Raw genomic sequence first — 72,089 nt, 5'->3', positions numbered from 1 at the left:
AAAATGGAAGCACATGCTAAATTAATTAATTCAATCAATTAATTAATTAAATCGTTTATCTCTCCAGTCTCTATTTTCATCTTCTAGTTCTCTTGGTCATCTTCTTTATTTCTTCCCATCATTCTTTTTCTTCTTTCAGTTAGCTTTTTCTCAATCAGTTGACTCATGTAATCTATTCAATCTATTTTGTTTCACCTCCAAGTTAGCAGTTCAACTATTAATCAGCATGTGAGCTCACCTAAGTTCCACCTCTTGATCATTATGTTCCACCTTTCAATCAATCTTCTCCAAAAATCTATAAATTGAGCATTCAATCCTCACAATTCCTCTAGATCACGAACTTCGAATCTTTGTGTCAATTGTAGGTTGCTAGTGCAATATCTGAGAGCCATCATACCACAAAGAGAAGAAGGACAATGGAAGCCATGATGCATAATAGGGAGTTTCATATTTCTTAGTTTAATTCCATTTTACATTTATTCCATTGGTTTTATGTTTGAATTGATGAGATAGTTAAGGATTTGTGATCGTCCTTATTCCTATTTAGCAATGGTGTATTTGAGCATGCTACATTTTGGTGAACCCGATGTGAACAACAACTAATTTATCTTCTCCATTTTTTGTGTAATTTTTGCAGGTCATATGGATTTATTTATTTTTACAGAATTTACATGGATTTTGAGAATAGATTTATCATCACGCAATCGCATAGACAATGCTATGCATTCGACCCTTTGGGGTCACGCATTCGACCCTTCGAGGTCACGCATTCAACCAGACAAGGTCGCACAATCACCCTTTACAGATCACACATTCGCAAGGAAAATTGATGTTTGATTGTTTCTATTCTCATATCCTTTATGTTCTCTAATATGTTTAATTCTATCTAAAATTGAGTAAATATGGAAATAGGTTATTTTGCATGATTTTATTATAACATTTTATGGCACGAAAGGTACAATTCAGGATCTCATGTCCTAGAAGGATGAAGGAACAAAGAAGACAGGCCAAACGCTATCAAAGGGTTCTCCAAGCAGAAAAGTAGATACAAGATTGGGAAGATCAACCAGCCTTTGATAGATATAATAGCTTAGTTCTCTCATATCAAGTTAAATATGATCTAATTAATATTGAATTGATGATGAGAGACTTAGCTAGGGCCTCAAAATTAGTTTTGCAAGTTTCTGATCGGGTTTAGATTAATTTTTTATTTTTTTGTGTTATCTCCTGTCTATCACGCAATCATCATGTTTAGATTATGCAATTGATCTGTTATTGTCATGCATTTGAGTTGTCATAATTACACATTTTCTATGTTATGTTCACGCATTGGATCTGTCAGTGTCACGCAATCGCGCAGGTATTGTCATGCATTTTTTTCTGTCATTTTTTTATTCTTTGTCTTCTGTTGATTTGATTTTATTGCTAATCATTTGTTTGCAGCCTGTGGCGAATTTATAGAAAGGATCACATTAGTATTAGATCAATTGCACTTGTAATCTCACACTTCATCTTTTGGTGCTTAAAATCAACAATGATTAAAATGGACATGCATGCAAAATCTCACACTTCATCTGTTGGTGCTTAAAATTAACATTGGTTAAAATTGACATGCATGTATAACACTTATATTTGGGCTTAAAATCAGCAATGGTTAAAATTGACATGCATGCCTTCATATTTCAATTTGGTGTTTAAAATGGACATGCACATGCGTATTCAACACCTCAATTTGGGCTATAAAATGAACGTGAATCAGGCTACATTAGATTAAATCATATTTGGTTTTCTTAAGGTAAATAATTTTTATCGTGTTTGGGGTGGACCTACTGTTGCATTAACTAACTTTCCACCCACCTTTGGGGTCTTGGAAGAAAGGAAGGAGGTGACAATGACATCCTTTTTTTTTTTATTCCACCTAGTGAGGGGTATCTTTGACTGGGGATTTCATCACCCCACAGAGGTACTTTGAATTGGGATGCATTGGGGATATCATCTCTCCCAGCGTACTCTCGAGCAGGTTTTTTGAGCCACTATATAAATATACTAGTCAAGAGGCTAGAGTGTTGAGTGAGTTCGACATATGTGGGGGCCTTCCCTGCACCGATAAGCTCAACCAAAGTCTTAAGTGGCTTGCTCTGAGAATCTGTTGTTGGATCAGGATCCCTCGAAATCCTACAATAAGAACCAACTTAGTAGCCCAAAATCCTACATTCAGTGATTCTGGGAGCAGATCGTACCCCATAGATACCCCTCATGTACCTCATTGAATGGTGTCCACTTTCCAGCCTAAGATTGTATTCTATGCTTTTTTATGTATCGTTGTGTCAAACCAGTATTGAGTCAGTCCTTTGGGATATTTTAGGCCCTATCCTACGTATCTCTAAATTTTCTAAGATTGTTTGAAAAAATAGTTTAGTTAGCTATATTTACCTCCAAACAAGTGTTCTCAGACTTGAAGAAACCACGAAACTAGTCCTATACATAGAATTATTGAAAAAAAAGTCCATTTTTGAAACATCAAAGCTCAAATGTTTATACACTTGTGACCCTAGGAATTCCTTGCATAGTCCTCATTTACGTTCTTACTATCATCACTAGTCCTTGCATAATCCTCATTTACATCCCCATTATCATCCTAATATACGTCTTCATCTATATTTCATATACATATGTCTTAGTTTGTCATCATTGACATAATCATCCTACAAAGTCATAGCATGTGTCTTAATGGGTCTCCCAGGTGATGGTTTTCTCCCCTTCGAGAAACCTAATCTAGTGCCAAATGATGGTTAGTGAGAAATCATTGAAGTTATAGCTAGCTTAGCCTGGGAATCAAGGAGAAACGTACCTCAATATATAGGAGTCGAGTACGAGATAAATATCAAGTACAAAATTTCCTGTAGGATTGATATAGAAATTCTTGCAGAACGTCTAAGAGAAGACATGGAAAAACTTGCATTACAAAAATCCAGAAATACTCAACAAGTCTCGCGTCAAAATCCTCAATAGAGAGTCTAGTCTAGTTTTACATACCTCATACCTATGTCTATAGTCTAGCATTAGTCGTCGTCTTCCATAAAACCACCCTCATATAGTAGTCTTAAATGCCCGTCACAAGGTAACAAAAGGCAAAAGGTATAATGGACCCAAACAACGACCAATCTGTAAACCCAACTTGGAATATGGACATATCAACTAGTCAACAATCAAGTTTTTAGGGAATGTCTACCCTAAATGAATTACAACAACATTAAACAAAAGAAGAAATTGAGTCAACTCAACAAGATCCACATGTCCTTATGATCTTAGATGCACTTATACATAGTGATAGAGACAAATTTCTCTCATTGTTATTACAAAATGGGGCAAAACTACCTGAAGATTTTGATGTCACACAGATCTTACAACTAGGAAAAACTTTAGGTCAAGATAACAGTTAAACACCGCCCATAACACAAATGCAAGAAATGACCTCAAGTTTTCCTCAAAATGTACCTATCCAAACAAATGTCAATACAAATACAAACTTTCAAACAAGTGCATCATCTTCGGTGATAAATGTTAGTATACCAACATGGAGCATACTAATAATATCAAGTGCCTCAACACCTATTCAAACACAAGCAACAAGTACAATCCAACCTTCGGTTTCCTATTCTATAGGATTGACATATAGTCACCAAAATTCAAATCTAGGTCTTACCAATACAACAAGTACAACTCAACCAAACATGGGTTCACATATCACTTATTTCACACTACCTAGTGGAACGCACAACACACAAAATTATAATCATGGTACCTTCCAACAACCTCCTAGTTATGCAACCATAAATCCTTTTGTGGGACATACACAAACATAAGGTGTACCTTTGACCCAAATAGATATTCTGACACAACTATTACAAAAATTGCAACAACAAATGATGACCATGCAGACCGATAATGATAAAAAGAGCTACACAATGCAGGAATTATGGCCTTATCCATTTGATTTTCCCACCACATTTTGAAACACCTAAATTTGATAGATATCGAGGGAAGGGTGATCCTAGAGACCATATCAGAGAGTTTTTTACATGTATAGAGGTTGCAATAGAAGATACTTACTTAATGAGACTATTTCCTAAAAGTCTGGGGGGTCCGGCTTTAGAGTGGTTTTCACATTTACCACCAACCATCACATCATGGGGAGAATTAGCTAAATAGTTTATTGCAAACTTCTCACATAACATTGAAACCCCGATTACTTTGATGAACTTGTGTGCCGCTAAACAATATGAGAATGAAACATTTGAATCCTTCATACAACAATGGAGGGTTCTTTATAGGAGGTGCAAGATAGTTCTCCCAGAAACAGAGCAAGTGGATATGTTTATAGAAAACTTGATTCCCAAGATTAAATATCCGATACAAATGCAATATTTAACCACATTCAAACAAATCTTGGAAAAATCTCTAAAATGTGAGAAGGGACTAGTGGAACAAGGTCTTATTAAGTATGGAAACACCAACAATAATAACAAATCCAAATTTTGGTCAAAAAACAAAAATGTGACCAATGATGGTATTGTAGACGCCAGAATAGTAAACAGAACTCAACTGGTTTTATCTTTGGGAACGAGTCAATCATCAAATCCACGTACAAAGAATAACCTTACTTCAAAAAATGTAAACTCTACACAAAACATGAACAGAAGGTACCCCAGAGTAAATGCTCCAAGAAGGAATTACACACCTCTAGGAGAACATATTGAATCAGCACTCAAAAAGTTAATACAGACAAACATGATCACTTTACTAGAAATAAGAGTATATGAACCAGGTCCTTTCAAACCCACATGGTGGAACGATAATGATTTTTGTGATTATCATCAGACAAAAGGTCACAAAACAACAAGTTGCTACAAGTTGAAAAACTTGGTCCAAGATATGATAGACCAAGGTGACATCACAATTGATACCGATAAAACCTCAGCAAACACGAATCATACAATCTTTAAGGATCCATTTGTTAAGCATGACAAAGGGAAAGCTACCACATTAGGTACTCAAGATAATACAACTAACTACACAAAGGTCTCATACGACTACACTATTCATGCCATTAGCTCAAGAGATATAGTAAACAATGATTCTTAAGAAACACTTGATCAAGATGAGAAATATCAAGACACTCACACAGATGATAACCAAATTTGCATGATATCAAAGGCACCAAAATATGATGATGATATAAATATTTGTCTCAGAGACTAGGGGCATGATCAACCATCTCATTCAGGTTGGTTTGAAGATGAACTCATAGAACACATCATGGATGTCAAACATACACATAAAGACTGTGAAGAGGATTTAACATAAATCTTGATAACACAACATATGATACTGACAATACCTATAAGTCATATTATATAGTGGCCACGATCACCATAACTCCTAGAGACAAAGATTGTGCAATAGTTACTCACAGATCAAAGGCAACTTTACAAGGAATACCACAAAATCAACCACCAGCAGTAGGGACCTATAATGTTGTTGAGAAACTTAAGAAAACTCCAACACAGATATCATTATTCAAACTTTTGTGTATTTCACCCACTCATAGAGCTATACTGGACAAAGCACTTCAAGATTCGATAGTGGACATAGATATAAATGAAAATGCCTTCCAATCTATGGTAGGAGATTTGACACAAGGCACACGTATTGCATTCATAGAACAAGATATTCCTAGTGATAGACTGCTACATAATGACCTACTACATCTAGAATCTTACATACATGAGAGAAGAATCAGAAGAGTACTCATAGATGGAGGAGTTGGTCTCAACATTTGTACTTAAAAACTAGTAAAGGCACTAGGATATTCTAAAATTCACATTGATTCATCCAAGAGGATAAATATCAAGGCATACAATGATGAAGAACGTCCATCAAAAGGCATTGTAATATTACCCGTAGAAGTGGGACCTATAATAATAGAGGTCACTTTTCAAGTCTTGGACAGAGAACTGGGATATAACATGCTATTGGGTTGCCCATGGATCCACACCATGCAAGCAGTACCATCCACATTTCATCAGTGTGTCAAATTCCCATATAATGGTATTGAAATCACCATAAAGGGTGATCCAAATCCCTTCCAACATTGCAATTACTTGAAAGAAAGTGTGGATAATCAGGTACCTATTAATCAAGCATCACCTCTCACTACACAACTGGAGGCATTAACAATCATAGAAACAAAAAAGGATATGCCTACAACATCCTCCTTACAAATACAAGATATGGGTTGTGGAGAGTATTCTATTGCAAATACTTTAAGTGGAAAATATTTCTCTCTTTCTCCTAAGTCTTTTGGGAAACCTCACAATATAGTACAAAAACAAGACAAAGGAAAATAAATTTTCATATATACAGACTCATGCTCTTTCATTAGATGGGGTGACTTACAAGAAGAATCTCTGAATGAAGATGGTAACCATTGGATGTATAGAGAAGAGGATCATATGACAATACCCAGAATACCCACAGATTAGTATGGCAATGGATTCAAAATGCTCCAGAGACATGGATATGATGGTACCACAGGTCTTGGTTTACAAAAAAAAGGAATACTAGAGCCTATTGTTCCTAATGCTAATCCAGGGAATCAAGGATTGGGATATAAGCATGTACCACATATCACAGAAGCAAGACAACGTACCCTTGATATACTAAATCAACCAATGAAACTGTTAGACTATATACTAGAAAGGGATTTGTCCATGCAGGTGCTTCCATCTTCATCTCAAACAAGTAATCAAGTACCCACATCTCCTAGTGTGGAATCAAATGGAGAAGACATGAGACAACTCCTGCAAGAACCTAACACTGAGTCACAAAATGATACAGTTGTCAACACAATAGAACGAGCTAATGTTGCAATAGATGCAGGCTTAATACTAGCAGATGAATCTAATCCATGGTTATTATCAATACTTCTACCATGGGAAACAACTCAGGCTCAACTTGACGAATCAAATGAAGAAAGATTGTGCATGCTTATAGCAGGCTTAAGAAGGGTAACTAGTGTCCAAAGAAGACTGGTCAATCTACAACAGAATCAATGACATAAATAAGAAGAAATAAGTGATGATAGCTCAAATGATGAAAAATACATTGAAAGTGAGATAGACTCTCATGACTATGAGTTCTTATCACTCCATGATTCTAGCCCACCAGCAAGTGTCATACTTAGGTATCAAATAAATCCTATACAAGATGAAAATACACAAAGTCATTCAAACAATCAAGTCTTCATGTTATCAGAGTCTTCTATGGAAGGGAGTAATGATTTACCCCTTGTACATTCACACTTTATTGATTGGGGGAAAGAAGGAAAACCAATGCTAGATAGGTTTGAAAACGATGAAGCAATTGCAAAATTTCTCGAAGTCAGAGAGGGATTTCCACAAGGTGATCACAAAGCATGGTTTGTTGTAGACCTGGATAGAACAACATACTTTGGAGAAGAAAGTGCCTCTACAACAAAAGATAAAGATCAAACCACCCATAATGGCAAGAGCGAGTTGGGTAACCTTCCTATTGAAAGAGAAAGTTCAGCATTGCTTATAGAAGAAACAAAAGAAGTAAACATAGCAGAAGGAGAGATTGTACATAACACCCACCTAGCAAAATCACTAAGCAAATAAGAAAAAGATAGATTTATTCATTTTTTTCAAGAAAAAAACTATAAATTTTGCTTGGTCCTACACAAATATGCTAGGCTTAGACCCTGAATTAGTGTTGCATCATTTACCTTTGATACCAGGAGTTAAACCTTACAAGCAAAAATTGAGAAAAATGCATCCAAGTATTGCATTACTAGTTAAAATAGAACTACAAAAGTTGTTGGCCATAGGTTTCATTCAACCTATTGACTATGCGAAATGGATATCCAACCTGGTACCTGTGACTAAGACCACATGAGGCATAAGAATTTGCACGAATTTCCAGGATCTAAATAAAGCTTGTCCTAAGGATGAATTCCCGCTTCCCAATATCAATATGATAATTGACCTAACAACTAGAAATGAAATGCTATCCTTAATGGATGGTTTCCAGGATACAATCAGATTAAAATTGTGCCAGAAGATCAACATAAAATGGCCTTTACATGCCCATGGGGAGCATACTATTGGAATGTGATTCCATTTGGTCTCAAAAATGTTGGAGCAACATGCTAACAAGCCATGACAACTTTGTTTCGTGACATGATCCACAACATAACATAAGATTATGTGGATGACTTATTGGCTAAATCATAGACAAGAGAAGATCACCTTACAGTCCTTGCACAAATATTTGATTGGTTGGAGCAATATAATGTCAGACTAAATCTGAAGAAGTGTGTGTTCGGTGTAATAGCAGGTAAATTGTTAGGGTTTATTGTGTCCAATAGAGGAATTGAAGTAGACCCTGCCAAGGTCAAGGCAATCATTGATATGAAACCTCCATCAACACTTAAAAAAATAAGAGGGTTACAAGGAAGATTGCAATCCATAAGGATATTCATAGCTTAGTTGGGAGATAAGTGTCATCCCTTCTAGCATTTACTTAGGAAAGGAGTTACTTTTAAATGGACAAAACAATGCCAAGAAGCTTTCCAAGCTCTGAAAGATTATCTTTCAAACACACTAGTGTTAGTATCACCTACTCCAGGAAAACCTCTATTGTTATACATATCAACAACAAAATCATCTCTAAGAGCTCTATTGGCACAACATGATGAAAAAGGAAAAGAAAGAGCCATTTATTATATAAGTAGGACTCTGATCGGCTATGAGTTTAATTATACCCCTATAGAGCAAGCATGCTTAGCAGTAATCTTTGCATCCCAAAAGCTTAGACATTACATGCTAAGTCATAAGGTACAACTCATTGCATGCTTTGACCCACTCAAGTACTTATTGAGCAGAGCAACATTGAGCGGGTGATTGTCTAAGTGGGTTATGATCCTGAGTGAGTTTGATATAGAATACATAGACAGAAAATCCATCAAAGAACAAATTATAGCAGATCAATGAGCAGAGGCTCCTTTACAAGACAATCACCCGTTGCTTATAGAATTTCTAGATGAATCTGTGTTTACATTAACTGCATCTGTAATGTGGAAATTATATTTTGATGGGTCATATACAAGTCATGGATCTGGAGCAGGGATTCTTTTTGTCACCCCTCAAGGGGATGCTATACCTAAGTTAGTTAGGATCAATTTCCAATGCACAAACAATATAGTTGAATATGAATCTCTCTTCATAGGGCTTCATACAACTATATAATGGAGAATACAAGAATTACAGGTCTATGGTGATTCACAATTGATTGAAAACCAGGTCAATGATGATTATAACACAAAGGATGACAAACTCACTTCTTATAAAAAGATGGTAGAAGATTACAAGGATCACTTTAGCAAAATTACCTTCGAATAGATCCCAAGGATACAAAACAAGGCAGCAGATGCCATGGCTACCATAGGATCTCTTCTGAATGTGCCTGCTAATGAAACTCAATTTGAGTTCATCATAGAATAGTTGATGCTATCGGCATATGAGACTCCCCCAATAGATATTTATGTGAAATTGTGGGTCCAGAATCACCTTGGTACAATGAAATATATACATATTTACATACTCAGTATATGTCACCGGATCTGTCTAGAAATCAAAAGAAGACCCTTATTTGTCAGGCATCTAGATACACCATTATACCTGATACTTTGTACAAAAAGGGATTCAATGGAACTCTTCTCCGATGTCTTGAAGAAAATGAAGTGCAGCTTGCTTTAAAGGAAGTCCATGATGGAATTTGTGGGGCTCACCAAAGTGGTCCACCATTGTCAAAGAAGTTATTGAGAATAGGTTATTACTGGCCAACTATAGAAAAGGACGCTTATAATCATGTACAGAAATGTAAGCAATGCCAAATGCATGGAAACCTCATTCATGCACCAGCACAAGATCTTCAACCCATTACGTCACCATGGCCATTTTCACAATGGGGTTAGATCTAGTGGGTAAAATCAACCCTAATTCTTCCAATGGGCACAACATCATCTTGATGGCCACTGAGTACTTTACCAAATGGGTTGCGGCAATTCCTCTTACATACACTACTAGAAAATAGATAGCAAAATTCATGCTCAACTACATTATATGTAGATACATGATTCCATTGTACTTTGTGATAGATAATGAACGTCCATTTAAAAAATAGGAAGTGAAAGAGTTATGTGATAAATTTCACATACAATAGATATTTGCCACACCATATTATCTGCAAAGCAATGGACAAGCAAAGGCAACAAATAAAACAATTTTGAAAATTCTTAAGAAAATTGTCATTGACACAGGACGAGACTGGCAACTCCAATTAATCCCACTCTTTGGGCTTACAGAATAGGAGTACGCACACCTATAGGAGCAACACCATATTCCTTGGTCTATGGTACAGAAGAAATACTCCCCATTGAAATAGAAATAACGTCTCTAAGAGTCTCCTTATAGAACATCATATCAGAGGAAGACTACTAGGTAGCAAGGTTACAAGAACTAGAAATGCTTGATGAAAAAAGACAAACAACGTTCAATCATCTACAAGGGTATCAAAACAAACTGAGATAGAGTTATAATGAGCCTACCCATTAACTTTTGAAGTGGGAGATCTAGTTCTTAAAGAGAATCAAAGAAACCTAGCGGAACGAAAAAAGCCAGGGAAATTTGAACCTAACTGGCTAGGTCCTTTCATCATAACAAGTGTTATAGGCAATGGAGAATATAATTTGCCTACCGTGGAGGGAGATCCACTCTCTGACCCTATGAACAACATGCACCTTAAATGATATTATACCTAAGGGCTGGGTTAGTTTAGGTTTTACTTTCCACATTGCATATCATATTATTCAAAGTATTGCATTACATATAGTTTCTTTTTTAAATGCATCGCATTCCCAAATTTTTTGCATTTTCATATAGCAGCACCAATAAAACAAGACAATTGTTCAAGTTTATCATTCATTTGCATTCAAGAGAAGCAAGGGTCATCTCCCTTCTTAGATATTCAGACATGAATTTTTTGGTGTTCTAAGGTCATTCATTTTCAACATTACCCTGTGACGACGCTTTATTTATGGTTGGGTATTGATTTTACTATTTGAGACTTGTTAACCCAAAATCTATCAATTGCTATATCTCAAGCATATTAAGAAGATCTCTAATTCATTCTAGACACCTAGTTGATCATATGACTAGTGAAAAATCTAAAATTCTACTTCAGCGCTGCTGTAATTGTCACACCCAGGTAGGTTTCATTACTTACAAGTCAAGGCAAGAAAATAAAAAGAAAAAGAGCTATGCCAAATATTCATCTCAAGGCAAAAGAGCAATGATATATAACTGAAATATCACACATGCAAGTGCAACAAAAATATCAACTATGGGAACATGCAAGTAACTCCATCACGGCTATGGACGCCTACTAGAAATGGAGCAATATTTGACAAATTATAGTCTATAACCTCGTCGGAGATCTCAAGGCTTGCTAGCAGCGAGGCTCTATTCAGGATGCTTTTAAAGTTAGGATAATCTAGGTAGCTAGTCATATAGGATGCTAAGGATATTTAGTGAACACAAGAGTAGGAATTAACTCATCTACACACACATGGGAAAAAGAAGATCAAAGTTTCAAGAACCAATGGACAAGTTTTCTGCGTCTCCATTTGTGAATACTAGTCACTAAGTGTGTTGAGTTGAATCTTCCAAAGGGCCTTAGGGATCGATTGACCACTTATCTATGAAATATTTTGCACCTCCATTTCAATTGGTGTATTACAAATGATATAATAAACACAGTTAACCTTGTTCGAATAGGAAATGTATCTTCATCATGCATATTTCATTAACATAGGTCAAGTCAAAAATTCATTGTCTCCACATGCATTCTATAGATCATCATATCATACAGGTCTGCACACTAGGGGCATAACTAAAAAAATCCAAAAAAAAAACATATAAAGTCTTGAAAAATCCAAAAAATCATATAAAGTCCTGAAAAAATCCAAAAATTTATATAATGTCCTTCAAAAACATCCTTAAAAAAAATGATCCTGAAAAAATACAAAAACATTGAAAATATTAAAATCCAAAAACATTGGAAAACTTAAAATCCAAAAACATTGAAAACCTTAAAATCCAAAACATTGGAAAACTTAAAATCCAAAAACAGTGAAAACCATAAAATCCAAAAACATCCATATACGATCTTGAAAAAATCAATCAAAAACATTCAAATATCGATCCACATAATCCAAAAACATCGAAAAAGCTCTTGGAAAAGAACTAAAAATCGAAAATCAATCAATCAGAAAAACTTGCAATAAAATGTCTCGCAAGAAACAAATACCCTAGCAGATATCCAACAATTGCTTCACACGAGGTCAACAAAGGATACAACTATCCAGTCAAATATCTACAATCAACTGATCAACACGTCTTATCAATCGTATCATATCCATATCAAAGTGATCACTATCTTGTCTTAAACAGAAGAGGATACACTTGAAATCAGACAGGTCAGTCTTAAATGGGGTCCACAACTTTTTGAGATCATACATTATCAACCATCACATCAAGCAACTGAGAACAAAGGCACAAGGTCAGTATAGCTACTTAATTTTGTCTGAGTCAGTCTTTATCTTTTATCATTTGGCGACAGATTATGTTCCTATGCTACTCAGGGATGTCCACAAGTGAATAGATGAGCTATGATGGGCATTATTTTTTTTCTTTGTTTGCTGTTTGTGGTGTGAATTGATAAAATTCTAGGGAAATTTCTCTAGTGGGTGTCTGTGATAGGATCATTCAGCTATTGGATGCCACATATACCTCAATGTTACTATTTACTAAGTTGTCATTAGATTTATGTCCAAAGTCATTCTATATACTCTAGTCAGTTATTACTACCAAAATATTCAGTTGGTAAGCACAGAGCAGTCAGTTACAAAAGTTACAAGTCACAAAGTTTAGTATACACCGAGTTGTCTACCGAGTAATGTTCTATGACTACCGAGCAACAAATATGGTATACCGAGTTAATACACACCGAGTGAAATGTGTTACCAGATTCATTGAACCTAGACACATAACGGAAACGTGTTACAAAGATCGACGAACAAGAAACCATTAACACATTGGAAATTGCACTTATAGATTTTATATAATTTTGAGGACATCTATCCAATGAAATAATTTTGTATGGTTATTTATTTAATGAATCATGTTTGTAAGATTGAAGCATGAACAAGATCACCATTACAAGAGATCTATTTATACAGCATGAATTGAGGATCAAATATATGTGTGTGAAGCAAGACATATGTGAAAAAGAAAAATCATGGGAAAGCACTGAGTGTTATGACTGTTACGATTGACAGAGATACACAGAGGTCACCGAGAAGGATTTCAAAGAACAGTCAAGGAATAGAGTAAACAGAAAGGTTGATCGAGTTAATTTATGATTTATCGAGGTATGCTATAAGCAAGGTAATTTCATTTTAAGCACATAGAATCTGCTATAACATTTCAGATGTGAAGTTGCAGATATTTTGTAAGATTTTGATTGTAATATTTTGAGTTGTAAGAGAAACCTTTAACAGGGTAAAAGACTCTAACAAAGTCTATAAATTGTAAAGCCTTTAACTAGGTGCAACATTTAGAATAAGTGTTGTAAAATCCTTTAGCAAGGTAGATCTAAAGATCTTGATACTCCTAACAAGGTAAGCTATCATAAATAGCTAAACATGTAGCTCTAACTGAGCAACCTTTATTATTGTAGTAGTGAAGTTGTGGGTACCATCCCCACCACAATTTTTCTCTCTAACAAGGAGTTTTTGTGTAACCAAAATATATGTGTTATGGAGTGAATCATGTATGATTGTTATTTATTTGTTTTAGTATTATATTATGTTACAACAGTTTTTTGTTTATGCTTAACAGCAAAGTTATTGTTGAAGAAAAGATTTGAAGTATTGATTCACCCCTCCCCTTTAAGTACATTAGCTTTCCATATTGGGCCTAACAATTTGTATTAGAGCTTAAATCTTGGAAAAAGGTTTAACTGCCTAAAGAGAAAGATCTTATCAATGGAAGGATACAAACAATCTCAGAGAATTGTGAATCTTCAAGATGAATTGGATCATGCTAATCAAGTGATTGTTGACATGCAGAAACAAATGCAAAAATCTCTAAAAGTTAGAAGAAGATTGTCTGATGATTTGCAGGACTCTCAAGAGCTGGTGGAAAAAATTGAGACATCATCTGAGAACAGTATATCTGAAGAGACTAAAGAAATGATTGGAGCATTAAAAGAAAAGAACAAAGCACTGGCTAATCAGCTAAAAGTAATGAAAAGAGAACATGAACATTTCAGCACATAGATGACTGAAAATATTGATGCATTGAGGACAACCGAGGATGAATTAAGAGATCTAGAAAGAGAAAACAATAGCTTGAAGCATTAGTATCTAAAAAGAATGTTGAAATCACAAGGTTGACTGGAATTCAACAAAATCTATCAGACCAATTGGTTTATGCACATCATGAAGAAAATCTGAAAGATGATGAGAATCAAGCATTGAAACTTGAAGTATCAAGCTTGACCGATGAACTTGAAACAGAGAAGAAATCCAAAGAAACACTGAAGAAGAGTTATGAAGCATCAAAGATGTTGGATGAGCAACTGAATACAAAAAGACCCAACAAAGTTGCAGGATTCGGTTACAAAGGAAAAGACTCTACCGAGAAGGGAATCCACACTACCGAGTGTTGGCAATATTACATTATAAGGATATTGAGAAGGTTGTTGATGATTATGGACATAACTAATTAAAGATGTTTTACTATCTTGATATTATTATTTTGTCATTGATGTCAAGAAATTGATTTTCTAATTCAGTATGATGTTGCCATATCTTGAGAAGTATGATATGAAGATTACAAAGAAGTCAGTAAAGACACAAGAAAGAATATGATGAATAAGGGGATAATATATTCAATGGGCAACTACTACCGAGTTAGACAATGATGAGATCTTGATGTTTTAAATTGTTTTAACATCATACATATGTTGTAAAATGTAAAGGTTAATACTATACTATGTTATCAAGCAAAGAACCTAGTTGGTAAACCCTAAGGTTATCGCAGTCGATTAATGAAGACAGAATGTCTACCGAGTAAAGTTTAGTATTCACCGAGTTGTAACCAAGCTATAACAGAATGCATTAAATGTTTACATGTGATATTTAATGAAAGAAGCTGATGAGCTAGAGCAGATCAATGATCGACAAGTCGTGGAAGAAGTTTGTTAAGCGAATCTAAGGCAATGGAAAGTTGGCAAGAAGATCTATAGCTCACATTGAACCGCATTACCCTAACACAAGTTCCAAGGTGAATGTGCAAGTTCCAAGGCGGGGTAAAACATTTTCAGATCAAAAGATACAATGAACTTGGACAAGATTAGAAGATCTAATGGCTATGATTGATCATGGGAAATGTGATCAATGAGTTAAGCGGTTAGAAGATTGTTTATAAATTGGAAACTATTGATAAACAATGTATGCGGGCAAGTGTATGCATAGGGATGCTACATAGTGATAACCAAGCATAGAAGCTTGAAGACCTATTAGAATAATAGAGTATTGATGCCCAACAGATAGACAAGATTAGTTCTATACCTAGATTGTATTGAACAAATAGGAATCTGCTTTAGCATTTTAGATGTGAAGTTGCAAATAGATTGTATTACTGTTATTTTGTGAAAGTGACAGGAAATCTCTTAACCAAGTGGAGTTAATAGTCTTATATGTAAATCCTCTAACAAGGTGACATTCCGATTGAGTGTTTGAAATCCTTTGACAAGGCCACTTCTAACAAAGTGAAGATCCTAACAGATTTGAGGGAAATCCCTTAACCGAGTCACATCTAGCAATGTGTTGGTAATCTTTAATAGGATTTGCTTTTAATCGAGCATACTCTAGAAGAGTATATTTCTTAGTGGGTCCGAAATCCCATAGTGGTTTTTCCCTATTTGGGTTTCCATGTTAAATCTGGTGTTATGAGGTTTATATTGTTCATATGCTTTTGAGTTTGCATGTTTGACAGTTTTTGGTTATATGACTGATATATATGTTACCAAGGTTGAATCTGATGTTTTTATGGATGATTAAGTTTGTATGATTCACCCCCCCCCTCATCTTGTTGGCTATTGGATCTGTACTTATATTAAGTATCGGAACTATCAATTGGTATCAGAGCTTTGGACTTTGAAAGAAAAGTTTAAAGGCACTTGAGTTAAAGATCCAAAGATGTACAAGAGGGATGCACCTAAGCTGAATATGTCAAGTTTCTCTACATGGCAGAAAAGGATGAAGCTACATCTATCAGGAGTTGGAGAATATGCTATATACTATATGGAGAATGATTTTGTTGCACTGAGCACTTATCCATTGACTATGGAAGAGATAAAGGTGAAGCAAGAACATATTCAAGAAATGATTGAAATAACATCTGCATTGACCGATTCTAAGTTTAATGATCTAGAAGGCTGCAATGATGCAAAGGCAATGTGGACTAAGCTCATATCTATATATGGAGGAGATGAACATGTTCAAAGAGCAAAATTTGATAGTTTAAGAGGAAAACTTGAATCTATGAGGATGAATGAAGGTGAGAACATAACCCAGTACAGTACAAGACTAAAGGAGATTGTAAATCAAATCAAAGGAGCAGGAGGAACTATTGAAGAAAAGGATGTGACAAGTAAGTTGTTAAGAACCCTTCTACCTGCCTATGCAATCCGAGTCTCTACAATCAATGAATTGAGGCCTATACCTAATATGTCAATTTCCTTGGATGCTACTATTGGTAAGCTGCATGCATTTGAGTTAAGTAATTTTGATAACAGTGGGTCATCGGTAAATAAAGTTGAATCTGCATTTAGTTCTTTTCATCTGAATGAATCTAATGATTACAATGAAAGAAAGTATAAGTACTCTGAAGGAGATCACAATGGAGCAAGTGAAAGATTTTGGAAGAACATGGAGGAGGTACACAAACTGTATGAAGAAATTAGAAAGCAAGAAGAGTTTGAAGCACAATTGGCCAAAAGGTTACCAAGAGGCAAAGGTAAGTATAAAGGAAAACTACCTTTGAAATGTTTCAATTGTGATAAGATTGGACATATGGCTTCTAACTGTCCTGACAAAGATTTCACTGAAAAGAGAGATTACCGAGATGACAGACAAAAAGATAATCATTACAGAGGACATCGAAACTTCAGAAGAAGAGATAGAAAGACATGCTTAATTGCTGATGAGGAATCTGACGATGATAAAGTAGATGAGACTGATACAGAGGAAGTTGTTTATGTGGCTATCAAGGATGGATCAAATGAAGAAAGGTATGAAGAAAAATCCCTAATATCTCACATAAACACTAATGATTCTTGGATTATAGATAGTGGATGCTCACATCATATGACAGGAGATAAACACAAGTTTGTTATGTTAGAAGATTATGATGGAGGCTATGTTAAATTTGGTAATGATGCACCATGTTCGGTAAGAGGTAAAGAATCCATAACACTTCTTGATAATGCAAGATGCAATGATGTTTATTGAGTTGAAGGTTTGAAATATAATTTGTTCAGTGTAGCACAGCTAAACAACACAGGTTACCGAATAGAATTTCAGAAAGGAATTGTCAAAGTTCATGACAAGAATAGAAAGTTAGCTACTACCCGGACACAAACAAAAGGTAATACATTTCACCTTGACTCAACTCACAATAAGTGTTTGCATGCAAAGATTGATAATATTTGGTTATGGCATAAAAGGTTTTGTCATGTTAATTTTGATAATCTGGTCAAAATAAGTAAGAAGCACCGAGTAAGAGGTCTACCGAGTCTTGAAAAACCTGAGAATGCTATGTGTTGAGGATGCCAGATGGGTAAGATGACAAGATCTAGCTTTACAAGTAAGTCCTACACTTCTAAGGGAATTTTAGATCTTGTGCACACTGTCCTTTGTGGTCCTATGAAAGTTCAAAGTTATTATGGTGATAAGTATTTCATATTATTTGTGGATGATTATTCAAGGATGATGTTAGTAATGTTTTTAAAAGAAAAATCATAAGCTTTTAAAATGTTTAAATGGTACAAGGCAAGAGTTGAAAATGAAATAGGAAGACAACTGAAATGTCTTAGATCAAATAGAGGAAGAGAGTTTACATCTGATGAGTTCAACATATTTTGCAATGATCATGGTATAAAAAGACAAGTCTCTGCACTGAGAACTCCACAACAAAATGGAATAGCTGAAAGAATAAATAGATCTATTGTGGATTGTGCTAGAACACTAATGATTGAGAAGAAGGTTCCACAAACATATTGGAGAGAAGCAATAAGCACAATTGTTTACACCTTGAACTGAGTTCAATTGAAAAAAGGTACTTTGAAGACACCTTATGAAATCTGGTATGGCAAGAAACCTAATGTAAGTTATTTTAAGATCTTTGGAAGTAAATGCTATGTTCATAAAGATGATAGAAATGGCAAGTTTGATCAGAAAAGTGAAGAAGGAACATTTCTAGGATATTCTTCTAGAAGCAAAGCATTTAAATTTCTAATTAAATCATCTAACAAAATAGTAGAAAGTGAAAATGTAAAAATTGATGAATTTGCAGAAAGAAATGATGAAGGAAATTCCAAAGAATTGGAAGACTATGATAAATTTGTCTATGTGCAACTGAGAAGTCCTACCGAGATAACTATTGAAGAAAATGAAGAAAATATCCAGTTATCGAGTGATGAAGAAGATCATACAGAGCCTACCGAGCCTATATTAGCCAATAATGTCAAAAGGCACCATGCACTAAGTCAGATTATAGGAGATAAGGATGATCCAGTGATGACAAGGAACAAACTAAGACAGAACACATGTTTGATATCTGAATTTGAACCGAGAATAGTGAAAGAGGCATTTAACAGTGAAGATTGGATAAATGCTATGACAGAAGAGATTGATCAAATCAAGAAGAACGACACATGTACACTGGTCCCAAGACCGAAGGACAAAAATGTAATTGATACAAAGTGGATCTTCAGAAACAAGCTAAATGAAAAAGGTGAGGTCATTCGGAACAAAACAAGATTAGTTTGCAAAGGTTATGCCCAAGAAGAAGGAATTGATTATGGTGAGACTTTTGCACCTCTTGCTAGACTTGAAGGAGTAAGAATATTGTTGGCATATGCTACTTTCAAGAACTTCAAGGTATATCAAATGGATGTCAAATCTGCATTTCTGAATGGAATATTAGAAGAAGAAGTTTTCATTGAACAACCTGAAGGATTTGTTGAAGACAATAATAAAGATCAGGTATGTAAATTGAACAAAGCTTTATACGGTCTAAAACAAGCACCTAGAGCATGGTATGAGAGATTGCACTCTTATTTGATTAAGATTGGTTTTATAAGGACAAGTGAGAACAACAACATGTACATGAAGAATGATGAAAATGGAATACTAATCTCAACCATATTTGTTGATGATATTATATTTTATGGAAATGACTCTTTATGCAAGAACTTTGGAAATGAAATGAGCAAAGAATTTGAGATGTCATTAATTGGTGAGATAAAGTATTTTATAGGCTTACAGATACTGCAAATGAAAAATGAGATTTTCATTACTCAATCCAAGTACATAAAGGAAATCTTGAAGAAATTTGGAATGGAGGATTCAAAACTAGTAAGTACTCCTATGACTACCAACTGTAAACTATCAAAGAATGATGAATTTGCATCTGTTGATGAGACACTCTACCGATCCATGATTGGAAAACTACAATATGTTGTTCACAGCAGGCCAGATATAGCACATGTAGTAGGTATTGTTGCAAGATTCTCTGCAGATCCTAAGGAAATCCACATGACAGCAATCAAAAGAATTTTTAGATACTTAAAAGGCACTGAAGATTATGGCTTAGTATATCAGAAAGGAAATGATTTTGATTTAAAAGTTTATACTGATGCTGATTGGGCAGGGAACATTGATGACAAAAAAAGCACAAGTGGAGGAGCTTTCTTCTTAGGAGAAAGACTAGTGAGTTGGCTTAGCAAGAAACAAGGATGTGTTTCTCAGTCAACAGTCGAAGCTGAATATGTTGCAGTAGCACTGAATTATACCAACATTGCATGGATCAAACAACTATTGGAAGGTATAAATGAGAAAGTTACCGAGCCAGTAACTATATTCTGTGACAATACTAGTGCCATTAATATTTCAAAGAACCCTGTTATGCGCTCTAAGACAAAGCACATATCTATCAAATATCATTATCTTAGAGAAGAAGCTCAAGAGAAGAAAGTGATGTTGGAATATGTTAACACAAAGGAGCAAATAGCCAATATCTTCACCAAGCCACTACCAAAGGACACTTTTGAATATCTCAGAAGTAAGTTAGGTGTCCTACCCCTATCTTTTACTCACTGACCGAGTTCGGTGAAAGCATCACTTTGATGACTCTATTGAATATCTTTTGGAGAGTTGATGCTAGAGTGATACACTTTAGAATGTTTTTTCTAAAAGTGAACTGGAATTAATTCTGGAATAATACAGAGAATGATACAGGGAACAGGAATTATAAACAAATGCACTGACCGAGAATCAGTTGATACACAACAGCAGGCAATAACTTCTTACAGAAAGAAATTATGTTTTAGTTCTTTTTCTTTTTGGCATTTTTGTCAAAGGGGGAGAAGACCTACCCAGGGGGAGATGACCTACCTAAGGGAGAGAAGACCTAAGGAGGAGGAGACTGATAATATATGGGAGAAAACTAAGAGAAGACTAGAAGACTACAAATTGAAATAAAGACTAAAATAGAAGAGAAGTCTAATGTATGGGGGAGAGCATTTCAGAATCATAGCAATCCAAATCTTTTAAAGGTCAAATCAATTGGTTTTTCCATCAATGCCAAAAGGGGAGATTGTTGGCGATATTACATTATAAGGATATTGAGAAGGTTGTTGATGATTATGGACATAACTGATTAAAGATGTTTTACTATCTTGATATTATTATTTTGTCATTGATGTCAAGAAATTGATTTTCTAATTCCGTATGATGTTGCCATATCTTGAGAAGTATGATATGAAGATTATAAAGAAGTCGGTAAAGACACAGGAAAGAATACGATGAATAAGGGGATAAGATATTCAATGGGAAACTACTACCAAGTTAGCCAATGATGAGATCTTGATGTTTTAGATTTTTTTAACATCATACATATGTTGTAAAATGTAAAGGTCAATACTATACTATGTTATCAAGCAAAGAACCTAGTCGGTAAACCCTAAGGTTATCGCAGTCCGTTAATGAAGATAGAATGTCTACCGAGTAAAGTTTAGTATTCATTGAGTTGTAACCGAGCTATAATAGAATGCATTAAATGTTTACATGTGATATTTAATGAAAGAAGCTGATGAGTTGGAGTGGATCAATGATTGGCAAGCCATGGAAGAAGTTTGTTAAGCGAATCTAAGGCAATGGAAAGTCGGCAAGAAGATCTATAGCTCGGATTGAACCGCATTACCCTAACACAAGTTCCAAGGTGAATGTGCAAGTTCCAAGGCGGGGTAAAGCATTTTCAGATCAAAAGATACAATGAACCTGGACAAGATTAGAAGATCTGATGGCTATGATTGATCATGGGAAATGTGATCAATGAGATTAAGCGGTTAGAAGATTGTTTATAAATAGGAAACTGTTGATAAACAATGTATGCGGGCAAGTGTATGCACAGGGATGCTACATAGTGATAACCGAGCAGAGAAGCTTGAAGACCTATTAGAATAACAGAGTATTGATGCCCAGCAGATAGACAAGATTAGTTCTATGTCTAGATTGTATTGAACAGATAGGAATCTGCTTTAGCATTTTAGATGTGAAGTTGTAGATAGATTGTATTACTGTTATTTTGTGAAAGTGATAGGAAATCTCTTAACCAAGTGGAGTTAACAGTCTTATATGTAAATCCTCTAACAAGGTGACATTCTAATTGAGTATTTGAAATCCTTTGACAAGGTCACTTCTAACAAAGTGAAGATCCTAACAGATCTGAGGGAAATCCCTTAACCGGGTCACATCTAGCAATGTGTTTGTAATCTTTAATAGGATTTGCTTTTAACCGAGCATACTCTAGAAGAGTATATTTCTTAGTGGGTCCAAAATCCCATGGTGGTTTTTCCCTATTTGGGTTTCCATGTTAAATCTGGTGTTATGAGGTTTATATTGTTCATATGCTTTTGAGTTTGCATGTTTGACAATTTTTGGTTATATGACTGATATATATGTTATCGAGGTTGAATCTGATGTTTTTATGGATGATTAAGTTTGTATGATTCACCCCCCCCTCTCATCTTGTTGGCTATTGGATTTGTACTTAAATTAAGTATTAGAACTATCACCGAGAGAGGAGAATCATCAAAGCAAGCTGGAAACAAGAAGAACATCAAAGGAAAGAAGCCTATTTGCAACTACTGTGGAAAACAAGGACATATTGCCAACATGTGCCAAATCATATAAGGTAAGCAAGTGAATGTCACTAGGTCCAATGGTTATTGTTACAATTGCAATAAATATGGTCACACATCTAACCAATGTAGGAAAAAGTCTACTAGAAATTATCAGAAGGCAAAATTCAAAGGGTTTTGTAAAAACTGCAATAGATATAGACACAGTACCGAGAAGAATTGGTTTAAGCAGAAGAACTATATGTGGTATGCACACCGAACAAATACTGAGGCTACTGAACTCACACAGATCTTAACCGACAGTATACTACAGTACCATGGGATTATAATACAAGGATATGGGGTGAATACTATGGAAGATATGGACATATATAAGTGCCAACTACTTTAAAGGTTTGGAGTGAACAACCGAAGATCATGGAGAAATCTTGGTATGGCATGTTTTCATTGTCACAAAGTTGGACACTTGGCTAGAGATTGCAGAGATCAACCTAGAGGAGATATTGAAGAAATAAAAAGCAAATTCTAGATGATTTGGAAAAAGAAGGAAATTGTGTCAAATGAAGAAAGCACCTTACCTACCGAGTTAGGTGCATCTATTCCAAATTAATCGGTAAAGGTATGAAGGGACTGCATTCTCTCAAGGTTAAAATCTTAACAATTCCTATTTTATCATGTACTTAATTCAAAATCTGCATAGCTAAGATGCATTAACAACTTTGAAATTTTATCAAGTCTTTTGGAGCACTAGTCAAGTTGGTAAATGCAGGAAGCCTGTCAAGTCAGTAAATGCAGGAAGCCTATCAAGTCGGTAAATGCAGGAAGTTTGGCTACTCGGTAAAAGCATAAAAAGGAAGGTAAATCAATTTAGTGGAACCGAGTGCATTTAATGTTTTCTGACCTAATTTTACAGAGCCTGATAAGGTAAAATGTGTACTTAAAGCTTTTGCGTGGTCATTTTACACTTACCAAGTTTGCAGAAAGCAGAGCGAAGCGATTCAAAGGTGATAAAATCTCTTCCGAAGTGAAATTCAAGGTATTTATATCAATCACAATGCATTGTCAAGCAAGTTTACCAATCATATCAGTTGTGAATATATGTTTTATATTTCCTAAGTGGAAAGCGTCTGCTGGTTAAAAGTTTTCAAACCCTAAGGCTCTTTCATTAGTGATTATTCAAAGTTTGAAATGGCTCCTAAGATTCAGAAACTCGTTGTTGTTGAGAACATTGAGAAGCCCTCACTGAAATACTCACTACCTCCCAAAGTAGCATCTGAACTGGATGATAAAACTGCATTTTCACTCATTCTGGATATGGTTTTATTAGTTGAGGATGTCAAATTCTTCACTAAGTGTCGTGTTGAGGAACTAGATCATACAGAGATCAAGGACATGTATGATGAATTGTGTACCGATGTAAAACTGGATAGCAACTTTGAACATATTAAAGTCAAGGGATTGACCAAAGCCCTAACCTACCCACGAGTCTTCAAACCTCAATGGGTTAAATTTGTTTTGAGCAGAGTTCATGATGACTTTATGTGGTTAGAGGAGAAACCATTCAAGATCACCAAGGAAATCATCCACTTGATCACCGGTTACCCTATTTTTGACCATGCCCGAGCTCATAAAATAATTTCACAAAAGGAATTGATCCCTTTAATCAGAATTGAATCTGATTGCAGAGGTCTGAAACTGAACAATGTCACAGATGCATAGCTAAAGTTTGCAATTAGAGTCATAGGTTATTGTTTCTTTTAATTGGAAAGGGAAAATAGTGTACCTTGTGCTGCTGTTGATTTAGCCTATAAAATTGTGAAGAAAGGTATGAAGATTGATCTATGCAAGTGTTGTTGAAAAATCTGTTTGAAAATCTCAACACCATAAGGAAGCCGAAGAAGAACAACTCGACAAACACACTAAAGTTTGGATCACTTTTGGTATGCATGTTTTTCTATTTTGAGAAATTCTTTCCATCAGTCGATAATGTAGTTTGGGAGCTACACCGACCAATCACCCATCAAATCAATGACTTCATCAAACAGCTAGGCGATAACTTCAATGAGATTATGGATGATTACTTTAGCAAGTTTCAGGAAAAGATGCATAACAGGCACAGGATACCACCCCAGTTAGTGGAAAAATATAAGGACAATATATGTTTTGAAGTGGACACTGACTACTACTATGTCAATGCGGTAGAACCGAGAACTCAATCTTTGCCACCTATGGGTTATGAGATTGATTTTGACATTACATAGTAGCAGATAGATGCCTTTCTTGCACTGCCAAGGCATGCTACTGAGATCAGATACGATACATATGAAGAAGTTAAAGAAAAAGTCAAAATGAGCATTATAGTACCAAAGGCTACAAGGAAAGCAACAAAAATGATTAAAGCATTAACAGAGAAATTTGGAGAAGGTTCTTCCTCCACTCCTATCAAGAGCATTCAAGTCATCACCGAGGAGGAATTTGAAGCCCAAGAAGTAGCTATTACATTGAGCACCGAGTTGCCAAAAGAGAAAATTTTGAAAAGGAAGAAACAAGATACATCACAGGTATCACCGACTCCTTCAGTAAAGATCCCAAACACTAGATCATCTGCAGTGTCACCGAGCAAGAAATAGAAAAATGTTGCAGTTCCAAAGGTAGCAAAAACTTATAAGAAATCTACTTGGAGACTCATTTTGAATAAAGAGTCCACTGACACCGAATCTAAAGACATAAGTAAATTTTAGATTGATAAGAGTAAAAAGAATAATGTACATAGTGTTGATACTTTTTGCAAAAGTCTGAAATAATATGGTGGATTTGAAGCATTTAGATATGTAAAATATGACTCCAGATTTGATACAGAAAAGAGACAAATAGAAGAACTTGTAATCTGCACTCTTCTGAAATTCTGATTGGTCCCATTGGAGGTAACTAATTCTCTTCCAAAAGAATTGTATTTATATATTGATAACAGGTGGAAATATGCCATGGACTCGGAAAAAAAGATAAGAGAAAGAAGTCTGGTACATCTCTTTCTAGACATGTCAATAGATGAAGTAAGTGATAATCTGAAAAACTACCAGACTAACTTCCTAGTCAAGCAAAGAGCCCTGAAATTGATGAATGGCCTATATCTTGATGTAGAGAAGGAGACAAAAGAACAATGGCAAGAAATCTTTTGAATCAAGAGTACTGTTAAGCAAGGTGAAGTTGAAATAGTGGATATCACCAAGCAAGATCCTGCTGAAACTATACAACCTGATGAGGATGTCATGGATACCGAGGTACAGGAACAAGAAATGATAGAAGGGAATGCGTATGCCAAACTGGTATCAAGTGAGTCAGTTTTGGAACAATTCAAGTCCTATCCTCCGGTAAGTCAACATGTTTCAACCAAGACACCTCAAGATACTGAACAAGGAAAAGAGGGTTACTAGTCTACAGAAGGAGAAGCTACTTCTCAGCCCACCGGGGAACAGACTTCTCAAGCCCCTTCAAGTACTGACAATGTTACAACTGAAACCCTGAGAAAGGATTCACTGAAGGCTACATCTAAGGCTAAAGAAATTGACAAAAGTGTTGCCTCTACCGAGCAACCTACCGAGGGTGAACAAGCCTCCCAAGCCATTGTATTAGTCCAACTGGTGAAAGCCTCCTCCTCTAAAGAAAATAAAATGAAAAAGCATAGTTTCAAGTTAGATTTGTCAAAACCAATTTTGTTGCCGAATCTAGACATATCCAAATTAAAAGGGCAAGCAATTATTGAATTCAATGAACTATGCATAGCCAAAGTAGAACAAGAGAAACAAATGGCTATACAAAAGAAAAATAGAGTACTTCAGAAGGTCAAAGCACTATTAACAGAAATGCTACCTGAAGCTACATTGACAAAAGATGCAGCCATACATATTCAACTGGATGAACTCCTCAATAAGATCGAGACATTTGGAGTAGACGCATCTAAATACCTAAGCAAATTGAAGGACAAAGAGCTCAGTGCAAAAATGATTGAAGAGGTACAGAAAGCCATTGCTATCGGTAAAGTAAAACTTGTCAAATTTATTGCTTAGTTGTCCACTAAACTCAAGCACATTCTTTATTTATTTCATAAACTCTATACATTTTCTTTATTCATTAAAGATATCAAGAATAAAACAGAAGTGATTGAGAAAGAGATCATTGATCTCTCCAATAAATTGACCACTGACCCAAATTCTATTCAGAATTTCTATACCAAGTTACAAACACTCATGGCTCAACAATTGGAACTTAGGAATGAAGAGCACAAAATAAGGATGGACATTATGACTCTTCAAACCTTATTCATTCCACACTTGTCATCCATCCAAGAACAGATCAACAAGGCTACCTCCTTATCCACTCAACTAGAGGGAAGCACTTTAGATGGTCTGATTTCACTGTTAGCTGATATTACGGCTCAGAATTCACTCATGGATAGTGTCAAGGATGCACTCTCTACCACTCTCACTGATGTAAGAACAAAGTATAAATCCATTTTTGACCAGTTGCCTCCACCGAATGGTAACTAGTTTTGATGTTTGTCAAAAAGGGGGAGTATAGTGTATACAAGAGGAGTATACCGAGCAGATCAACATATTCAAGTATACAGATAATTTTGATAGGGGGAGCAGTGATCACAAAGTAGTGAATACAAAATATTGATCACAGCACATGCATAATCAGAGTTATGTACAATATATTGATAAGGGGAGTATATCTGAGTATACTATTTTATTGATAATTGTATATACTGTCAGTTTAGTCAAATTTTGTAAGTATATAGATTTTTTGAGTTATGACTTTGAAAGAAGTTTTGTAAAACATTTCAAAACTAATGTCAAAAGGGGAGATTGTTACTATTTACTAAGTTGTCATTAGTTTTATGTCCAAAGTCATTCTATATACTCTAGTCAGTTATTACTACCGAAATATTCAGTCGGTAAGCACAGAGCAGTTGGTTACAGAAGTTACAAGTCACAAAGTTTAGTATACATCGAGTTGTCTACCGAGTAACGTTCTATGACTACCAAGCAACAAAGATGGTATACCGAGTTAATACACACCGAGTGAAATGTGTTACCAGATTCATTGAACCTAGACACATATGGGAAACGTGTTACAAAGATCGAGGAACAAGAAACTGTTAACACATTGGAAATTGCACTTATAGATTTTATATGATTTTGAGGACATCTATCCAATGAAATAATTTTGTATGGTTATTCATTTAATGAATCATGTTTGTAAGATCAAAGCATGAACAATATCACCATTACAAGATATCTATTTATACAACATGAATTGAGGATCAAATATATGTGTGTGAAGCAAGACATATGTGAAAAAGAAAAATCATGGGAAAGCACTGAGTTTTATGACTATTACGATTGATAGAGATACACAGAGGTCATTGAGAAGGATTTCAGAGAACAATCAAGGAACAGAGTAAAAGAAAATGTTTACCGAGTTAATTTATGATTTACCGAGGTATGCTATAAGCAAGGTAATTTCATTTTGAGCACATAGAATCTGATATAACATTTCAGATGTGAAGTTGCAAATATTTTGTAAGATTTTGATTGTAATATTTTGAGTTGTGAGAGAAACCTTTAACAAGGTAAAAGACTCTAACAAAGTCTATAAATTGTAAAGCCTTTAACTAGGTGCAACATTTAGAATAAGTGTTGTAAAATCCTTTAGCAAGGTAGATCTAAAGATCTTGATACTCCTAACAGGGTAAGCTATCAGAAATAGCTAAACATGTAGCTCTAACTGAGCAACCTTTATTATTGCAGTAGTGAAGTTGTGGGTGCCATCCCCATCACATTTTCTCTCTCTAACAAGGAGTTTCTACGTAACCAAAATATATGTGTTATGGAGTGAATCATGTATGATTGTTATTTATTTGTTTTAGCATTATATTATGTTATAGCAGTTTTTGGTTTATGCTTAACAGTAAAGTTATTGTTGAAGAAAAGATTTGAAGTATTGATTTACCCCTCCCCTCTCAGTACATTAGCTTTCCATATTGGGCCTAACACTCGACCCCTAGTGTAATTCCTAGAATGGAGGGTTCACTCCTTGTTTGCTACGTGTTTGTTTCTACAATGAGATATTTTGCATCTTGGTTTCTTATACCCTGATGTGCTAAGATTCATTGTTCAATAATAAGGCTCAATGATTAATATATATTGCACAAATAAATATGTGACAGAAGCTCATGATTCTTTCAATTCATTCTCATCTCATGTGTTTTTTTAGACTGTTTGTTGATTTCTCATTTTCTCTCTGAATCGCATTCTTTTGAACATTCTTTCTATCATCAATCTCTTCTCTCTGTTATCTTACAAACATTTCTTCATGGTGCATCAAAGTTAAAAATTTGTTTTGGCATTATCATACAGAAACAAAAATAGACTTCATTGCATTCAAATAAATTCCATTGCATTCAAATAGATACCATTGCATTCATAAACATTCATTGATACATTCAAATAGATACCATTGCATTCATAAATGTTCATTGACACATTCAAATAAATACCATTCCATTCATTAGCATCATTGATACATACATATAAAAACCATTGCATTTATGAATCATATAGACTCAAATAGACATACATCATATAACTCATAGCATCATATAAGCATACATATAAAGAAAACATAAATAGATCACTGCCAAAAACTGCATATCATATATATATATATATATATATATATATATATATATATATATATATATATATATATATATATATATATATATATATGTATGTATATATATATAACTCAAAAATGATAATGTGTACAAATACAATAAATAAGCCCAAAGGCTTAGATAACATGATCAAAAATGTCTCAACCAACACTACCTTTGTCAGCAGGTGGATCATGTCCACTAGGTCTTGTCCCAGGATGCTAAGGTGGTCCCATAACACCACCACTGCTAGTCTATCAAGAAGTAGATCGACTCGATCTCCTCCCCATGAAGGTACTATAACTAGGCTCTCTTTGACCCTTAGGGATAGCTCTTGCATAAGCCTAATGATAATTAATAGCCTCCTGTGCAGCAACAAAATATCTATCTTCTTGCTTGTGCGCCTCTATCTTTAGTCTGAATAGCTAATAATATGCATCCATGGTGATCTAAGCTCTCCTAACTGCATCATCTCTCTCCCACTGGAGATGATCCCTCTCAGCCTCTAAAGCACCATAGACTGCAAGGTATGCCTCTCTCTTGACATCTCGTCTAGCGACCTCCTCTTCCAAGCTCTGAATCTGCACTCTAAGAATTTGCAGATCATCCTCATTGGCCACCTGTCTTCTCCCACCCTTTGCAGCAAGCACATCCTCTAGCTCTGGCATATCATCATCATCATCTCCATCCTCGCTGCTTGATGACTCTGAAGAATCATCGCTATCCCCACTACTGATAGACTCGGTGTCCCCACCAATGTCTACATCCTCATCTCCACCTCCCTCATCTCCTATCTCATCCTCTCCCTCCTCATCTCCACCCTCTATTGCACCTTCCACTCCTCCCTCATCTCCACCTTCCTCTCCTCCTTTGGCTCTCTCCCCCAACTCTAGCCTCAATCTTGGCCTAGGATGGCGAATCTGCTGTGTTGTAATCAGAACAACAGGATCAGTAAGTGGAATCAGCCTATGTCTGGCAAACCATGCATCACTCCAGTGTCATCCCTAGATCCACTGCACCTCTACCCAACCCCAGAGTAATGTTTGAAGAGCATCAAACTCAACAGAAGCAACATGCAGTTGTATGCACACCCCCCAATCAGGTACCTCTCGAGATAAATGAGCAAAGTAAGCAGTAACAATTGGTGTCACCTGTACCTCTCCAAACTGTCTCAATACTCAACCTGGGAGATACATCTATATAATCCACTGCATCTCAAAATTCCTACCAATCAGATACCTCTGCTATCGATAGAAAGGCAAGTGTACTATGTCATCCGCCCAACTGGGGCAATTTAAGTATGGTCTCCAAATAAAATGTTTTAGTATGTCAAACTGATGTCTCTAATACAAGGTGTTACTTGAGCCCTTGTGTTTGATACCTGTTGTGTACCTAAAAGCATAAGGCTCACCAGGCTGCAAATCAACATGAATGATAGGTCTCAAAATAGAAATATGCTCTCATGCCCAAGTCCGAAGTAGTGTCACACCACAACTGATAGACCGATATCCAAGATATACAATCCCATGCATCTAATAATACAACATGGCCAGTAGACATGGACCCCATGCATATACTCATCGATGAACAATCATATCATGGAGCACTCTACCCCATCCCACTAGAAATTTGTGACCTCATCTGTCAGCTATCAACAAACTGCCAACAACACCGCATAGTACAATAGTCATGTCATCATAATCTAACTAGGCCCAAGGGATGTCATATCGGCCACTGATCTGCAAATCCTGTATCTCACACTCAAATAGTGCACACAATCCAGCAATGCCATCATCATGGTCGTACACAACTCTCTCACCATGAATCAGAATACGTAGTATAGGCCATACATCCTCTAATGTAATGGATGCCTCCCTAGTTGGAAGATGGAATGAACACATCTCAAAATGTCATCGCTTTATCAAAACTGTAATCATGGCCCTGTTGGTCGTAACCTCTAGTAAGTGTAATACATGATATAAACTGAGCTGTCAGATATGCTCAATCTCCTCATCAAGTAAGTCAGCACAAAAATCAAGTCCACTGGGTCTACTCTGTCAGCAGTATAGCACTTCAATGTTCTCCTGCAACAAGAAAATGTTGAAAGTATCAGATATCAAAACACTAAAAAATTAAAAAAACTTCAGACGTAGGACAAAAATTTACACATACGATGAATGCATGATAGTTACTACTAATGTGGTACACTTATAGCTTTTGCGTGCCATTTATAGCTAATGTGTAATGATATAAGTGCATGTGTAACATTAAACACTTATGCATGATGATATGAATGAATGTGGTACATTCTACACTAATGTGTACTGCTATGAGCGATTGCAGTACAGTTAAGGTGTTTGCGGTACAATTAAGGTGAATGCGTGAAAATCGATATGCTAATGCATGATGCAAAGGAAAAATTGATCACCAAATTTTTTTTGGAAAATAGCAAAAAATAGGCAAAAAATAAAGAAAAATTTGGAAAAATACCATGTTGCCAGTCCCAAGAGGTCTTTGATATGAACGTACTCGGTCAGATAGGTGCAATCGAGCTCTATAACCAGCCATGATGATCAAATACTCGGAAGAAAGCACAAGATTCACAGAGAAAACAAAGAACTTAGCAACTACCAATTGAGCAAATGAAAACCTAAAATCTCTATGTATAGCTCAAAATTAGGGTTTTTTGACACCTCGATGCTCGTGGTCCCTACCAGCTTCAAACAACTTGTAGTCTACTCAAACGATCTCAAAATCACATGAAACTTCACACAATGGCTTATTACACTGATATAAAAAACATGGTCTCAATTTTTGAATTTTTTGACCACCTTTTCCAAGGGGGCATATTTACATTATATAGTGGTGCTAGGGCATACCGGGGTAGAATTTTTTGTTTTCTTTGAAACAATATCATTCTGACATTGTCTCAAAGAGGGGCAAATGTAGACACCTAAAAATGTCTCATTGACCATGTACTAATTATTCCTCTAATTGATTAAATAATTCTTTAATTCTTTAATTAATTTACTTAACTATTTCTTCCAATTTCATATTTCCTCGTCATCTTCCTAATTATTCTATTTTCTATTTCTATCATCATTTAATCATTTTAACCATTTTCTAAATATTAATTAAATATTTATTATTTAAATTAATTAATTCTCAATTTGTATCTCTAATCATCTAATCATTCAACTCTCTTCTAAATATTAATTAAATATTTATTTAATTAATTGTGATTTAATCTTTTAATTTAAATAATCTTTCTTATTTAATTAAAGTCCATTTCTAGCATAATTAAATAGTTTCTTTAAATTATTTAATTAACTAATTAATTATTCAATGCTAAATCCCCAAATTCTAATTTCATTTAATTTCATATTCTTCTAATTTCTTTTGAATTCAAATACATGTGCATGATTTCAAAAATCAAATTGAAAATCAAAGTCAAGTTTTAAATATATTCAAATACTAAATTGAATTTAAATAAATTCAATTATTTGAATAAATATCATGCAAAGATTAAATTGAAAATCTAAGTCAAAATGCAAGTACATGCTAAATTAATTAATTCAATCAATTCATTAATTAAATCATTTATCTCTCCAGTCTTTATTTTCATCTTCTAGTTCTCTTGGTCATCTTCTTTATTTCTTCCAATCATTTTTTTTCTTCTTTCAGTTAGTTTTTTCTCAATCAATTGACTCCTTTAATATATTTAGTCTATTTTGGTTCACCTCCAAGTCAGCAGTTCAACTATCAATCAGCATGTGAGCTCACCTAAGTTCCACCTCTTGATCATTCTATTCCACCTTTCAATCAATCTTCTCCAAAAATCTATGAATTGAGCATTCAATCCTCACAATTCCTCTAGATCATGAGCTTCGAATCTTTGTGTCAATTGCAAGTTGCTAGTGCAATATTTGAGAGCCATCCTACCACAGAGAGAAGAAGGACAATGGAAGCCACGATGCATAATAGGGAGTTTCATATTGCATTTATTCCATTGGTTTTATGTTTGAATTGCTTAGATAGTTAAGGATTCGTGATCATCCTTATTTCCTATTTAGCAATGTTGTATTTGAGCATGCTACAACATCCATAATCATCATTTGACATCATTTTCCATCAATGACAACACAAATAACTGATCAAGTCATCTAATCACAAAATCTCAATCTCTTCATCACAAATAGACTTCTATCCTTTATTGGTGCACTCATCAAACTTCAACTACATCTCCTCATTTGCATCAGTTATGCCAAATGCCAACAATCTCCCCCTTTGGCATTGATGGCAACACTAGTCAGATATACAATCAAAGTAACATCATCATCTGCAACTTGCTTTCCCATATCACATCATCTGCCAATTCTCCTCCATTTGTCTTCTCCCCCTTAACCAATGATTCTCTCAATCTTATCTTCAACTTCTCCCATTTCTGATTCCTTTTCTTCTCCCCCTTTGACAGCAATGCCAAAGGTGTAAATGCATCACTTATCTTCAATTTTTTTGCTGCCTCTTCCATCATCTCTACTAGTCAAATCAGAAAAATTATATCAAAGCATTAAATCATAACTTTACATCAGACTTGCTCCTCCAAAGGAGTATCATGCACCTTCATCAATCCTTAGTGAAATATAAACATGAAATCCACATGATTGATGGATCTCCATCATTCTATTTCTTCTAGTGTAGGGGTCTAACCCTTAGTTTACCTCTAAGAAACTCAAAGGTAGCCTTCACTAAGGGCTTAGTAAAGATATCAGCTAATTGATCTTTACTCTTCACCTATTTTTCTTGAACTCTTTCCCTTAGAAAATGATACTTCAATTCAATGTGCTTGGTTCTAGAATGAAATACAGGATTCTTAGAAATGTTTTTTGCACTTGTGTTATGACAATAGATAGTCATTGGTTAAGACATATCTATCTTGAATCCTTCTAGCACACGTGTCATCCATATTGTTTGTGTGCAATTCATGGATGCAGCTACATACTCTGCTTCAGCTATAGATTGAGAAACACATGTTTGTTCCTTGCTCATCCATGCCACTAATCTTCCACCAAGTAGATAATCTCTATCGGTTGTGCTTTTTTGATCATCCACATTACTTGCCCAATCAACATCAGTAAAGACATCCAAAGTAAAATATCCTTTATAGGGATACCATAAACCATAATCTATTGTGCCTTTGAGATGCCAAAAAATTCTCTTCATAGCCACCATGTGACTCTCCTTAGGCTCTTTTTGAAATCTAGCCACTAATCCAACAACATGAGTAATGTTTGGTCTACTATGAACAACATAGTGTAGCTTGCCAATCATAGATCTGTACTCTTTTTCACTAACATCAAGGGAATCATCTTGTTTGGACAACTTGCAGCCTGTCACCATCGATGTTCCTACTAATTTGCAGTCTTCCATGCCAAAATTATTCAACACCTCTTTGATATACTTGGTCTGACAAATAAAAATACCACCATCCAGTTGTTGGACCTGCAAGACAATAAATAACTTTATTTCACCGATTAGACATTTCAAATTCCTTTTTCATTATATCTTCAAAATCCATAAAATCATCATTTCCACCAAAAATTATGTCATCTACAAATACTTCTGCTATCGGTATCTTGTCTCTATCAATCTTCAAATAAATTTTGTTGTCCTCATTGGTATGTTGAAATCCAATTTTGATCAAATGTGCATGCAATCTCTCATACCATGGTCTCAGTGCCTACTTTAGACCATATAGCACTTTGTGCAATTTACACACCATGTCCTAATCATCAGTCAAGTAAAATCCATATGGTTGTTAAATGTATACTTCTTCTAGAATTCCCTTCAGAAAGGTTGATTTGACATCCATTTAATTAGCTTTGAATCCATTTTATGCAACAAATGCTAGCAGTATCCTTACTCCTAATCTAGCAACTAGTGCAAATGTTTCACCATATTCCTCACCTTCTTCTTGAGCATACCCTTTACAAACTAACCTCTCCTTGTTTCTTACAATTTATTCTTAAATACCCATTTTGTTCCAATTAGATTCTTATCCTCTGGTCTAGGAACAAGTGGCCATGTCTGATTCTTCTCAATTTGATCTAATTTTTCATTTATTGCATTCACCTAATCTTCATCCTTTAGTGCTTCCTTAATTGTCTTGGGTTCTATTGTAGAAATCAAACATAAGTTCTCTCGGATCTTTCTCTTGGTTTGCACACCTACATTCTTATTACCAATTATTTTCTCTTATGAATGGTTCAATCTGACATATCTAGGTATTGCCTATGCTAGTTCTATATCTTTTGCATTAGGTTCTTCTTTTTCTTCCTCACTATCATCACTTACCGGTTGAGCATCTAATTCTACATTTGTCGGTTCTTCATTATTCTTTGCCTCTGGTTCAACAATCACAAGTTTTTCCTCACTATCATCCTTTTTAGGTTTTGATATGCTTGTACCTTCAGACTTATTAGATAGATCATCAACTTTTACATTGAAATTTCAACAATTTTCTTAGTTCTCTTATTGTAACATTTATATACCTTACTCTTAGAAGAATAACCAAGAAAAATTCCTTCACATTTTGCATCAAATTTCTCAGTGTAATTATCTCTCTTAATAAAACATTGACTTCCAAAAATTTTGAAATAACTTACATAAGGATTTTTCCCATAGCATAGCTCATAGGGTATCTTATTGTTACCTCTCTTCACTAGTACCCAGTTTAAAGTGTATACAACAGACCGACCGCTTCTCTCCAAAACATCTTGGATACATCACCCTATAATAACATGGTTCTTGCAACGTCAACTATTGTTCAGTTCATCCTTTTTCCTATGCCATTCTATTATGTTGTCCTTAGAGAAGACATTTGTCTCTTGATACCTTGTTCATCAAAATACTTGACAAATTCATCATATGTGAATTCACCTCCCTGGTCTGATCTTAAACATTTCAGATTCTTACCAGTTTCATTCTCAACCAGAGCTTTAAATGATTTAAATTTACTAAATGCTTCTGATTTCTCCTTCAAAAATGTCACCCACATCATTTTAGATAGTCATCGGTGAAAATCATGAAATACCTATCACCGTAATAACTCTTTGTTCTTATAGGGCCATAGAGATCAGTATGTGTCAAATCTAAAATTCTCATAAATACAATTCTTTCTCTTGAAAGAAATAGAGGTCATCTTACTAATTTGACAATCTTTGCATATCACACTATTCAGTTTGACAATTTGTGGCAATCCTCTTACAACACTTGACTTGCTTACCTTAAACAAATTATCAAAATTAACATGACAACGTCTTTTATGCCACAACAAAGTGTCTCCCATTCTTGTAACCAAATAATTATTAATATTACTATTCAAATAGAATAAGTTACCTCTAGTTTGCTTCCTGGTAGCAATCAGCTCACCATTACCTCCAAGAATTATGCAAACTCCACTTTTAAACTCAAGAAAATAACCTTTATCATTGAGATTACCAACACTTAAAAGATTATGCTTTAGACAATCAACCCAAAACACATCATCAACATTACTCCTCCCATTTGGAGAAATTGAACCTTTACCTGTCACCATGCAGGGAGAATTATTTCCAAATCTAACAACACCTCCATCAAATTCATCAATGGTTATGAACTTAATTATGTCTATGGTCATGTGGTGTGAGAAGCCACTGTCTATAATCTATTCATCACTATTCTCCATATGAGATACCAGTGCCTTTTCATCTGTCAGTTCCTCTTTCATGGCTACAAACATAATTTCCTCATTGTCACCTTCATCTTCAGACTCTTCATCAGTCAAACTTTCATCTATTGCAACATAACAATGTTTCTTTCCCTTTCCTTTGAATCTCCTAAACTTCTCTTTCTTATCAATGTTAGGGTAGTTAGCAGCAATATGACCAATTTTAATACAAGAGAAACACTTCAACAGTAGCTTTCCTTTATACTTACCGGTGCCTCTTGGAAATAATTTTGCTAATAGTGCCTCAAGTTCCATCACTTGATCATCATTGTCTTCATTTCCCCAGTTACTTCCATGACTTGACTTGCACTCATGATTTTGACATATATCTTTTCCTTTTCTAGCAGATGAACTAGTAACAGAAGCTTTAAAGGAATATTCAGTAGATTTTATCACAATATTATCAAAACTATTTAACTCAAAAGTTGTAAGCTTACCAATCAAGGAATCAACATTTACCTTATCCTTTGAAATAGATCTAAGTTCTTGGATTGCAAATACTCTTATACCATACTGAGGTTGAAGAGTTCTAAGCATTTTACTTACTATTGCATCATCTTCCATTTTACCTCCAACACTCTTTATGCCACCAACAACTTCTTTGATTCTTTGACCATACTATGCAATATTTTCTCCTTCAAGCATTCTCATGTCATTGAAATGTCCTCTCAAGCTTTCCTATTTGGCTCTTTGAACATGCTCATCTCCTCCATAGATTAAATCTAACTTTTCCCAAACCTCACCTACAGTTTCCAATCCTTGAACATCAATATATTCTAAATCAGATAAAGTACTTACAATAGCTTCTAGGGCTTGCATGTTATCTTGTTACTCTTTGAGTTCATCTGGAGTCAAGGGAGTAGTGGTAGGAGCAACGTATTTTGTTTCAACTTGCATCCAATATTGTGCACCAAGACTTTTGATTTATATCTTCATTCTATCTTTCCAGACCTTGTAGTTATCCTTGTTCAACTTGGGACCCTCTTTCTTCATCATCTTGACTTCCTCATAATCTTTCCCTCAAGCGGTTAGGCTTTCTGTACACAGAGGACAAAAGCTCTGGTACCAATTGTCAATCCTATGAGGATCTGGTTTATACTAAGAGGGGGGGTGAATCAGTATTAATACAAATTGAAACTTTAAACCAAAATCAAACTTATATCAAATCTAAAATCATTCATCAAATATCTTAACTTCTTTTATCAAATCAAACAACCTTTTTATCATATTTTCTTAACACAATAATCAAATCATTTACCACATCTACCAATTCTTTCACCACTTAAGTAGACATATAAATTTGATGATTTACCAAGGTCCAACTCATTATCCTCATCTATCAAATCAAACACTTTCTCTACCAATTCATTATTAGTACTGGTAACCTTTGATAAACCTATGATAAAACATCATAACTGGTGTACTTAGAAATAATGCATGAAATGAAACATAAACAAAAACATCACATGAAAAGACTTCCACACATGAACACCATAATTTTTGATGTGGAAACTCAAATAGGGAAAAACCACAGTGGGAGTTGGCACCCACAAATATTTGTAATCTTTTGAAGTATGCCCTATTAGGAGCTTAGCCCTATTAGGAGCAGGCCCTATTAGGAGTCACTTAGTTAAGGGATTTTCCTAGCACCCTAGTTAGGATCTTGATGATCTATTAGTATCAACCTCGTGGGAGGATTTAACACTCTTTTGAGAGTTTCCCTATTAGGGGAATTAAATGTTTAAATCCTATCAGGACCTACTCGGTGAAGGGATTTAACTTGCTGCAACTATTAGGGAACAATGGTGAAAAAGTGATTTGTTACTTGCACTTCTCAGGTTGCTAGATCCAATCCAATTATGCTCAACATTCTGCAACTCTCAGGCAGATCTCACACTTCTCTTGGATAGCTTAACACATTCTCTTAAGACCACCGACACCATAAACATCAACTGTGCCATCCTAAATAGCCATCTCAACTAGGTTGGCCACTAAACCCTAATTACATCTTGAAAATACAATACAAATCATAAGAGATCATCTCAGATCAATATACAGATCATTACATCAAATTAAAATGCAATATTAACCGTTGGTTGATCGTAACCCATCACGAAAATCAGATCTGTACCAAAGTCAAAACCTCAAAACACTCCACTAAGCATTTTGTTGTTTCCCAAGAAATTCTTCCTTGAATCGTGCCAAAATAGCAATAAAATCATTCATACGGGTTGTGCCATGTTACCACCTTCATGTAGACTCGTCGTCAATCACTATCATAACAAAAATCATTACCGGTTTGATGTTTTCTTCACTGGTCTTAAACCCTACTAAAACCTTAGCAAAACTTCATCAGAAATTTGAAACAAACCTTTCGATAGTCATCACAAGTTCCGGTTCTGGTTAGATACTCCTTTCCATGATACAATATCACATTCCAAATCGCAAATAACCAATCATCACCGATCGTCCAATCCAACCAAAACATATGTTCTTTACCAGTTAAAGTCCTATTTCACAGACTTCAGTTCTCTATCGATAAACCCTGTCTCCCGGTAAACCAAATCACTTAGATGACAAAACAAAACATGAAGAACATCAATAATCATCATTTGACATCATTTTCCATCAATGACAACACAAATAACTGATCAAGTCATCGAATCACAAAATCTCAATCTCTTCATCACAAATAGACTTCTATCCTTTACCGGTGCAGTCCTTTTCCCAATCTCCCTCTCTCCTTTTCCCAATATCCCTCTCTCTCCCTCTCCTCCTCTCCTTTTCCTAATCTCCCTCTCCCTCCACCCCCCTCTCCTTATCCTACTCTCTCTCTCTCTCTCTCTCTCTCTCTCTCTCTCTCTCTCTCTCTCTCTCTCTCTCTCTCTCTCTCCTATCCCCTTCTCTCTCTATCTCTAACTCTCTCTCTCTCTCCCTCCCCCTCTCCCTACTCTCCCTCCCCTTCTCGTTATCTTATCTCTCTCTCTCTCTCCCTCTCTCTCTCTCTCTCTCTCTCTCTCTCTCTCTCTCTCTCTCTCTCTCTCCCTCTCTTTATCCTATTCTCCTCATTTCTACCCTCACTCTCCCTATCTCCCTCTCTCCTCTCTCCCCCTCTCCTTATCCTATTCTCTCCCTCTCTTCCTATCTCTTATTCTCTCTCTTACCCCCTCTCCCCCTACTCTCTCTCTCTCTCCCTCTCTCTCCCTTTCTTCCTATCCCCTTCTCTCTCATTCTCTAACTCTCGCTCCCTCCCCCTCTCCTTATCTCTCTCTCTCTCTCTCTCTCTCTCTCTCTCTCTCTCTCTCTCTCTCTCTCTCTCTCTCTCTCTCTCTCTCTCTCTCTCTCTCTCTCTCTCTCTCTCTCTCCACTTCCTATCTGGTTCCTAGTTCTACATAACCCGTATGGGTTATGCAAAACTAATGCCAGAACTTCTAGTTCTACATAACCCGTATGGGTTATGCAAAACTAATGCCAGAACTTCTAGTTCTACATAACTCGCGGGTTTCTAAAAAATATAATGTTCCTCAAAACCCGTATAGGTTTTGAGGAACTTTTTGTTTTTTTAATTATTTTTGGCTAGGCTTGGTGTTACCAAGGCTAGTACGTTTTTGAATTTCCAGGATACGCACGGGTTATGGAAATTTTCCTTTTTAGGAGACCTGTAGACATAAAAATTTCCATTAAAATGTCTTCTTAATTAAATATAATTTTTCCTACATGATCAAGTAGATCCATTATTTAATAATCCTATTTTCTATTATATTCATCCATAATATTATTATATTTTCTCCACTATTTTATTAAATCCATTAAAACAATATATATTATATTATTCATCCATTTAATAATATATACTTCATTTATTCATTTTAAATAAAACCATTTCCATATCTACTTCATCTCCTATTTATCTTATCTCGCTCCTATTAATCTCATTCACCACACTCGTGGGATAAACACTTGCAAATTTCAAAATCATCTTTTGTCCCACATTCATCTCAAAATCTAGATTCAACCTCAAAACCTAGATTCAACTCGAGGACACTTATTTAAACAGAGCCCCTCCCATTTGGAGGACCACGACTTTTGAATTCAAGCTCTTGTATTTTTTGATAGTTTGATCTTGCTTTCTTGCATATTCTCACTTTCACATTTCTTTGCAATCATCTTTAATCTCCATTTTCTCATAGCTTTCATAGAAGCTTTGTATGACTACTGGTTGGTAGTCTCAACTTCAGGGTTTTCGGAAGAAGTGCTTCAAGCCTATATGACTCAACTGGTGACTTTGTGTGATGAGCTATCACTGTAATGAAGAATAGATCATGTTGCCATGTCAGCCTTGTGCACATAAAGGATCTTGCATGAAGGAGATTATTCCTATCTACCTCGGGAATGTGCGAAGTTTGTAAATGGTGATAACGTGTGATGGGTTATCAGCTGCCATGAAATTGGTGGAAAACAAATGATGGAGAATGTCTTGAGATTGGTTCAAGACTGTTGCATTTAATGCAATATTCTCAACAGTCATGATTGAACCATTTGAATTGCTTAACCTAATAGGTTTTGGGTTTAGGGTTTATGCTACCGACCTATCTATTTCCTATAAGGTCAATGTTGTGTTTCATTCTAGTGTTGTTGGCAAAAGTTATGTGTGTGTATCCAAGTGAAGAGATATGTGATTCTTTCCAGACCAGATGAGATAGGAGGATTTATTCCTGCATTGTGTGTGTGCAGAAGAAAAGAACTGAAGTGGATCTACATTGGCATTGAGTGTTGTTACCAGATCATTGTAATACCTGTTGATCTCTAACCACTTCAATAGTTGGGAAATCCCTTAACAGGGTAGCTTTAACCGGCTTACTGTAAATCCTTTGACAGGGTGACTCAAAACAATTGAGTTCTTGAAATCCTCTAACAAGGTAACCTTTAACAGGGTTTAACCCTTAACCGGGTATTCTAGCCATCCCTTAACTAGGTGATCCCTAATAGGATCGGTTCCTAATAGAACCTATTGTATCAGTTCTTAACCAGACAAGGCTCCTAATAGAGCAGACTTCTAAAGAGTTCAAAAATAGCTTGTGGGCATTCATCCCCACCGAGGTTTTTCCTAGTTGGGTTTCCACATGAAAAATATGTGTGTCATGTGTGATGTTTTCATGTGATGGTTTAGTGTCTTATGTCTGATAGTAAATCATGTTGATCTAGTTGTTTATATATCTTTGATGATAGATTACCTATTCATGCACTAGGGTGAAATGGAAATGAAGTATTAGATTGTATGAAAAGATAAGTGTCAACCGGTTTACGTTTGTCTCAGTTATTCTAGGTTTTGCCGGTTGTACTCTGTTTAAGACCGATGTTACTATTTGTCTATCAAAGCACAGTGTATGGTGACAAACCGGTTTAGGATTGTGTTTTTGTCTGTACTGATTCACCCCCCCTCTCAGTACCAGTTTGGTACTATTCATTCATCATTGAGCTATCAAAAACCTATAAAGTGTAACCTCTATAGGCTAGAGTGGAAAATGCTGCTGATTATGGCCACTCATACCAATTCCTTGACTACAACCCCTTGTGTTTCAATTTTCCAAAAAACTTCTACTTGTTGACTCAAGAATTGTGATACACGCATGTCAAAGAAACCCCTCATGTGCCCTTCAATTTGAAATAGTAAATTTCTTGGGAAGTGATGACCTAGGAAATTTGAAGCTTGGTATGCCCAAGAAGTGAGTGTCATGGAGTGGAGCCAGTGCTACCAATCTTCTAAATATCCAATTGAATGTGGTATTTTATTGCAAGGGGATTCAAAAAGTATTGTCTGGGCCATTCTTAGGATTTGTAATTGAATGTGCTTTTATTTCACTTCAAAATCAAACAAACATTTTGTCTACCATGTTTTCTGAGTGTGTGTAAAACAAACAAGAACATTTCACAATAAACACCATGCCTGAAATTGAAACACTTTACAAAAACCTTGGTCTAAACTTTCAAGTATCTATCCACATTGTAAAATGAAAACATTGCAAAACAACATTGTCATTAAAACATTTAACCTGTGTTCTCAAAACAATCATTTTACATCTCTTGAGACATCATTTTCTAGTTCTAATCTTTTAGGTTCTTGCATAGTCACATCATTCCACCTAGTCACACCTTTAGTCCTTGCATAGTTTTGTCATCTCACCTAGTTGTATCATGTCCTTGCATATTTAGATCATCTTATCCAATCATACATTAAGTCCTTGCATATATATAATTAATCAAAACAAAATTTTAGCCTTGCATTTATTTCACTCTTTCAAGGTCTTGAAACAAAATTTTGGTTATCAATCCCTCACGTATCACTTGAGGTTCATAATCCTTGAGTTAGGGACATATCGACATCTTTGAGTTGGGTAGTTCGCTTGGAGTTCATCATATCCTACCTTAGCACACCCTCTCTTGATCCTTAATCCTTGTGTCTTTTCATCATAGCACAAGTAACATCTTGCATCATAATGCTCTTCATACATAGAGTTATCTTGAAACCTTACATTTCTCATACTAGGTTTATCATTGGTCGTCAATACCTCATTTAGAGTCTCGTACATTTTTATACCACTCATCTTAGGTCAAAGATAAGAACTATCATATATGACCATGGCTACTTTGGCTCAAATTCAAGATCTCAAGAGAACAATAAATGGCATTCAAGTCTAACAAAAGGAATCAACAAAACCTCTTCAAAGACAAATTCAAGATATCAAGAATGAAAAATTGAAAGGAATGCTAAAATGACTATATTATTTGGAACAACAAGTGGTTAAAATAAAAAGCCAAATCTCGAACAAGATCACAAGACACCTTCACCAAGAGAGAAAGACATTTCCTCCAAGTATCCCCTAGATAGATAGTTTACACCTTTGGGGCAATCTATTGAGTTGGGTTTGAAAGAGCTTCATGAGCACAATCTTATCATATTGCCTAACAAGACCACATGGGGATGTGAATTTTTGAGAAATTATTGTGTATATCATAGACATAAAAAAACATAAGATTTCAAAGTGCATGGAATTAAAACAAAAAAGTCAAGACCTCCTTGATAATGGTGTTATTGAAATTGAAGATCCTAATGATTCACCTAAGGAGATACTAGATGATCAAAATTATAAACATGTGCCTAACAATGAACCACATGTAGCCTCTATCTCTTCCATGATGCTTCCATCTCCTAAGGCGTCTCAACAGAAATCCATACCATATCCCTCAAACAATGAACCTAATGATGAAACTTCTCATGTTGATCCTCAAGGGCTATCAACAGTATAAATCCAAGCTAATCCAATTTTTCATACAAATCCTTTATACTATTTGGATATATTAGATCCTATGCTATCATGCACTCCAATCCCAATCATACCCACTCTATAATTCCCCATCTAAAATTATTCCCCATCATGCAAAACATGAACACCTTCTAAGAATCCCCCATGCATATCAAAAATACTACCCCTTACTTAGAAGTGGCTCCATGTCAAGAGGATAATCTGAAAAATGAAGAAACAAGTCCTATCATAAATCAAGATCAAGACACCAAAACTATCCAATCCCATCCAATGGTTGAAAAATATCCTACCTCCCTAGAATCCCATGATGATTCCCTTATACCTTTCCATTTCTTCCAATATGATCCCCTTCCATCTTAAGAGAAAAGCATCCTTCCATTTGAGTCACATTCCTAATCCACTTCCTAAGAAAGATCATGATGCCTCTTCCACCTTTCCAAATGATCCTATTCAAAATGAAGAGTCAAACACCCTTCCTACTCTATCCAATGGTCCTCTTACATCTCAAGATCAAAGTATCCCTTCATCTCCTTGTCATAATCCTCCATGTTCACCTCAAGGATCTATCATGCCTACAAATCCCTCTCATGATCCTATCATTCCACCTCCACCTCAAAATGAACTTGCCTCTAGCATCAAAAGTAAGAAGAAATTGTTTGTTAAAAAGATCTTCCAAAGCATACATTATCAAATAAAAGGGTTTCAAATTCATGAACAAGGTATATTAGAACCCCCTGATATAAAAGAAAACCCTAATTATAATGGCTACATTTATCACTCTCAAGATGTTGGTATCCCTCATAAATTGTACATTTCTCCAGTTAAATCCAAATGCACACCTTCTGAATCCTCCAAATCTATTTTGGGTCCCTATATACCAAAATCAAAGCCTTCAAACTTTTCATCTATCTTGGGTCCCTATATCCCTCCATCCTCCATCCATGTTAGCCCTAGCTTTCAATCCACTAACCTTACCATAAGCCAAGATCAACAAAGTCATACATCCTTGAGAACCTTCCAAAAACCTACCAACATTAACTCTCCATATCATTCATATCCATCCATGAATCATAATGCCATTGGAAGCAACTTGGATGGCAAGCATAAAATTTCAATATTCAAAAAACCACATAAGTCAAAGGATCAACATGTCCCATCTAATCAACATGTAAAAACAAAGAAAATTTTGATTCAAAAAAAAAAAAAAATCCAAAAGGCCACAAAGTCCCAAAAGAAAGAAGAAAAGTCAAAATTTGTAAGGCTTCCTAAGTCTTACATCGAGGTAATGCGCTCTAAAGAATCACACAAAAATGAAAAATCAAGAACCATGTGGATTTCTAAGTCACTCGTACAGGACTTGTACACTAAAGAAAAATCAAAATTGGCATTCAAGGTTGCCACCCTATCTTCTCCCACATCCATTATCTTAAAACCTCTATCACCTCCTTCATCCATTTTGGCTCCTTGTGTCCTAAAATCCACATCAACATTTATATCAAAATCACAAACTCCAAAATCCACTATTCCTCCATCACTCCACTGCCCCTCAAGGTGTGTGCCAATGTTGATCTTTCCAGCATTTCCATCCAACCATGCACAATTCTTCCAACATCCCATCTATTATGCAACACCTATTTTCCATCCTTCCATTCCTCTTATCCAATCCTTTGCATAAATCCTTACCCTAGTCCCAGTTCATTATCCTACCAACATCTTTGAGCACACCTTCATATCCATGGTCTATTGAAACATATCTTTCAAGGGTAGCATCCAAATAAGTGAGATTCTTGAGTCCTTCTTCCATCTCCTTTTTGCATTCATTATCTTCCAAAAAGTGAGAAAAGAAAAAAATGAAAAAAAAGAGAGAAAAAGAAAAGAAAAAAAGTGAAAAATCAAAAAAGAAAAAGAAAAAAAGTAAAGAGAAATAAATTCATCCATGTGTGAAAACCACTTCTTGTGGAGCCTTGGGCAAGTACCATGATGAAAATTTGTCAAGAAGGCATCATGCATAATCCGTTATTTTCTTGCACTTTGTACTAGGGGCAAGTTTCATCTATGTGCATCCCTCTATTTTCCCTCATCCTCCATTATCCTTCACCCTCCATTATCCCTCATTTACTCTATATACATACATATACCTTTTCCACCTTTGATCTTGACAAGGTTAAGGATCTTTATAGTATTTGTATGTCCTATCTATTGCACTTGATCCACACTCTTCAGCTCATATCCATTATTTTCCCCATCGCTTTCTTCAATCCTTTATTACCACCTTTTATCTTTCTTATCCTACCTTCATCCTATCCAAATCTATCCTTTGATCTTGATCAAAATTAAGGACATAAAATGTAACAAACCATTTGACATGGTCATTTCTTTAGACCATATGACATTTGTTGCACCGTATCATTGCCTTATATTGCTATATCCAATCCCTTGGCTTGGATGAACATGTTATCTTATTTCTGAGATAGTCCTTGAAAATTGCATAAGCTTCCTCCACCATTCACTTATCCATTCCTACCCCATTTGTTCATTCAACTGCTCAAAATCCATTTTGCCTTGTTAGACACTAGGAGAAAACATTGAAAAAGTCCTAATAAATCATAAAATGTCTTAAAAAATCATAAAATGTCTTGAAAAAATCTTTAAAATTGTAAAATGTTGTGAAAAAATCATTAAAAAGTCTTGAATTTTTTTTTTAAAAATCATAAGAAGTCCTGAAAAAACCCTAAAAAAATCAAAACATTTAAAAACCCTAAAAATCATAAAACTTTTCCATCAAAATTCAAAAACATTTCATAAACATTGTGAAGATGCAAACACTTCGGATAAACATGCAAATTTTGAACTTAAACAAAATCATGACATGACAAGACTATGATTGAGCAAACATAACAACATCTAATCGAATTATTAAAACTAAATATATTAACTGTGAACAAAAATCATATTGGCATGAAGCATACTATCTATTTGTTTCATTACGTCTTTTGATTGTTTCTGATTATTATCTTTGGTGACATGTCTTTTATCTTTTCTAGGATGTCTCTGACTAGATATTTTATCTTTGGGATGTCTTTGACTAGAAAAGCAAGGATGGGGCATCTTCACCTGGTTGTTTCTTGTGGATTGTTCCTTAGTAATATGATGACTCATCCGAGGACATGATCATTAAAGATCATCGAGCACATAATAGTTTGATGCAAAATGAGCAATTTTTTCCTGTCTGATGTGTTTCCTTTCACGCAATTGGCATGAAGATTCATTTGGGTCTTATTCATATCTAGATGAGTTTTATCCTTTTGCTATAATAAGGTCGATGATGATACAAGCACTTTAAAAGAATAAGTCTCATCACCTTTCATGTCTTCTTTCTCATCACTCATTCTTCTTTCTCATCACTTTTCCCCTTTCGTCTCTCTTTTTCATCATTTCTTTCATCATCTTCTTCATTCTTCTTATTGCAGGGAGATCAATCAAATGCTTTAACAAACTAATGCATGCCTTTGAATATTTAATCGCTTTATCAAATCAACCAACTTGCTTCTTGCAATCTCAATGACCCTTGAATTTGTCAATCAAATCAATCATTGGATCACTTTATCTTGCACTAGCATCAATCCCTATTAGCGTAATCAACTTATCAACCTAGATATACTATTCATTTCCATCAATTGTTCAGTTATGCCTCATGAACTGTGCATTTCCATCAAATTTACATCTCAACTTAATCACTTGTGCAATATCAATCATCCAAGCTTCTCTCCCGTAATCTATCGAGAGATCAATCTCCATCAATCTGTTCAATCAATCTCTCGAGGGGGCATAACCAATCAATCATCACCCTTATCAGTTAATCATTTTCTTTCAAAAAATGCAACAAGTTGCATTGTCTCAAAGAGGGGCAAACTGTGGAAACATAAAAAATTTCCATTAAAATATCCTCTTAATTAAATTCAATTGTCCTACATGATCAAGTGGATCCATTATTTAATAATCCTATTTTCTATTATATTCATCCATAATATTATTCTATTTTCTCCACTATTCAATTATATCCATTAAATCAATATATATTCTATTATACATCCATTTAATAATATATATTCTATTTTATTCATTTTAAATAAAACTATTTTACAAATCTCCTGCATATCTACTTCATCTCCTATTTATCTTATCCCACTCCTATTAATCTCATTCACTACACACGTGGGATAAACACTTACAAATTTCAAAATCATCTTTTGTCCCACATTCATCTCAAAATCTAGATTCAACCCGATGACACTTATTTAAGCAGATCCCCTCTCCCATTTGGAGGACCACGAATTTTCCATTCAAGCTCTTGCATTCATCTCTTGCATTTTTTGATGGTTTGATCTTTCTTTCTTGCATTTTTTGATAGTTTGATCTTTCTTTCTTTCATTCATCTTTAATCTCCATTTTCTTATAGCTTTCATAGAAGTGCATCTGAGAGCAATAATTTTGAATATGAAAACTTGAGAAATAGGAGGGCAATGGAGTAGATTTTGTAGTGTGCATGTGTGTGTAGTTTTGAATATTTGGTTTGCATGTGTGTTCATTGCAGGTACTTCATTGTTGGGTGATTTACTCAACTGAATCTTTCCTCATAAGATCTCAGATCCAGATTTTCTCACCTACAAGGCCCATCTGGGATTTCAAGTCTCATAGGGATCTACAATCAAAAGCATAAAATCTCTAATTTTTTCCATGGTTCTGTGATCTGAATAAATTCATCTAAAAGTGTATCTTAATAGGACTTCAGGTCCCAAAGAGATGTTGGGATTTAAACCTGAAAGCCTTAAGACTCTTGTAGTATATCTCTATGGGACTTTAGGTCTTGAAGTGATCTAGGGAACTAAGAATTAAAACTATTATCCTCCTATCAACCCACTTCCTAAGAAAATTTCAAAGAACTTCAGTGCATCCGTACAAGTCTTTGGGTTGTAAAGGGATTCAAGGATAAAGCCTCAAAGCCCTAAATCTTTTAAACTTAAACTTAAACAAACTCTTGTAGTATATCTCTATGGGACTTTAGGTCTTGAAGTGATCTAGGGATCTAAGAATTAAAACTATTATCCTCCTAACAACCCACTTCCTAAGAAAATTTCAAAGAACTTCAGTGCATCCCTACAAGTCTTTGGGTTGTAAAGGGATTCAAGGATAAAGCCTCAAAGCCCTAAATCTTTTCAATGCCCACTTCTTGAGTGAAAGAGAATGTTAGTATAAACTATCCTTACAAGACTTAAAGTCCAATAAGGACCTTTCAACCAAGTCTTAAGAACCCTGACTTGCCAAATTCCTGGTACTTTAACCTCCTATCCTTCTAAAAATTGAATTCCCATAGTTGATAAAAAATCATAGAAAGTTCATAAGATAACAGATTTTGATGGTTTTTCTTGATTCATAATATTGATTATGATCCTATAGGTGTATCTAAATATCTCAAGAGAAAGATATTGTAGTAGAAGTTGCACAAGAATTATCTCAAGATGTGAAGAAAGGAAAGGCCTCTAATATTGACAAAATCTCCCCAACAATAAATTAAAAATTCTAGGGTGTGCCCAAAGTTTCAATGTTCAACTCTAAAGTTCAGAACATCATATATACTAAGTATGGGCACATAGAAACTAAGCCCATCGAAAAGGATATTTGTGGAGATAATTCATATTTCAAGTATATGAATATTTCAAACTCAAGCATAACCCATGTAATTAATTTCCCTTTAGAAATCTAGAGCCATACATTAACAATTGTCATTACTAAAAATATTACAGAAGAACAAAGAAATGCACTAAACTTAATATAACAATCATAGTATATCCCACTATGGAGATGATTTCATTAATTTTTGATTTACCTACATACTAATAGATGGCCATGAACTCTTAGATTATGAATCAAACAAATTTGAGAAGGACAAGGCCAAAATATTACGCATTTGAAATGACAGTGGCTAAAATTAGAGAGCAAGTTAGTGGCCAAGATTCCCACCAAACTACAAAAGTTATAGTTTATCACTAAGGTAGTAGATGTGTTCACCATGCTTAATGGATATTGGGAAAAGAGGAATTTATGAATTACCATACTTGGATTCTCCATATTATTCACATTATTCTTAAGGAGGAGGACCATATTGACTACGAAAGGGTAGTCTCAAATAACATTCAGGACCAACCAATCAATGTGGAGGAAACAAAGAAGTTTTATATGACCTCTTATGTTGTCTACCTTACAACAAGAATTGGGAACTTTATTGGCTTAACCATATATTAAATTAGAGGAGAAGGATCTAGGATGAATAAATTATGTGACTTATATACCTAATTGAAGCATAAGGTATCTGAGAGCCATTTAAAGAGAGTAAATGATTCATTCTTGTATACCAACATTAACTATCTAATAAGAGACATAGTTTATAGATTATTCAAAGATTCCATTCAAATCCTCAAGGGATGTGGATATTGGTTTATCCAATTTCCCAAGTCTACCTACATCAAAATCTTTGGCTTCCATAAATCACCATTCCTACTTCCAAGGTGTTGTAGTGATAAAATTCTCTAATAAGATCACTAAGGTACACAAGATCCTCACTACTAAGCATAATCCAAGGGTCCAATTCCTTTTCAATTTTAGATACTATGAATTCCCCTTAGAGTAAATGGTAAGGAAAAAAATAGATGAGCTAAAAGCATAGAGTCTCAAGACATTTGAGGCTAGAGACAATTTTGATGCTATTGGAAATTTAAAAGGATTAATGCCCAACACCTTCCATGACCATAAGATTTCCCTACAATATTTTTAGGTAAATTTACAAGATAATTTTGAGGTTAGGAAAAGAGGACATTACAAATCAAAAGCATTTAAGTCGCAAGCCTATAGTCTAAGGGATGACATTTCTAGGAATTTATCTAATGATGGTGATCAAAATTGAAGTAACTTATTTTTGGTCTTTCAAAAGATGCAATCTTTGCCATTACTTAAAAGTGATCAGACATAGATATTGGTATAATTCCTAACTTGAGACCAATTTGATTTTCAAACCATTTATTTAGTGTAGAAATATGTCAAGCCTTTCAATGATGTTTATAAACCCCACTCTCTAATTGGTCCATGTATAGGACCCATTAATAGGGAGAATGTCACAAATATTATTAATATCTACAAATTCTCTAAAATATAATATTAGGCATTCTCATGTTTGAGTCTACCGCTCTTCTTTGGTAGTTTGATGATAGCGTTAAATTATCCTCCCATCAATACTTTATAGTTGTCAATAGTAGCCAAATTATTAGACAACTTCCCCCATAATATCCTATTTTCCTTTGATTTGATTGTCCCAAAGATATTAAATAAAAGGAACTCCAAATTAGACAACAAAACCTACACACCCTACCAATCATCCAATGCTGATGAATCTCTATATCAATTATCCATTGGACCCAATCAGCTTACTAAAGGTGTCATGCCACAACCAACAATGTATTAAGAATTTGTTTGTCTCTTTCTCATTTAGTTTTGTCTCGAATATCAACCAATAGTTTGTTAAGGTGGAGTTTGGTCACACACTACTTTTTAGGGACATTTAGGCCTTAACATTCAATGTAACAAACTTTATTGTACTCCAAGGGAGACATTGGCTCCCTTCAATATTAATATGTATTTTTTGATGCTAGTTAGGTCTTTCTACACTATCATTTCCTCTCTTTCTTGTTTCTCCAATTTTCTTTATCTTTTCTTGTCGACTTTCTGCTTATTATTCAAGACCTTAAAGGTTGATTGGTTGATTGATGCACCTTTGATCCACTATTCCTAGTTCATCTTGATCATCTTCCTTATCTTCTATGCAATCTATTTTTCCATTCCTTCTCCCTCCAATATACCTAGACAAATTTTCTTATTTTTCTCGTGCATCACACCACTTCCATCCACTATTTCTTGACCTATTGCATCACCAACATCCAACATTTCCTTTGTCTTGTCTCCCTTTCTATCTCCCTACTTTATTTCCTTTGCCTATTGTGTTAAAACCATTTTTGTTGTTATATTTCTTGTTGCTTCCACTCCCATATTTTTTGGATCCTTACCCATTTCTTCAATTTTATTGATCCCTCCAAATCTCAATCATTCTATCAATAATCAAGCCCAAAGATGACTCCACATCTATGAAAATATGAATAGGGGGAATATGACCTATGATACTTTGATTTGGAAAGTAATTTCCACTATTATCCTTATGCACCCCTTTTTTTATCAATATCATAAGGCAATCAACTTTGATGTAACTCCTAGACCCATATCTCAAACAATAAAAATTATTTTTCTTCAATCTAAATTGTCTATTCCCAATATCAAGCCAATTTTTTTAGATGAATATTATCTAGGATTGAGAAAATGGAAATTAGTTTAAACATTACATATAAAAAAGAGTTGTCTTCACCTATATCGACTCCTATAATTTGTCCCAATCCTGATTTTATCTTCCTAATATAGTCCCTGGTCTATTATTCTAATGGAAAATTGGTGTAGGAGCACCTAGTATCTAGTCATCATGTTAATTAGATGTTTTATTCTTAGGAGTTAGGGTTCATGTCATTTGGATTAAATAAGGTCTTTTGAGACTACTTGTTTTTATGTTTTATATGTCAAAACTGGAGTCATAATTTTCAAATTTGTAAAGTTATTCAAAAAATTGTCACTTTGTTGTCATTGGGATAGTTATCTTGAAAAAGTGTCATTGTTGTCATCAAGATAGCTAATCCGATAAGATGTCAATTGTTGTCAAAGGGTCATCAGAATAATTATCCCAATAAAAGGGTCATTAGGATAGTTTCATCTATCGGAATTGGAAAATGTTGTCTAACTGACTGTGGAAGGTTATGTCGATAGTTGTCCAATTACCTTGTTCAATATAGCTATGCCGAAAGAGGGACATCGGAATAAGTTACTCCATCAGGATTACTCAAAATGGTTACTCCGCCTATTCTAGTTACCCAATGGGTGTTTCAGGTTTCGGTTTGGGATTGCTTTCCCGGTGTTGGTTTCCAATAGAGGTTTGTCATTTCAGAATTGTTATTCCGATGCAGATGTCTTGTTTGGTTTTTTAGGATGTGGAAGTCGAACAGTCAGGGAACCCAAGGGCTTGTTGTGACCATGGAAATGCACAAATTTGGTATAAATTGTATAACCAATGGTTGGAAACATGTTATGTTGATATGTGAATACAAAAATTAAATTTATGAAGTCTGATCATTCACAACTAATTTGGAAGCTCATTCTTTTTTGCAATTTACCCTATTTTTTGTACTAATTTCATTCAATTGTTTGGGCAAGCACAAGTGGATTTAGAGTAGTTTGTTTCTTCCTATTGCCGATGATGGAAATTATTAACTAACAAAAGGGAGAAATATCTTTGTTGATTTTTTTCACAAGATTGCCTAATAAATAGGGTTCTAAGAGGAAATTGATGATTTTCCCTTGACCCAATTATCATAACACCCTTGTTGCTAATGTGATGAGAATATCATTATAAGTTTAAAGGAGGATTTTTGTGTTTTTCATAATTGGTATCAGAGCTATAAGGATTAGATCTCTTGGAAGGTGAAAGGATATCATGTAAATCAAAGGATCCATGGAGGAAGAGATGCTACAAAGGAATGCCATCTTCAAGACCAGATGTTTTTGTCAAGGCAAGGTATGCAAAGTGATTGTTGATTCATGCAATTTGGATAATCTGGTATCTTAGAAAATGGTAAATAAGTTGCACTTAAAATTTTTTCCTCATGAAGCACCTTACTCTATTTCCTGGTTGAATGGTGAGCATACTTTGATTGTGAAGGAACAAACTTGGGTTGAGTTTGAAATAGGCCAATATAAGGACAAGATTTTATGTGATGTTATACCTATGATTACATGTCATTTGTTGCTGGCATTTCCATGGGTATGTGATAGGTATGCTTTGTATGATGGGAGACACAATAGTTATAAGATTAAGAAAGATGGTATTTATTTTGATTTGACTCCATTGGTAGAAGAAAATCAAGGACAAGATAGGGTTAGAAGAGTACTTATGCAGGGCAAAGGTAACCTATAAGGCAAGAGGCGAGTCATTGTAATGATGAGGCAACCATTGCCAAGGAGAAGAAGGAAAGAGCAATGCCTAATGAAAGGAAATAAATGCCTAGCCAGACCACGAAGGAGGAAGAGTATTTTCTACTGATTGGACAAGAACATAAAATATAATAGATGTATGTTGACAGAGGAGATGAGAGATCAGACAACAGAGTGGTCTCCAAAGTTGAGATAATGAAGGAACAGGAAAACCAAGATGAGCTTGAAAAAGTCATGATGGGAACAAAAATGTGTCCCTTCAGGGAAAGAGAAGTTGTAGGGAAGTCAAGCACTACTTAAAAAAAAGTTTATCAGTTTAAAGATGTAGATATCAAAGTGGAAGAACAACATGTGCAAGGTGTAGTGAAATGTGAGCAGCAAAACAAAGAAATGGTAAGCCAAGGACCATGACAAGGATTAGTCACCCCAAGAGGTGGATAAGATGAGAAGAAGAATATTTTGCAAAGAATCCAAAAGGTGGAAGGGACTAAGAAAGTGGTAGGCCAAGAGAAGGCCAAAGACACTATGTATGTGAAGTCTCCAAGGGAAGTGGAGAAAAGAGTTAGTTCTGTGGTTAGGACAATAGGATGTCCTTATTTGCTAGATCTGATAAGGAGCCATTTAAATGTTGGTATGAAAATGGTTCTAAGCATAAAGAACCTAAAGGTGATAGTGAAGAAAAGACTTCAGAGGCAAAGAGAGAAGGAAGTGCCCTATTATTCTATTGTTGTGGTGAACAAGTTGGTGGAGGCCAAGAAAAAGGTTGAAATGAAAGAACAAGGAATGATTATGATCTATTTAGAGATGAATGAGACAAAGAGATATGTTGGCAGCAGTTGGATGAAGAAGGTATAGTAAAGCCAAAGCATTGAGGTGCAGATCCAAGGTGACTAGTCAAGAGGAGCGCTAAGTTGCTTGAGCAAAGCCAAGCCCAAGGTGAAGATGAAGTCAAATGGGATCAGTTACATGCTCGAGGAGGATCATTAGAGTATTAAAATTCAAGACAAAGTTGCAGACCTCATTTCATTAGGAGCATGAAATCTTTCCTCTCTAGGTGTATGGTGCAAAAGCACCTAGTATCTAGTCATCATGTTAATTAGATGTTTGAGTATTAGGAGTTAGGGGTCATGTCATATGGATTCAATAAGGTCTTCTAAGACCACTTGTAATGTCATTTCATGTTTTTATGTTTTGTATGTCAAAATTGGAGTCATATTTTCCAAATTTGTAAAGTTGTTCAAAAAATTGTCACTTTGTTGTCATCGGGATAGTTATCCCAAAAAAGTGTCATTGTTGTCATCAGGATAGATAACCTGATAAGATGTTGATTGTTGTCGAAGGGTCATCGGGATAATTATCCTAATAAAAGGGTCATAGGGATATTTTCGTCTATTGGGATTGGCAAATATTGTTTAACCGACTATGGAAGGTGTTGGTAGTTGGCCAGCATCCCTTGTGGGGATTCGCGGCATGGTTTAACAACCTCCTATGTTTTCTATAAGTCTAGTGGTTGTATTGGGCATTGACGGGTCGATATTTTGGTGTAACGACAACATTAGCTTGTAACAAGTTGTATTAGAGCTTGGTCATAGGTTCAAATCATGCAGGACATGGCGAGTGACACTAGGAGGGGGATTGTTGGCAGTGGGCCAACATTCCTCGGAGGGATTCATGCCATGGTTTAACAAACTCCTGTGGATTTTATAATTCTAGTGATTGTATCAGGCATTGATAGGTCAATCTTTTGGTGCAACAAAAACCCTAGCTTCTAACAAAAGGTTATGTCGATAGTTGTCCAACTACCTCATTTAGTATAGCTATGTTGAAAGAGGGATATCATAATAAGTTAATCCATTAGGATTACTCAAAATGGTTACTCTACCTATTCTAGTTACCACAATGGGTGTTTCAGGTTTTGGTTCGAGATTGCTATCTCAAGATTCGTGTCCAGCAGAGGTTTGTCATTTCAGAATTGTTATTCCAATGCAGATGTCTTGTTTGGTTTTTCAGGATGTGGAAGTCGAATAGTCAGGGAACCCAAGGGTCTATTATGACTATGGGAATGCAAAAATTTGGTATAAATTGTATAACCAATGGTTGGAAACATGTTATGTTGATATGTGAATACAAAAATTGAATTTTTGAAGTCTGATCATTCGCCGCTAATTTGGAAGCTCATTCTTTTATACAATTTACCCTATTTTTTATACTAATTTGATTCAACTATTTGGGTAAGCACAAGTGGATATAGAGTAGTGTGTTTCTTCCTATTGTTGATGATGGAAATTCTTAACTGACAAAAGGGAGAAAGATCTTTGTTTATTTGTTTTCATGAGATTGCCTAATAACTAAGGTTCTAATAGGAAATTGATGTTTTTCCCCTAACCCGATTGTCATAACACCCTATGTTGCTAATGTGATGAGCATATCATTGTAATTTTTAAGGAGGGGTTTTCTATTTTGCATAAAAAATTATACATTCTGATCTAGTACACTCTTTCACATGGTTTCATCATTAGTGGGTTAATTATTTTACCCATTCTTGAATAAACATAAGCGAGTCACCACACCACCATGGTGCCTTTCCCAAAAACTATTCCTTGATTCTTCCTTTTCAAAATTTAGGGCAAAGAAACATTTGGGAAAAAAATTGACCATGGCCTTAATCTGATTTGCATCCATCCAATTTTGTATTTCCTCTCTATTTTCTCTTCATCCAATAATTTTTACAATCACTACAGTCTTCCCTAGTATTTTTGTCTTACTCTCGGCCTCTGATGATAGCTCAATTTCACATGTTAGGGCCTTAAATATCCTAAATCCAAAAAGTGTTGTCTGAGAATCATTCCTCCAATTTGTATCTAATCTCCCTTCCCTTGTCTAAATGCACTTAGTTTTTGTTATTCACTACTTTTCCTTACGCGACTATGCCTTGCATGAATCGTGTGTGTATGCCTCATATATATATATATATATATATATATATATATATATATATATATATATATATATATATATATATATATATATATATATATATATATATATATATATATAATTTAATTTAATATTTAAAAAGATGATTAACTCCTTTTGAATAAAAAAATGGTTGATATTTACAAGGGATACTTCAACTCAATCCAATATGAGAAAGTTCAGGATAGATAAGTAATAAAGGAGTATATGTCATGGCTACAATTGGTTTATTATCGGAAATACCATTTAACACTTAGATATGTGAATTCTTCGTACAACACCTTGTTGGAATCTTGAGTTGTTGTGAGTTGTTGTCATTAATGTCAACCCTATCTTGTGTTGTCGTTAATGTCAACTTGTCTTGTATTGATATGGAAATGAGAATAGTACAACAGATGCTTCTATATGCAGGAAAGAGTATTTATGTACAATTATGTCTTGTGTTGATATGGAAGTAAGGATAGCACAAAATATGTTTCTATTTGTAGGGAAAAATATTTATGTACAGTTCTATCTTGTGTTGATATGAAAGGAAGGATGGCTTAATAGATGTTTCTATATGTAGGAAAGAGTACTTATATTTATTGTTGAATGTTTTGGTATCGATGAAGATGTTGTGGTGTTTCCAAAATTTTGGCATAGTGGAAGTATCTATATGTAGGAAATAGTATTTAATATCCCAGTGGAAGAATTTCTTGAATTCCTCTAGATTGTGAAGATAATGTGTTGTGGTTTTGAATACAATGCTTATGTTCTATGTGTATTTCTCTATCAGGTTTGTAGTTTCTCTATGGCTCAGTTGGTTGAGTTGATTACTATCATTTCTGATAGTGAGACTGTCTATTACAATTGGTCCATAAAAGGTCTGGTGGATTCCGGATATATGGTTTTAGGTGTTGTGGTTTGGAGGATTCATTCATGTGGTTTGTGTAGTGTTCCAATTTAGTTGTCAAATGGCAACTTGATTGGCAAGTGAAGTTATGATGTTCCGAGTTTCAAGTATTCGCTATTGTAGTCTCTAGTTAACTATGATGTTGCATTCTACTTGGATCACATTCCTTTGGTCCATGTTCACTTTTAAATATGTGTATGGATTATTTTTGGGGTCTCACCATTGTGTGTGTAGATCCTCATTGAGCTTCATGCATTGGAGAATGTTTTAGGTTGACTAATCAGTGTTTTTCATTATTCATCTTCATATTTTATTTGATACTAACATTGGAGGATGTGCTAGTGTATGAGATCCTTTGGAATCATTTGGAAATATTGTATTGCAATGTTTTTGGGTCATCTCTATTTGTTGAGGTGGACCACATTTATTACTTTAGGTTACAATGGCCAAATCTATGTAATAATGTATATTTTATCTATGGTTAACCTAGTTAAGGGTTTTGATGATCAATATTGTACATAAAGGAGTGTGAATGCATTAGTGAATGTGTATAATGGATGTAAAATAATTTTCCAAAGGTGTGAAGGATCTACAAGAAGATCTAAAATTGGAGATGTGTGAAAGACTTTTGAGAAGATCTTTGATGATAATATTCTCAATGTGATAGAGTTTAGAGATTGTATATTGAAGGCAGGAGAGGTTGCTATGATATAGAGTTCTTGACACAATGGTTCAAGATCAATTTCATGATATGGAGATATAGTTCATTATAATTCAACTATTTGTTCTATGCTAAAAGACAATGAGTTTCTTGATATATTTTTGTATCTTACCCTAAAACATGGATTTTTAGTCTTGCATGTCACTTGTATCTTTCCCTAAGGTTGTGTGCCTTAGTTATGCAAGTCCTCTTGAGAGTAGGGTGTTCTAGAGGTATATTGTAATAGATTATATTCATATTGTGAGTTTGATTCTCACTGTGGTTTTTCCCTAATTGAGGTTTCCATGTAAATCTAGTGCTCATGTGCTTGTTGTCTTTTATACTTTCATGGTTTTCTATTTATGTGATTATATGTTTGTGATTTAAAGTTTGAAGATCAAAATTTAAGCATTTGAAGGTCTAGTTTGATTAATCCCCACTCTTAGTCTTGTGGTTTGTTCAACACACCTAATTTTTCCATATCATGTTCCTAAAGTAGAAATGATCACATTATTATTGGTCCCAATTCTTCATGGAATCATAACATTTACACCTACCTCCATGATAAAAATCTCCTACCTAATTTATCCAACACCTAATTGTTGAACACATCAGAATAGTTAGAGGTGGGTGATGAATCAATATTTACTAAAACTTAAATAGTTCCATTTGTAATTTAAACATCAAATTAGATCTACCAAAAGGACTAATTGAAAGAAAATTATGCACTAGAACATTCCACACAAGGGAACCAATATTTTTACGTGGAAAGCCCAAGAAGGGAAAAACCATGGTGAGAGTTATCTCGTAATATGTGAACATGCATTACAATTTTTTTTAAAGATCACTGCCAAAGGAATCTCACTACTCCTTTATGGATGTTTTGAGAAAGATACAAATACTTACTAAAGAGATTCACTATCTTAGATTAGGATACATGAAGATTACAATGAAAAAAATGAACTTGAATTGTTATTAAAGATGCATCTATCATATGTGGATATTGTAGTCTCCTTTTCACACATTTACTCCTGAATAAATCTATACAATTCACAAAATGATTTGAACTTCTATATATATATATATATATATATATATATATATATATATATATATATATATATATATATATATATATATATATATATATATATATATATATATATATATATATATATATATATATATATATATATATATATATATATATATATATATATATATATATTATAGCACCTAAAAACACCAAATAGGTTGACTCCAAGGTGACATTTAGATGAAAAGTATGATACTACATAGGTCAACACCAAATAGATGCATAATGAAATATAATAGGTTGCAAATCAACCCAAGGCATAAGTGGACCCAAAAACATTACAACACATCCTCTAAGACAAATACAATTGATCAGGACCAAACCATAAGTGATGGAAACAAGACAGTCAGCCAGACAACAACTTCACCAAAAACTATAAAATGTACACCTTTGTGCCATTATGGAGAGATCAAGAACACCAACATGCCAAGATATGATAATTTTAGTCTATTCAAAGTATCCCTACAAAATTCTTTAGATGTATCTTACCACTATGTGTTGCTGCAAGCAGAGAAACACATTGAATTGATGAAAACAAAGAATCTTGGACAAACTCTAACACTTCAATCCTTGGGATAATGCATTGTGGTACACCAAATCATCTAAACCCTACATAAATGAAATTTTATACCTCTTTGATCATATCTCTAAGTTTTCACAACCATACATATCACTCTAGAGGAATGCAAAGCATTTTGGTAATCTTCTAAGACACTAAACTTTGTTATAATGCAATTCAAAGAATAAACAATCCTAACTTTTATTGTGGAATATGTTAAGACATGAAAATGTTGAAATAACCTCCTTGGTAACTAACAAACTTAACTCTAGAACTGCAAGGCCAAAACATGTGATGCAAAGGAATGCAAACCAAATTACAGAGACTCTACATAGGACTATACATTGTTTATGCCTTAGACAACTCTTCTCAACAACACAAGTGAAGACTAAAGATACACTACTTTACCAAAATTTACTTAACACCTTGAGACATATATAAACCATCCATTATTTCACTTCTTAAGTTACCCATAGTATTCAAAAGATTCAACTAATACTTACAAAGATTGTAGACTAAATTATTGATATCATCATACTGCATTGGTCTTCTAAACTGCCTTGCTTGTCCTCAAACATGTTGATCCCATATCTTCTTTTGTGTCAGACCATCTCTCTCAAACATGTTGTTGTCAAACCATTTTTCAGCCTCTTCAACTACACTAGTTCATCTTTATATAAGAATGATAGGTTTTCATCAATTATAGGTTGACATCAATGACAACATATTGCACATATTACCAACACTAACATAAAACTTTCATATGTTGTTAATCTTATTTTAGCATTCAAGGAAATACACCCTATGAAAGGAGATAAATGATGGAACTCTTCTAAATTTCTTAGGTGTAGAAAAAGACCCAGTTATGTTATGTGAGATACACGAAGGTATCTGTTGTTCACATTCTAGTGTCCTTACACTTAATTAAAATATAGTAATAATAGGTCACTACTTATAGCACCCCTCCATGCTTTGTTTTAGATACTTATTACTTTGACTTGTTAGACTATGTTTGACTCACTATATGGGGTTCATTTCACTGGTTTGTGTGTGTGGATACATTCATGCGATCCATGTTTTTGGACTATTTTATGATGCTTATTTGTTTCAAGACATTATTACTATTGTGCTTTATTTGAGTTGGATATACTGATGTTAGTGATGGTATAATTATGACATTGATTATATATTGGTGATTCTATATGATATTAATCTATGATCTGATGTTATTGTTTGATTATCGATGATATTGATGCTTATGGATTCTATGTGTAGCATAGATCTTTATTGTATTGTTTTCTTGGGGTTAGGGTGAAAGGAATGATTTCGTATTACTCATTCATGAGATCCATACAACTGTATGATTTCCTTTCACTAGAAGGTAATTAGAGATGTATATATACATGTATATTCGTATACAATGCAGTTGTGCAGGTTGCAGGTACCAAACATCAACTCTACCCGGTTCCACAGGTCTGAGCACATCTTTAAATCCCACATGATAGTATAAGGCCCAAATGTATTCAACCCTAGCCATTGTCCTAACCTAGGGGCAATTATCTAGTCTTTATTTTATTTTGAATCAAATGTGTCATCTAGACAATATCTAATCACCTTGTTGTTCGTGATAAGGCTTGTTTTGATATCGACATTATTTTCTAATTTATTTCAATGTGTGGGATTTTATGTTATTTTAATTATTGATATTAATTGTAATAGGAGTATTATAAATTAATTATTGCTTATTGTTGATTTAATTGTATTTTCAACATAATAAATGCATATCCCTATTATTGGATAATATCTATTAATTGATAATTATTATGCATGTGGTATTTTTAGTGTGGAAAATTTTATTTTATTTTATTTTATTTTATTATTGGTGGAACTAGTAGTCCTATTTTTGTGGATAATTATATTTTAAATTGGAATTAATTATTTATTCTTTTCTTGGTTGTCAAGTGGGAGTTAACTATTTTTAATGGATTTTTAATTTGTGATTTGATATTTAATAATTATTGTTTAATTCTTTTGTGGGGATTTTAATTTTGGAACTAATTTAATATTATTTATTCAATGATATTTATATAATTTTTGAATTCGAGTTTTTGTGCTTATCTTTGTGAGCTTTATTTAGTAGATAATGGATCTTTATTTATTATATCTGAGAATTATTTGAAGTGAATTTTATGAAATTTTGGATAAGAATTTTTGTGGTAATTGGTGAGAAGCTTGTTTTGTTGTGGAATTGAAGTAGGGTTTGCAACTTTATAGTGTTGATTGAAGTTTTTTGTTCAAGTTTGCTTGTAACACGATTTATATTTCTCAAGATTTCTTATTGGAATCTTGGTTGCTGATTTGAGGAGGATTCACGTTTTAGAATTCATCTGCAAAATCTCTCTTCTTACTTTATCTTTCTTCACAGGTTCCAAGTAGGTTCCCTTTTTCCCAATTTAAAATTCAGTTAATTTTATAAATTTGATTTCAATATATTAATAGGGGGAATGGGGTATGTTGATTTGCTTTCATTTACTATTTGAAACCGGTTTCTTAATTCGTGTTTGCAAAGTTTGAATTTTGCTCAAATCGGGTATGGGGATTGAGTGTTTTTATGTATCAATTTTTCTTTGTGCATGATTGAAATCCTTGTATCAATTCTTGTGTTTCATTTTTCTATATTTCGGGGGTTATTTTAGGCCCTTTTCAAATGAATCTTTGTCAAAAATTAGTTCAGAGTCCTTGTACCAATTGTGCAACTCTGTGCACCAAATGTATGTACTCAGAAGACCAATTGTGCAACATTATTGACCAACCGTGCAACTTCATTGACCAATTTTACAAATTTATTAACTAAATGTGCAATATTATTGACCAATTGTGCAACTTTAGTGGTCAACTCCACAATTTTTTGGGGTTTTCGTCAGTTTGCAATTTTGACCTTATTTTGACTCTAAGTTAGTCCCAGAGGCCATAGGTGACTATGTTTCCTAAAATTTTTGGTTTTTTGTGTCTAATTGGACTTAAATTGACTAATTTGGTGTTTAAACTCTCTTTCTTATTTTGGATCATGAAAAGGAACATTGATTTGGAAGCTATGATTCAATTTTAGGACTTGACCTTGTGATTAGTCTTTATTGGAAGTCCTATATGCAAATTGTGTTATCTATGCATGCATATGGATTATTTATGATCCTATATGTATATCATATGCTTCATGATGTTTATTTTGAGTCATATGGGATATGTTATCTAGTTAAATTAATGAGGAGTGGCTCTCTATGGGGGTCGAGGCCCTAAGTGGCCACCAAGATAACCCATAGGTGAGTAGAGTAATAAGTGATAACATTAATAGAAATTTAGGTTAAGTTTCACACACTAATAAGATAAATTTTTTTACCCCACTCATGTTCTCATATAAACAAGGGATGAGATTGGGAAGGCTAGTATGTTTGGAGAGACACTTGGAACTGGCATGATTGTGCAATACCTTGTCTTCACAAAAGGATTGTACAGTTGCACATGAGTTGTTGAATGGGGGCCCGAGTCTAGAGAGGTTACCAGGATAACCCATGTCAAGGCTATGTGATGACACTCTCTCCTTCATGTACCCTAGTACGTCCTATTGTGTTAGTTTTTATGTGGAAGCCTCTGGGAGTTCTTTTAAAGGTTTTGATTGTTATCTATTTTTGGAAGTCTTTTGGAAGTTATTTGGAGGTATTTTGGTTGTTATATTTTCTTACTTATCTTGTGCATTGGTATCTTTTGTATCTTGGTTGTGAATTTATTCAATTCTTTTATCACTAGCCTTCTTGTTTGTTTTTTGGGTCCCTGTGTCTATCTTCGGCACAGGGGATGGACCTTTGGGTTCCACATGGTCGAGTGGTACTGTTTTACCATCCATTGGGGTTTGCCTCTATATTTCTTGTTCGTGAGCAGTTGGATGGATCTTATCTTGCATACTAGTGATTCTCTATTCATATGCAAATTATTCCACCTTTGTAATGTATTAGTTATGTATCTTCCAAAAGCAATGTAAAGAATGTGTAATTGACTAATTGTATACTTGAACTTGTAATTTAAATGATATTTATAAATGAACTTTCCAAGTGGAAAGAATTGTAATAGAACTATTGTGATAGTTGCAATTGTATTAATCGATATCTTATATGTAAATGTACCTATGTGGATATTTTTTATGCTCTTGTTCTTGTTGAATGATATCTTAGGAATCTTTCATTTGGAGATTTAAAATTGACTTAGCATGGATATTTATATGATGAGTTAAATTATTAATGAATGATAGTTAGTGTCTCTTAGTAGTGATGTTAGGAAACCCTAAGAGGATTGTTATTATGCATCTATGTTATTTAATATATTTACTTAGTGTTATATTGAGATAAAAGATGAATGATGTATTATGTTCCTTTAAAAAAATTATTCGACTTGTATTTCATTTAATTTTTTTTAATACTATAGGGTTCCTTGGTGGGGGATTACACTACTATCCAACCATGGAATAGGATGCACACCAATTTGCGAAGAAATGTCTTTCATATTAGCAACATTATAATTTGATGCATGCATCATCTCAAGAGATGCAACACATTACAACCACTAAGTATTTTACAAAGTGGGTTGAAGTTGTCCCATTAACCTATAGATCTCCAACAAAAAAATATTAAAACTCGTCCTCCACTATGTCATATGTTGTTATGAAACTCCCCTTTATATTGTTATAAATAATGTAAAACCATTCAAAAACTAAGATGTTTGCACACTTTTTTAGAATTTCCATATTCAACATCAATTTTATACCTCATACTACCATCATATAAATCACCAAGTAGATGCTTCAAATAAACCCATCTTAAAAATTCTCAAAAAGATAGTCATTGAAGCTACCTATGATTGGCACTTGCAACTCAATATGACCTTGTGGTCCTATCGTACTAATCTCCACACACATATTCGTGTGACTCTCTACTCACCAATATTTGGCTATGAATTTATTTTTCCAATTGAAGTTGAGATCCCATCAATGAGGATATCACTGCAACAACTCATTAATACAAAGGAATACAAGGTTTCCCACTTACATGAGTAAGAATTACTAGATAAAAGACATCTCAATGCCTTGAATAATCTATGTGTATATAATAATCTCCTCCACCATAGTTATAATAACAATATAAATTTTGAACCCACAAGAGTACATTGAAGGGGGGTGAATCAGTACTTCAACAAATTCTTTAATTTGATCAACAACAATTCAATTATATAATTTCAAGAAAAGGGACATACAAGAAAACAACCATAACACCAAATTTACATGGAAAACTCAACAAGAGAAAAACCATGGTGAGAAAGCTACTTGGATCTACCATCCAAATCCAAACTTTTAATAATATGAAACAACATTACAAAATTTTTTTTTGAGGGCTACTACCAAAAGAAGCTACAAATCCTTGAAATATTGTTTAGTACAATTTTGTTTGAGGGTATCAACCCAAGGAAGCAACAAATCTCTGAAATCCAATTAATAGGATTAGAATATGACTAATTTTGATGGATTAACTCAACTAAATATTCAACATTGATTATCTCTACAACATTAACAACTTCTGGTTCACTACCTTCAACATTCACTTGCTCATTCTCAACACACATCACCATCAATATCATCTACATCAGCTTCAAGATAATGTATGGATGATATACAAATTTCTTTCAGCAATTGGCCACATGATATACCCTCCATAGGTATTTAAAACATAAATTAGGTCAGCTATAAAGAAAACCTATAGTCCACTATCAGTCAACCACAAAAAAATCATATTACAAGAGATAACATGTTGTGGTGCAATAAAATATTCAATCGGGCCCCAAAACATCCTAATACAACCTCTTAATGTGGCATAGATATGAAGAGACATGACACAAGCACAAACAAACTTCTCTCAGTTGGCCCATCAGCCATTAGTCACCCAAAGAAACAATAATGAATAGCTTGCAAAAATAGAAACATGGAGAACCTTCATTTACTTCAAACCTTAAGCATTTATGAGAAATTTAGAGTGTCTATATGGGGAAATATAGATGAAATAAACAATCTTATGTTGGTGCAAGTACAAAACCACTTGTATATGGTGAATAAAGAGTATACTAGATCAACTAAATCACTTTGATACTAGTAAAAATGAATTTTTTTTTTACTACATCATCTAAAACTTGAATAGAATATACCTCTAACATCCATTAGCGTATCCTCAAATCTGCATGATCATGTTGATTAGTATGATGGAATGTGAAGCATTTTGGCTTGTACTCTAAGACTATTTACACTACCTAGGTGCAGTCTAGTACATCGTTATCTCTAACTTTATTTGTGAAAGAGGTTGTGACTTAAAACTTTGGATATAACATCATTTTAGTTCTCTAGACTTGACTTCTAAACTAATCGCAACATCTTTATGTGCAAAAGAATGCAAACCAAATTATTGAGTCTTTACCTTAGTATATAAATATTGAATGCCTTAGACAATTCTTCTACACTTTTCCATTATGTAAGATACATAAAACTGATAGTGCATCAATCCAAATTAATTCAAACATGTCTATTCACTTCTACATCTAACATAGTCATCAAAATTGACTATCTTTGATATAGAACTCATCATTTCTCTAACTCATCAAGGATACACCGATACACAATATGGATATGAACTTTATAAGATAAGGTACAACTGTGTTTTCTCTAAATCATCAAGGATACATTGATACACAATATGGATTTGAACTTTATAAGATAAGGTACAACTGTGTGTAGTAAATACTTACTCCTTGTCTTCCACATCACTATTATGTTGAGTTCTTAACTTTCATACCACTACAAGGTTGAACTGCACTGTATGATAACAAGTGGATGTCAAAACTACACTAGTATCCCACTTAGTCATGTCATAAGCTATTTGCATCACTCTCCCAATTCATATAGGTGTATTTAATTAGACATATCATGGATTGACATCAATGACAGCATATGACTCCATATTTTTGTAACAATCCCCCCCTTTATAATTGATGACAACACTATTTGCAATTGTCTTCTCTCCCCCTTTGACATAAAGGGAAAAGGGTAGGGGTTCTTCAATTGAATTCGCAAAAAAAAAATGCTTCCCTTGAAATTATTAACACATTAATTACCCCCTCCCAAGAGATAGTGTTTATTAGCTCAAAACTAATGTAGCAAAAAGTTATTCAAGTTCCATAAGAAATACATAGGTGATATGTACATAGTGCCTCAAAAACCAACATGGCATTTCTTAACTTATTCTTATTATCTACATATCTACATGATAACAAAAATATCATATTTGCACTAGTGATCCTTCTAATTACTTATAAAACATAATGTTCTTGTAAATTACCTTCAACTAGGCAAGAGTAGCATCCATGTGCTTATTTTCAGAGGACATAATGTGAATATAACATTTAGCTATAACATATACTTCTTCAACTTCTTCAATTATAGTAAGAACCTTGCTCTTTTGAACCATATTCTCTGCATAAGATACAATACCAATCAAGTATGCTAGCCTCGGGCTCACCACTTCCCTTAGTTTACCTATTTCTCTCTTAATGCGCTCTTTTTGGTCTAGAAATTTTTTAATCTAATTGTCCATGTTTTCAATTTGTACTCTTGTAGCACCATCATTTTCCTTCATAGGATCACAGATGTTGGCCAATCAATTTATTTGAGACTCAATAGAGTCTATCTAATCCTTTAAACTCTTTGTTTATATTCGCCATTTTAGATAAAATTGATATAGTGCGGTAGCATCATCTAAGCATTTTTTAATGCCTTTAATATTCTCTAGAAAAGTATTATGAACTATTTAGCATATCTATCAGAGGCATCAAATAACCTCCTATCATTTATTTTCTTGATTATCATTTGTTCTTCTTGCTTCTTTATGTGAGATTAATGGTTTTTGAAAAATTCCAATGGAAGATTCATTTGTTGTGTAGGAGGCAAAGATGAGTCAATTGTTACCTCAGGAAATCATTCCTAGATTCTTCTTATGGAATCATCCAATAATTTTGCACATTCAACATGTTGTTGAAGAATCTCCTTTCTTGCAGATGAATGAAATATGTCTCCTAGTGCAACTTGTGGAGAGGAGATATACTAGATAGATAAACTTTTCCATCATGTGTAGGCAATTGTAGCGACCATGGAGTAATTACCAGTTGAATTTGCATTTATTGTGCTAATATATCTTTGATGGAATCATTTGGAGGTTCTTCCCTCTTTTTTGAATTTTCCCCTATGCTAATATGCTTTTGTTCTTTTTGTTGATTAGGGGTTATCTTCTCCAAAGTGTTTTCTTTCTCTTGATTACCTTGTTCTTCATGTTCCTCTACATTTCCTTGAGCAACTAGAGAAACACTAATGGATTCAATATTTTCTTCTTATGTAGCCTACTCCTTTTACAAGTCATATTCATTAGTGTAATATATAGAAGAAATATGTAATTCATCTACATCATTTTCCTCTTGTGAGGTAGAGGATTTTTCTATATGATGTGCTTGCAACATTAACTCTTCATTTACTTGTCTGACCTTTTCACTTTTTTGTCTCAACACTTGATAAACGCTCTTTGGGATTTGTTCTATTATATCACTAAGAAGAAATTATACTTGATCATATAAATGACAATTTCCTTCATAATGGTTTTTTGATCAAAGGGAGGTGATTTCATATAGATCTCTAAAATATTCTTAAGAATCCCATATTTCTTAATTCTATAAAGGAATACATCTAATTGAAGGGGCTCATGAGGATCTTCCACTAGAGGTTTTTTATTGGTTTTCTTTTCTCAACCTTGATGTTTCTTCCCCTCCCTCTTCTTCTTCATCTACAATATTTATAATTTTAAATTTCTTTCTTTTGGCAAACCGTTTGGGTCTTTTATGTCCTCTCTCTATAGTTTTCATCTCCTATAGAGTATCAGATTGTTCTTTTTTAGTAGACAAGGTTTGTGTGGCTTCAAAGGTTGTAGATAAATTATAGTAGTAGAATTGTATGTGGACGAGAAGGAATAGTTTGAGAGTTCATTACAATAATGACTTAGAACACCACTTCTTATGTAAATTCGTCCTTTTGTTTAATTATATGCTCTTATGTACTCTTTTTATTCTTCTTGTCTCTTATTCATTAAAGGTTTCAAACCTTTCTCTTGTAGGATCCTTTGGTTTGGTGAGAAGAATATCAACATAACTAGTTATCTCTTCTTCTGTGACTTCATAAGAAATTTTTGGAATCTAGACTATTCTAAGCTCTATAGCCTCCATGAATCAATTGTCCTTGTCAACTAGTAAGGTTATCAAAGCCTCATATCACTTTACAATAGTAGAGGTGATTCTATACCTATCTTTCATCTCAACTTGAAAAGATTTGAAGAAATCCCAATACATAGTACTATACTACTTATCGTTACTAAACCCTTTCATATGACTCCTAATTTGTCTAGCAAGAGGGATGTGTGGTTGTCAGATCTTTCCCCTAAATCTAGGAAGCTTATTCAAGAAGTAGAAGGATAAACAAATAATTGAGGTTCCATACCTAAAGTTATACCTTGTTTCTTTTGTTCTCTTTGGGTTTTCAAGGAATTGATTTCACATGACTTTGCAAAGATTGAAATGATTATCGAACACACCCAAATAATAAGAGGGGGAGAGGGTTAATTATAATTTACTTAAACTTAAACAACTTCCTTTTTAAATTAAACTTTAAAACATATTTGGAAAAATAAAGAACTAAAAGAAAAACATGCACCACAATGATCCACATAAGGGCACCAAGATTTTCTTGGACTTTGAGTGAGTCCAAGAAAATCTTCAATTTTTACTCTAGAGATAGAGATGAATCTAGGTTTACCTTAGGTAAACCTTCCTAATGATCTTCAATAGATCATCTAATATCCTATTTATTTCCAAATGTTGTTGCAAGATTTCACCAAGATGCCACTTGTGAAGGGGATGAATGTTGGACAAGTTGAATTGTCCCTCATGGTTAGGAATTTATAGGAGTTGAGGTTTCACTACTAGTTAAAACTGTATTTGAAGAGTCAATAGCTCATTGAATGATTTTGTTGAGGGAGATGAGGATACCTAACTAATTTCATGGTTTCTCATAGAAGCATCTTTCTTCTCAACTATCTTTTGTATTGTGTTCTAAAATTTCTCATAATTATCCTCTTTCTTCTCATCATACACTGCATTATTTTCTAGAGGAGTAATATTTTTTACTTCAACTACATTTGTCTTCCCTAGAGGAGGGACACCCAATTCTACTGCAACTTGTGCACTAGTGTTCTATAGAGGATAAATACCCTCATTTTTATTATCATCCTTCTCAACCTCATCACTTATTATCATATGAACATTAAAAAAATTAAATATATGTCTTGGGTGGATACATCAAGTATATCTTGCAAATTAGAACAATTTGGAGGAACTTGTTCCATAGTAACCACTTCAGCCTTCTTCAATTATTCCATGATCTCAGTAGTCTTCTCTTTAGTATATTTCTCCATCCTCTCTATGTATTTTTTGTCCATCCCTATTAGAATATTCACTCTTTGTTTGGTCTAGAGCTCTTGTGCCTATCTTTGATACAATGTATCTCTTTCTTCTCGAGTGATGGATGATCTAGACTTGTCCAATTCTTGTTGTCTCATCTTGGCTTTCCCTAATACTACTTCTTTCCTTTTATCACTGTGTATGTTTGTAAGACTCTTTGGAAATTGGTTAATGATTTCATTTAGACCCACATTAAAACTCATCATGTACACTACTATGGCCTTCTCAATTGTGGTCTTGTTAACAAGAGGTACCTCATCATATAGTTTTGTTGTATCCTTCATTACCCTAGATTGTGCAATATCATTTAAAGTTGCCTCAAGCTACAGAGGCTCATTTGTAGGTGCTTCTAGAGGAGCTTTATTAGTCTTCTTCTCTTTACTCTTTCCCTTTGAGCTTCCTTACTCTTCTTATTGTGATTATCTTGTCCTCTTCTCTCTTCTCTTTAGTTTTGAATATTGTTGTGCTTCTTCTTCTTTCTCAAAATCATCTACTACGATTAGTTTAATCTTATCTCTTTTTCCCTACTTCTTAGTCCTTTGCTTCTTCTTCTTTGCAAGCTTTGTTTGCATCAATACTTCAATAGAAACCCTTCTTCTGCTAGGAGGTGTCTAAAGAGGTCTCTGAATTTTCAGA

This window comes from Cryptomeria japonica, chromosome 8 (genome assembly GCF_030272615.1).
Source record: "Cryptomeria japonica chromosome 8, Sugi_1.0, whole genome shotgun sequence".
NCBI lineage: Eukaryota > Viridiplantae > Streptophyta > Pinopsida > Cupressales > Cupressaceae > Cryptomeria > Cryptomeria japonica.
Note: the sequence above shows the minus strand (reverse complement) of the source record.